The 72,089-nt window shown below is 42.9% G+C and overlaps 1 protein-coding gene across 1 annotated transcript; it reads left to right on the top strand.

Annotated features, from left to right (window-relative positions):
• Positions 1-8,072: 8,072 nt before the first annotated feature.
• On the top strand, positions 8,073-30,447 carry gata5 (GATA binding protein 5). The gene is made up of 7 exons (XM_086005626.1): positions 8,073-8,317; positions 9,201-9,929; positions 14,697-14,863; positions 16,712-16,837; positions 26,219-26,306; positions 28,114-28,238; positions 28,595-30,447. The coding sequence occupies exons 2-7, from the start codon at positions 9,401-9,403 to the stop codon at positions 28,757-28,759; spliced, it is 1,200 nt and encodes a 399-aa protein (XP_085861752.1). The 5' UTR covers positions 8,073-8,317; positions 9,201-9,400; the 3' UTR covers positions 28,760-30,447.
• Positions 30,448-72,089: the final 41,642 nt, after the last annotated feature.

The raw sequence follows: 72,089 nt of genomic DNA on the forward strand, positions 1-72,089 counted from the left end.
ATCTGTGATTCACATCATTGGGGATGCCTTGTAGGAAGAGGCCAACCACACCAATGATTACCTTGGCATGTCCAGAGCAGAATTAGTCATCATGGCCAGATCTTCAACTACTGACACTTCATTACCACCGCCATCATGGCATTTTATTTACTGCAACATCAGAGCAGAGACAACCACACTGGAGGAAGTAGTTAGGGAGCCAGAAGTTGTTCACTGAATGGAGCAATGAGAATGAAGACCTGGAAGTGGAAGAAAGGAAGAGTGTCATTTCTCCATGGAAGGTTGAGAGACAACCTCCCTTCATGAGCAGCCTGGGGATCCAAATCTCAAATGTTCAGTTTTCAAAAGAGCTACAATTAGGGAGCATCAACCACATGTGGAGGCTGCAGAGATGGGTTCTACACATATGGTTGAAAGGCGGACAAATGGGAGGAGTTCACTACCCGCATCAGCAATACATTGCAGGAAATTTCTCATGACCTGCAGAACAACCTGGAGAGAGTGATGGTCAAAGAGATTTCTCGAGCAACAAGGCATCAGGAGGAGGTAGTAAAGACATTGGTGGTTTCTGGAGTGGTAACTTCCATTGCTTCCATAGATGCTTTGTGGGTCAGCCTGATCGCCACATTTACACGGGGCTTCCAAAACCTGAGTGAGGCAATTCTATCTGTAATGACACCTGCCAATAGCATACCTGAGCCTTTGTCCAGCATCAGTGAGCTGTAAGGATTGGTTGTAGATGTTGTTGTCTCTCCAGATAGTGGCATTGAGCCTGCTTCTTTCTACAACAGCAGCAACTTGCATTTATATAGGCTATAAAAAAAGGCCTCGAAGACTCCAAGGGAACCAGCCCAGCCAGCTGCCACTCAAATCTCATCTCACTCAGGGAGCACCTTGTAAATCTAGTGGACTAGGAGCTTAACCTAGGAAATTAGATGGCACAAATGGTGGACACGGTGTTAAGGAAAGTAAACATGGCTTGGGCACATTGCATTCTGAGTTCATTTCTGTGTACCATTGCATTGCAATGTTTTGGAGTAGAATGATGCCATGGGTTTCTTTGAACTTCTGTCTTATGAAGGAAACTGACAGAATTCTTTGACAGTAAGGGACATCGTAAAGGGTGTTGGAGGAAAATGGGTTGATGTGAAGTGCTTTTATTTGCTGTGTCAACCTTTATTCATTGAATGTACTGCGCTAGAAGGTATGTCCTTTCTCTGGTTGCTGGCAGTCTTGGTTCACCTTCTCCCCTTCCAGTGCACCCATCTCATGCTGTGGGGATGATGGAAGTGCTCACCCTTCTATCTACATCATCATCTTCTTCTGCTTCTGGATGCAGCACACCTTTCTTCATTGTGATATTATGTGGAATGCAGCAAGCCGTAATGATTCTGGATCACTGGTTGGGCTTTATTGCATAGCTTCACCAGATTTATCCAAGCACCTAAAATGAGGCTTGAGCTATAGTCTGCTCAATGATATTTCTTATAATTGCATGGCCTTTATTATATCTGTTGTCTCACTCTGTCTGTGGAAGACTTATTGGTAAAATTTGCCCTTATTATGAAGCAACCATCCTCATGCATGGCTCTGAGTCATGATGGCAGACAAGGCAGCTTGTCACATGAAGAATTTGTCATGATAGCTTCCTGCATATTGGGCACTCACGCAGGATAAGGTGATTGACATTGCACACTAGTATCACATTAATAGAATTATATGTTTTTCTGTGCATAAAATTAAGGGGGTTATCAAATGGGGCTTTGAATGTATTCTGTCAATTGCTCCTTGTATCTGTGGAACCCTGCTAGTCTGTAGGACTAGATAGCTCTCTCTGTTTCTCTGGTTCTATTGGAAAGTATATAATTCGTGCAGCCCTCTTGAATAAGCATTAGTGACCATGATAATTGTGTAACATGTTAACTGACTAATGTGACAAAGATCACTAAGATCATTAGATGCTGCCTGGGAGGATCCAGTTGCAAACAAATTAAAGGCAGTGGTGACCTAGACAGGAACAGGAAATGCTGTGGAAAAGTCCTTCAGGTCTTCAGCCAACAGTTGACATATCTCTCCAATAGGATTTGGGGGGAGTACAACTTTCTGAGATACTGACTTTCAGAGCAGTCTAAGTAAAATCCTTTTTGATCTGTAAGCTGTAGTGAGTGTGTATCTGTATGTACCAACAAACATCTTCTGTGATGCCTCACTCTGAGAGTAACCAGTCTGGCCTCTTCCATTTCATCATCCTCCTGCGCTTCATTCCATGTCCCAGTCCAAAGCTGTACTTTTTACAGCACTACTATAAGTAGCAGCAAAGGTCCTGACAGAACCTCCAAAGCACCAAACAGGTCAATATGCTGCTGAGTAATGCCAACCTTCAATATCAGCAAAGAAAATGGCCACGTCCAATGGTATCTGCCTTAGGGATACCTTACTGGTGCTCCTATCACCACTTATATAATGGCAGTAATAGTTTGGGATGGAAGTTGGATAAAATGAGTCAGAGACCCATTTAAATGCAGCAGGATGGACTCCTGACAGTTCTTAAAGAGGACTGGCGATTTTTTTGAGAGGATAATTTGGTGCAATATTGGAGCAGTGTTATTCAGGGAGTGGGCATGAAGCATCACAGCCCTGTTTTACTCCATTTATTGTCACAAATACACCCCAAAATGAGCAATAATCAGAGGAAAATCCAACTACAGTATTAAGTAAGACCCTATACAAGCACCAAAATAGAAAGAGACATCATACAGACACAAATATAGAGAGAAAGACACTAATAAGACACAAACAAAGAGAGATAAACCCTATTCAGACAGCAATATGGAGTGGAAACCCTTATAGAGACTGCTGCAGAAACTTAAGTCGCCGTAAAGACACCAATACAGAGTAAGACCCCATACAGAACCCATTTCAGAGACTGCATACATATACCAATAATGGGTGACCCTATACAGACACCACTATAGAGAAACCCTATCCAGCAATTCAGAGATACCATACGCAGACACCTATCTAAAGAGTGAGTCCTCCATACAGACACCAGTAGAGTAAGACCCCAACAGACACCAATAACGTGAAATAGACTCCATACAGACATCAATAGTGAGATCCCATACATACATACAGATAGTCAGACTGCATGCAGAACTCTGTATAGAGACCCCTGACAGACACCAGTAGCGAGATTGAGCCTACAGGCATCAATACCAAGAGAAAGCCAGTACAGACACCAACAATGGGAGTGAATCCCCATAAAGAAACAAGAATGGGACCCAATACATACTCCAATAGAGAGACACCATATAGACTATACAAAGAATGAGACCACATAAAGACACTGATATAGAGTGACCCCATTCAGAGAACAGAGAGTGAATCTACATACAGATACCCTACATAAATAATGTGAGCACATGAGATACCTATATGTAATGTGCGAGTCCAAGAATGTGACCTCATACAGAAACCAATAGAAAAAGTGGGAGCCCAGATAGAGGGTGAGACATGATGCAAAAGCCTTACAATTGGAGTGAAGGCCATGCACCTGTCAAAAGAGTGTGAGCTTCTATACAGAAGCCTGGACACCCAGAGACCCTTTCTACAGTCTTACCCACTCAGATTGACTCAACATACAAACATCTTATGAGAGCAAGATCTCAAGTAGTAATCTGTGACCTGTTTATATAGAGTGAGAAAGATCTCAAGAAGACCAGTGCAAAAAAAAAGTTTCACTCGTAGAAATTAATATCCTAAACCGAGAACGGCCCTCCGACCGAGATCTCATTCAGAGAGTGAGGGAATTGAATGAGAACTACACCGACAGTGAGTCATCGTAGAGCGGAATACGATCCTGTACACTGTGGGATTAACAATGTAGACATTCTGCTTATTTTAACAGTAAGTTCATGCCAACCTTTTAGTTCAACTACAAATACATAGCTTCAACATTTACTATTAAACTGTAGCCATATGGTTTATATTATTTCCATCGAGTATTTACACTTCCCGTGTTTTGATTCTTGACAGAAACTTTATCTAAAGTCGGTAACTTGCCATATTGACCAGACTCAACACACCAGATCAGTTATTTGTAACCGTTTTGTTAGAATAATAAAGAAACATTAAGTTGGCTTCAATAATAATATACAGAGACATTGTAAAAGTATAACAAATTAAAAATTTTAATATGACATATCACACTATAAAAACGTTTCTTTTCTATTTAAATCATAAACACAATTTCGAATATAACATCTGCCATCGTACAACAAATCAACTGGTATTTATATTTCAAGAACTTTATATATAATAATTAAATATACATACACAATGATATACTACTACTGTTAAAAATCACATCAGTCAGCTCAGCGGCGATAACGGGACTGAACACAATTATATATAATTAAATATAAATGTGGCTTATCACAACTGCTGTTGATCCCGTCAGAATATGCATTAACTTTAGGGAAATGAATATTACATTCTTATGTAAAATGGAGCTGCTAGAAAACAGAGCATTATCCATTCACAATTGAAATTGCCAGTCCTTTGTGTGATTGTTTGAGTCATTGAAGTCAGCAAAATGAGTTGAAACCTGTTATTTCGCAGTTATGATCTAAAATAAGTCCATTTCTAAAGATACACGCAGAATTTTCAACTTATGCAAACTAATGCTTGTAAGATAAATGACATCACATCTTTAAATGTACACCATGTGATCAGTTTATTAAAAGTATAATAGAATTATTCTTGTCTGCAATTACTACCGATCTTACACATGCTTATTTATTCAATTTAGAATGGGGATGTATGTTTTTTTTAACTTTATTTCGGAATCTAGAAAACATTCCTAATATAATTTCCTTGTAGCTTTGTGTACCGTGCTCTTGTGCGCGGGCATTGAAAACACATTCGTTTAACACACACTGTTAAACATAAATGCTGCGTTTTGCTTGTAATAACGAGCAACTCTAAGCACAGCAACATCCTCGCTCTCTCTTTCACACACACACTTACACACACACACACATACTGTTTCTGTCTCCTTTAATTAAGAAGCTATTTACATTATCAGTCGAAGACAAACAGTATAGGCTGACATTTTCTTTTCACTTGATTGCCCCTCCCTGCAAGCCTCCCCCTCACGTCACAAGTCAGCGAGCTCCACAAGGCATTGTTGCCCTGAAACGGAACAGACGCGGCTAATGCAATCATCGACCCGATCTAAATTATATTAAAATAATCCAGTAAAGGGGGATTTTACTGTTTGCTGTTTCGATATAATTGAATTTGCGTCTGCTGTCAGGAGCCAGTTATTATTAACCATGGGACAACAAACACCACAACCAATCGCCATACAATGCGTTCATTTTCTCCTCATCTCTGATAATTATATCTCAACAGTGTTGTGGTGATATCCCAGTCTATTAATCACGATTCCCTCAGCGCATCAGCAGAAATAATTTGTTTCCAGCATTTTAAATGAATCAAATGCTAACGTTGTGACTAGATAAAATGAGATTTCCCCGTTTGTGTGCGGCCATTTCACTTAAAACTGAAGTTATGTAACATTTAACAGATTGTAAAACAAATTAAGATTGGTTACTACGTCATTGCATTTCTGCAACTAACCTGAAATTGGCAAGTCCGGCGATGGGAAGGAGAAATTACAAGATGTGCCCCAAACTTACTGAAGCAAAATCGCGCTGCTGCTATCAGAGTCTGGCCAATAAGACACCTTCTGAGTAAAGTAAAATCACTCCACACGTACGTTTTAAGATAACCTCTTGCACTGACTGAGGTGCATTTATCTACAATGGAAACTTTTTTTTAATGGGGAAAGGCGGAAAATGTAAAGAAAGGTCGATTAGATAGTTCTTGAAATTGCTAGGGGACATTTTATGGGTAGCACTGGGAATAAAAGGACATGGGGCGAAGAATGATTGTGTTGTTTCTGTGCCGATTATAACAGTCTCTGAAATGAGTAATCCTTATTGGGGAGCACTGGGCAGGTCAAGGAATGGCACTTGATCGGTGCATCTCAACGTTTTAAAAAGACGTGTATGAAACATTTTTTAATAACCCAATGGTCCTTTTAGGTCAATGGGATACTGCTTATTAAATCGTTTACAGATTATCCTGCTTATCTGCAATAAGCTATTAATGCCGGAGTGTTCTATCAATTATTACATTACAAAACATACAAGGTACCCGGTACTGAGTTAAATGACTTGGTTCAAGCTATTTCCCGGGTCGGGGATGATGAAGGAAGAAAAACAGCAACAGCTCAGGCTGACCCAAGGGCAGCACAGTTATTTTAAATTTGCTTGAAGTCATGTTCGCTGCTTGAAAATTAGTCTCGGTGAAGAATATCACAAATACATATGTGTTATGAGTAGATATTAAATACATTGATCGCAATCGAATTCCTTACAAAGATTTTGGAAACTGTCAGGTTTGTTAGACAAAATTAGACATTGTACTAAAAATTAAAGGGGGAAATGAGCAATAGCAAACGAAGTCAAAGTAACAGCCTTTACTTTCTGGTCTAAATTTACAATTCATGCGCTATAATTATTCCACAGAGGTGACATAAGTGACAATTCTCCTTTTATTTTGGCAGAATCTAAGGCAATGTTTTCAACCTGTTCTTGCTAGTCTAGAAACACAAGGTCCTAGAGAAACCTGCGCTGATTTTCAAATTGGTAATGTGCTCACTCAGATATTTGTTTTAATCCCGTGGTCAGTGCGGATAAATCATTCCAACACAATCTTGATAACTGCATGAGAAGCAATGATACGCTTCTCTTTTTTTCTAAGGTCAGAAACTTGGAACGCACTATAGGTTCAAGAGATAATTAAACCGATTGGAAACGCTTACTGTAAGAACATAAGAACATATAAATAGGAGCAGGAGTAGGCCATTTGGCCCGTATGTCAATTGTATGGTCCTACATAGCGCCTTTAAAACCAAATACTGAAATATTACAAATGATATATACTATCGGTATGACTTTTGTCATATTTGTTTTAAATATATATAATAAAGTCACATCGGGAGTTGTATGCTGTATGTTTAGATACATACATATATATACACAGCTTTTTTTGAAAATTATGCACGCTATTTTATAATGTACTCTATGCAAAATGAACGAAAACTCTCACTTCGCTAAAGCAGAGCGCTCTAAATAGGCGAACTGACTGAGTTTTTAAACATAAACTCGGTGGACTATTAAATGCGTCCATTCTGTAATTAGCATTTACAGAGAATGCTTGACTAAGTCGCCGTCTCTGCAAGCACACACTTTCTCTGTTTGTTTAATCTAAGATTGAATTAAACGGCCCCAAAATCAAATCTGCAGTTAACTGGGGAGGGGGGGGGGGGGGATTTAAATTTGAGGAGTTTTAAACAAGTCTGTTTATAGTAATTTCAGACACGTGTCAATAGATTGCGGATGGACTGTCCAGTTTGTCATGTTCTGCTAAAAGGACACCCTATACTGAAATGCATTGGAGTGCTTGAGAAAATGCAATAGTGCAGAACCATCCATAAATATAATACCGATCCCTCATAAGCAGACTTTGAAGCTGCAGCTAGCATTTTGATCCACATTTGTTGCTTTTATTAATGTTAAACCTACAGACCTCGTTTCACAATCATTGACCTTGTAAAACTGCCATTGTCCTGATATGTTTTTTTTCCTCCTTTGGACAAACGTTTAAACTGATTTCTACAGGCCGTGTCGTAAGCCTACTGGCAGGGAGCGAGCAGGAGGGATTCTGAAACATCTCGTTTCAGGAACCCATTCTATTTCATTTTAATTTTTACTGTTTATTTTCCATTTTCCACTGCAGAAAGGGTGAGAAAACGCATGGCTAATCGGGGTTACCTGCTTTCACATTGTTAACACTCCTCAAATTGGATTATGAAGGCCGACAAATGGGCTCCCTGTCTCTTTAAGAATACAATGTCCTGCTATGTAAATACTGTGGAGGAGGAGTGGGAGGAGGGCCCGCGTCACGTGGGCTCAGGGCTACAATTAGCTCAGTGAATTGGCAGCGTTAAAGCGGAGAAAAACACAGGCAGCTTTCTGAAACAAGTCACCAATCAAGATAGGAGACAGGTCAGTCCGTATCAGAAACCACCCGGAGCAACAGTTCCTTCACCGAGCACATCGCACTGACAAATTGCAATCTCCTCCGTGCAATCCTTCTGGATACTTGTGTTTTTTTAAAAAAAAGTTATTCCTAAATATTTTATTTTCACCTCTCCTCCCTGCGGCGGATCGCTCCGGATTCGATCGTAAGTAATTTTGCACAAAGTGCTTCTCAGGCCAATGAATCCGTCGGCTGTAGTTCTCCCCCCCCCCCCCCCCCCCCACCCCGGTCCTTATCTGTCAGGTTACCTTATCTCGCAGATAGAAGATACATGTAAAGCCTTAACTAAAACGCTATTATTGGGGCAGCGCAGTTATCGATATTGTTTTGTGATTTGTGTGATCATAGATAATAAAAACTAAATTCCAAGCTAGAAAGTTTTATTGGGCGCCTTCTGTTCAAGACACAGGCGTCTTTGACACGCCTTGGATATATATATTCCTTTAATTTTCCGCCTCACTCACGTACACATTCAGCTGGGAGTGAACTGTACGAGTTAGCCGAGTGAGATTCAGATACTTGGGGTGTCTGTGCGATTTATCCCGAGGAATATTGCAGGCCGGGACATCAACTTACCTGTATCTTGTGTTTTTTTTGGCGGTATAATGAAATTGCAAACTGTATCATGCTGCGTCTGTCTAGAAATTCATTTTAATCAAAACAGGATTGGGAACATTTTCTTCATGCTCGGAATCATTGAACTGTTTTTGATATGGAATCGCCCGGCGAAAACATGTCTGTTTTAGAAAGGTACAATCTGCAACTCCGCACGTCAATTACATGTCCATTTCTCCGCTCGAGTCTTTAAATTGCTGGGGTTTTTTTAAATCAGATTTTATTGCTCCAAATTTAAAATGTTGGAATAAAGTGAAATGGCTGCATAAAAGGCTTTACAGAGTTGAGCGGAAGTTGTCACTTAGACCAGACCAGGTACTTCACTTTTCTGGATTCCATCAAACTGAATGTGAGCATTGCGTCGGAGATTATCTGTTGGATTATGTGTAACTCGAATCTATTATTTGTTTCAGGTGAATTTCTTACTTAAAAAAAGAACGCGGATAGACGTGAATTAAAGGTTATCTTCCCTCGCCCTCGTTGTGATCGAATCGCCTTGTTTATGAAATCAGCAATGAACTGATATCAAACCGAATTTGCGCATATTCCGAACTCAAAAACGTTCTGTGTGCATTTGTTTCTCAACGCATCGGGGCATCACGTCGACTAGAAAATGTACCAAAGTCTAGCACTAGCAGCAAACCATGGACAAGCAAGCTATCCCCACGACGCTTCCGGTAACTTCATGCATTCTTCAACGGGCTCACCTGTGTATGTGCCCACAACTAGGGTCCCCTCCATGCTGCCCAGCATACCGTACCTACAAAACTGTGAATCGGCCCATCAGAGTCATCACCTGAGCAATCACACAGGCTGGCCGCAACCAGGTACCGAAAGCTCCGGATTCAACCCCAGCAGCCCTCACCCTTCAACCACCTTCTCTTATTCTCACAGCCCTCCCATGAGCCACGGTGCTGGGAGGGATGCGGCTTATAGCAACCCTTTAGTCATCAGCGCTAGTGGCAGGGAACAATACGGCAATGCCCTGGTCAGGTCGGTCAATGGATCCTACTCCAGCCCATATCCTACCTATGTCGGCCCAGAGATGACTTCAGGCTGGCCACCTGGACCCTTCGAGAGCAGCATGATTCACAGTCTACAGGCCAGACAAGTCTCCATGTCTGGGAGGAGGTCCAGTCTGGGTAGGTAACTGAAATCTATTTTCAAATGTGCCAAAAAGCAGGGAAACTGCTAAATAATCAATAATGTTGCTTAATACCAATACATAAGTAATTAAAGTATTGAGCGGAAGAGCAACAGGTTACCTTATAAACCATCCCCTCTCCTCCAAGACGATTAACACTTGGGAGTAATATTTATCTGGTTACACCAAAAACGGGGTATTTCCATCTGCCTAAGCCAGGTTAGAACTTGGTTTTGAATCGCTGACAGTCCACGTGTGATCAGAATTAGTGTCTCGGTCGAAGGGTATGATGATTATGACAAATATGGACAGCAGTGGAGGGCTGAGGCAATAAGGATGACCTCGGGGGCAACAGTGTACCTAATGGCTTGAAATTACAGTCAGTATTTGATTTATCATACCCTTGGACTGTCATTTGTTTTAAAAATGGGCCACCTTTTCACCCGTTTTCGGCAGAAATAGCCCGGGTTTTGTGATGACGATGAGCAATAGCTTCCACTCCGTATCATTCATCCGAAACTATTGTCCACTGACATCTGGTAATAGTGAAACTATTTCTAACTTATGGCTTCAGTTCAGATAATCAGTTAAGGATGTCTTTCAAAGAATGTTCCATGTTCTATCCATTTGTCTTATCTAATCTGTTTCGTGCATATAGCTAGCGAAACTTAAGTTAAAAGATTCTCATTGAAATTAACAATGTCGTCACTAAAACCGGTCTATGCCTATATTCATTAGACTCTGTTAAGGGATAGGAAATTTAAAAAAAATCAAGTTTATTATTTATTAATCCTCATTGTATTAATTGGATCATTTCGGTTACTTTTTTTTGCTCAAATATAATTGTACCGTTTTGACAACTCGAATTGCATAGAGGTGTCGCAAGTGTAACCTGTATTCTACAATCGGCCAAACCATGCAAGTTAAGTCACCGCATTAACATTCATGTTATAAGTATGCAAATTACAAATAACTGTGAATCTCTGTCAAGCCTTGAAAGAAAATGTTTATTTTTGACAAAATGGGATTCACCCAACCAGACATTAACTGCAAACCTTTAAATTCTATTGGATGTTAAGGCATTACAGAGAATAATTTCGACCGTCTGTCGCCTCAATGATACTTTCAGTTTCTATATATTTCACTTTGATCTTTCTGCAATGTATGGTTTCTCCCATTCCTTTCCACACCTAATGTATTGGTATATCTGTTTGACTGCACTGTTTCTGCGCGTGGCTTCTGTATATTCCAAGTAAGGGACTAACCTGCCTTTGCTTCTTGCCAGGGGAGAAAGGTGTATGTTTGTGTTTCTAGCATTTGGCCAGTCCCCGGGGAAAATTGAGCTCCAGTTTAACTTTGTAGCAGTTAACTCAACTAAAAGCCCTTTTAGGCCTTTTATGTTTTCTAATTGAGCATTTGTTTAGCGCTTGTAATACATTTCATGGATATGAGGTAATCAAGACATTGCAAGAACAAGTGGGAAAGATCAAATCTACTTTATTCCTAGATTCCGCATTAGCAGCAAATAGAAACGTGCATGTTTCATTTCATGTACCTTTTGACTCAGCTAGATATTCCTATCTGTGCGGCATATTGAACTAAGCCTACAGCATCTGTCTAAAATATAGAGTTAATATTTAGGGATAACATGTTGAAATTATCTTTCTGGAGTTGTGTTTACAACAAGAGGGTTTAAAATTCACTTTTATATACGGTGCATTGAAAGGAATAAAGGTTATAAGTTCGATCTGGAGACGTCCCTGTCATCGGCATATTAAAAATAATAATGCCTCATTTTATTCGGCGTTTTGCAATCCAGTTCGGAGCCTAAAGGGAGTTCTGAAGCAATAAAAATACCAAGGACAGTCAATTTGATTGGCTGGTATCATGCCTGTTTTACTCAAGTGTCTTTATCTCAACAGATATTCAGTCTAGAAAATGTAAGGCTGTAATTCATGTCATTGTCTGATAGCATTGAACAATGGCGATTCGCTGGATCTGGACTCCTGGGTCAGTTTCTAACACTAAACAGTTTTGAGGATGTTTAAAGTAACATTCGCAATTTATGGTTTGTAAGCCTATTAAGCACTTTACTGGATCACATTAGCTCAGTGCAGACTCTTTAAAAAGTCTAGAAGTGCTCTGGCCCCATCTCCAAAACAATCTACAAATACAGCCCCTTATTTACCACAGATGAAGAGAGAGACAGTGAAACTTGATCAACCATTCCAAGTATCAAACACACTTCATTACCTGCTAATACTGAACGTCAACTTTAAAGCGTCATAGATCAGAATTAATGGAAGGGTTTGCACAGAGATTTTTTTTATTTTAACAGCCCATGGAAAAAAATGCACCAAAGATATACACACAATTAATATCTTTAAGTTATTCGATATTCAATTAATTAAATGATAAATGGGCACTGTGATAAGATTTCTCTATCAGGAGTTTTATATTAAGTGCAGTGGCTCAGATCTTATCCTTCAGACAGAGAGACAACGTTCACAGTCTCGATTTTTTTGTTCTAAATTTATTAATATGAATATTGCGTTCTACTGATTCAGAACATAGATTTACATTTCTAAATATATTTTCACATTCTTTTCGGTCTGCCCGCAGACTTTTAAAGATTCCCCTCCTAGCAATGTCCTGACTCCCAACACACACCCAAAGCTATTATTTTAAATACAAATTGGGTTCTCAACACTTGCCGCCAGCACCAATCTTATCAAGATTTTAAATTTGCTGCCCGCGGGAAAATGTTTTTCAATTGTCGAAAACATAAATATGCTGATATCATTTGGATCAGAGGACTTTGTATAACTCATAGTAAAACCATAGTAAGCAGTCAATTTCCCGTGAAATTCCTCTGGTAATCAATTTGATGCAAACTTTGCTTTCTGTAGAAGCAGCACTTAATCGGGAGTATAGGAGAATGGGAGATCAATTATTGAATCTGCTCCGTTTGAATAGATCCATAAACCGTTTTCTCTCTCTTTAAAAAAAAATTGCACAGCAACCGAGTGGGGGAAAGTATAAAAAGTTTTCTTTCTCTCTCCTTTATTATATATTTTTTATATATATATATAAGGGGTCTTGTTTACTGCACGTTTTGACATCGGCGGGAATAAATCCAGAATGTTGACCTGTTTTCCGTCTAAAGGCTGTCATTTGTCACCGAGTGCAATAGGTGTGATTGATAAATCGAGCAGTGGATCACAGAGCGTTCTGTAACACAAATGAGCATTCCATCAGTCTTGTGAGCCAGTCTCCCTGCCGCCACCAGTCAACATCCAAAAACACTTTGATGAAAAACGGGAAAGTTTGGCAAGGCATTATGATTTCTATCACCAACCCTCTTCCAAAAAAAAGCCTACAGTATAATCGTTTTTTCCTCTCCTTAGAAATTATTTGTGCCTTCTATTAAACCCTATTTTACAGTGTCTATGTAACAACGACCTCCCATAACATTTGGATGCCATTTTTTTTTATCACAAGAAAATTTATCGTTTCCAGAATTGTTCCCTGCCACCAAAGTAACCACTAACTTGGATTGTCAGACATGTTTCAACCACACAACATACACATATATTTACAGTGTTAACATCAGATGTCTATCTTGGTCACAGTGTTGCATAGTTTCTCAATTTAAAAAAAAAAGTTTTCAAGGACGTTTCACCGTTTATTTGGAAAACATGCTGAAACGTATATTTCAGAGATGATTATCGTTATTACTGCTCATTGGAAGGGAAAGTCCAGACTGTTGTCTGAGATTCTGTGTGCCAAACCTTCGTCTTATTTCACAGGCAGGCAGTAAAAGCAAAGACTTATTCCTTCTCCTGCCATGTTCAGATCTCCTGTTTCCTCGTTTTATTCTAGAAACTTGTAATGTGCATCCTCTTACACAAACAAGCTTGTTCGTCTGTACAATGCCTGGAAAATAGCGCGATAGAGGCACACGGGTACTCGAATTCGCTTTAGAATTAATAGGCTTGAATGGTAAAATTTGCCAATGGCCACTCTCTACCCCCGCCTTTCCCCACACTCCCTGATACAACAGCGAATCCCCCTTATTGAGTCTTTATCGATTGAAATGTTGAACGAGTTGGAAAAAAACCCTATCTCGAATGCAACGGATAGCTCATTGAGTATAACAAAATATTTTATTTTTAATCTCATTTTTTTCAAATGACAGAAGGCAACTTTGGTGAAGGAATAAATGTAAAGATGTCCCGCGGGTAAATAAATATTAAAAATGTTCACCAGAAATCATGGTGTAATCCGGGATAAGTATGTCAGGAATTTGCAGCGTTTGTTCTGACTGGTGCACAGAATGGATATGAAACGCGAGAGAGAATCGTCTTTAATAGTATTTTTTTAGTGGGGTTAGAAATGAAACATCTCGACGCCTTTGCGAGTGGAACCGATGACGTGTAGCTGTTGGTAGAACATCCAATAATAACCCAAGAATCGAAGTTAGGGTTCACATCTAAATGAAACAATTTTCCTTTTAATAATAGAGAATTGTGCTCAGTTTAAACTAATATGTTTCTCAACCATGAAGTGAACGTAAGATAACATACTCCAGGACCGAGCAGGGCAATAAATAATATAATTTATTAGACGTGGAGCCATTTTTATTTTATTTCTTTAGAACACTTATTTAACAGGATGCATTTTTCTGACAGTCACAACTCTCTTGTATTATGCAAACCAGATGTCACTGATGTCTTCCTTTCCCCCCCTTTTTAAAAAAAAATAGAAATGTTGGAAGATTTCCCCGAGGGCCGCGAGTGTGTGAATTGTGGATCTATGTCTACTCCGCTCTGGAGACGGGATGGGACGGGCCATTATCTCTGCAACGCCTGCGGGTTGTATCACAAGATGAACGGGATGAACCGACCGCTCATTAAACCACAAAGGAGATTGGTAAGCAGCCTGGTGGATCCGGGCTCATCAAGAAATGTTCTGGCAGTGCCGAACCTCTCCCAAGCGCCACCCCTTTATCTCTCAAAAAACCCACTGTTTTTGTGAAGTTGAAGACCAGGCGCCCCCTTTCCACGCCGCCTCTTCTTCTCCACCCATATAAGGCCAAACTCCAGCAAAAATAAAAGCGCTTTGTTCCCGTTTGAATTTCCGTGATTATTTCAACGGATCATCTTTCTGTTTTAAAAAAAAAGTGTGACTTCGCCCCTCCTTTTTACTGCAGTAATTTATTTACTGGTGGTCTGGATTGTAAATCAGAATAGAGATCAGAGCTTCATTGATTTTGGATGTGGAATCTGACAAGAAATTGACAACTGATGGTTGGGGTGGGGGTACTGACTAAACCTTCCATATTGTAACCAAATGCAGCACAGCTTTATCTATTTCTCTTCTAGATTAAATGCAATTTACGTTGCACACTCCAATGCTTCAAAAATGTATTTAACTTTCTGTCCTTAATCACCATTCGGCGTAGAATGGTCTGCAAAACACACTCATAATTTTTATGTCTTAAATAACACTACATCACAATGTTGGGGGTCAACAACTTCCTTGACAAGGTCAGAGTTGTGAAGAGGCGCCCTTCAGAGGCCCATTCCCCATTCTGAATAAACTACTTAGGCCTTGACGATATAAATTATTTTAGCCTTGTGCCTTTCAATAAGCAAGAGGGGAACCTTGATCCTTTATCTCAGTGCGAAAACAACACGCACACTTGTGACTGGGCTCATTTCTTTGGCAAAACCTATTTTAGCCGGCGTTGTATATTCTAATAGTTGATACCATGCAAGTTCAAATTTAGCACTTCTACAAACTGGCCGGTTCCTTTCTCGAAATTGAACATACGGCAATGACACAATGAGAGAAATAAAGAGCGAGTGAAACACTTTAATACATTATAATAAAATCATTAGATATGTATGTATCCGTGTATAGATATATAGTTATATATACAGTAACACTAAATGCTATTGACAGCCGGGGAGGAATCATGAATATGAAATGTTAAATTGCAGCCATAAAAAAGCATGTTGCCACTTGTTAAACATAGAAGCTAGGAGCAGGAGTAGGCCATTCAGCCCCTCGAGCCTGCTCCGCCATTTAATGAGATCATGGCTGATCATCAAAATTCAGTACCCTGTCCCTGCTTTCTCCCCATATCCCTTGATCCCTTTAGCCTTAAGAAATATATCTAACTCCTTCTTGAATATATTTAATGAATTGGCCTCAACTGCCTTCTGTGGTAGAGAATTCCACAGGTTCACCACTCTCTGGGTGAAGAAATTCCTCCTCATCTCAGTCCTAAATGGCTTACCCCTTATCCTTAGACTGTGACCCCTGGTTCTGGACTCCCCGACCATCGGGAACATCCTTCCTGCATCTAGTCTGTCTAGTCCTGTTAGAATTTTATAAGTCTCAAAGAGATCCCCTCTCATTCTTCTAAACTCTAGCGAATATAAGCCTAATCGACCCAATCTCTCTTCATATGTCATTCCTGCCATCCCAGTTATCAGTCTGGTGAATCTTCGCTGCACTCCCTCCATGGCAAGAACATCCTTCCTCAGTTAAGGCGACCAAAACTGCACACAATACTCAAGGTGTGGTCTCACCAAGGCCCTGTACAACTGCAGCAAGACATCCTTGCTCCTGTACTCGAATCCTCTCGCTATGAAGGAGGTTGCAGCGGTGCTATACTGTTAAGAAATATAATAACTGCATAGCTCATCATAATAAATATAGCTGATTTTTTGTAACTTTATTGATGGTTTCTTCAAATATCTTGTTTTACAGTCATCATCCAGACGCGCTGGTTTGTGCTGCACTAACTGCCACACTTCGACTACAACCCTCTGGAGAAGGAATGCTGAAGGAGAGCCAGTGTGCAATGCTTGTGGACTCTACATGAAACTTCATGGGGTAATGCATCTTTATTTTTTTGTAATTGTATTCATTACTTAATAGACCCGATGAGACAACATGCTGTGAACTGATTAAAGGCAAAAATATAAACATTACACCAGTGTTAGTATCACTTCTATATCACCACCAGTCTTAAAAGTTCTTTAATGCACTATTATTTTAAATAGGAGAAACTAAAACTTGTTAAATAGAAACTGTAATGTCCAGCAAACCATTCTCTCTTCTCCACTCAATCACAAGTGAGAGAAAAATCAGAGTCCATGTTTTTCGGACTACTTCCAATTACAAATCATAGGCTGGCCGCACCCTGTGCTGCTTTTATTCCAGTGTTGAAGTGATCCCTCAGAACAGTAGTTAATAGGTAAATGATATTAGATAAAACTCAAGTGAATCCCAGACTCCACACCTGCCTCTGAGTTCATTATTTCATTTGGTTATGTGGCTATTTAATAAATGAACTTTGTTCTGTAGCTTTCGGTGAGGTCACCCAGCTTTCAGTCACTAAGTTATCTGGAAGTTGTTCATCAGTAGTCATAAGCAAAGTTGTCGACATTGGGGAAATGATAGGAATGACGTTTACAATCAACAAGTGTAAACCAGTTTGCAAACAAATTTCAATACGTGGAGTTATGTTAACCTCTGGGGTGACGTACTTAAAAATTGGTCATATTTCCAAAAGAGTGATTGTTAATTCTACTTGGCAGGTTCTCATAAATTCAGTTTGGATTAACTTTTTTTAAAATAAATTTAGATTTAAATCACAGCAAAGATTTGAACTATAAATTTCAGGAAGGCATTATGCCCTGTCCCACATTACAGACTGATTCATACGGTATGTGTCCATGACATAGCTGCAAAAGTATTAGGCTGGGTTGATGTGTGGCTGAAAGGCAGACAGCAAAAATGGTAGTTCATGGGAGATGTCAGAATGGAAACTAGTTGCCATGAAGTCCCACAGGGGTCAGTGTTGTTTATAATTTTCATAAATTAAATAGAATTACAATAAGTGACTTAGAAGACAGAATATTGTCTTAAATTTGTGGATGACACCAAACTGAATGGAATGACTCGTGAAGCTAATCAATGTGTGATAATCCAAAGGGATCTAGATCCATAAGCAGAGAGGTGGTAGATGGAGTTCAACATGTATAAGTGGGAAGTCATGAGATTAGGTGAAAGAAACAAGAATATGGATTACGTAATAACTCTTCTTAAAGTAACCAAGGGGGCTAGGTTATTAAAACGTTGGTTCAGTGTTTAAAGGTGGTGAAGAAAACAAATAAAATATATAGCTAGAGGTGTGACTTACAAGCAAAAAGAAGTGATATTGAAGTTGTCATAGCTGACCTTGGTGAGGCCACATCTGAAGTACTGTGTTGAATTTTGATCTCCATATTAAAAGAAAAAGGGAGACTTATTGGAAAGAGTTCAGAGGAAGGTTACAAGGTTGATTCCTGAACTCCGAGGCTGAGTTGTGAGGAAAGTTTTGTCTACTGAGATTCTTTACTTTCTGGACAGGAGAATGATGCGAGGAGACTTGATTGAGGGCTTTCAGGTTTAGATCGAGGGAAGTTCTTCTGTCAAGTGCAGGGTTTAAGGATTATGGGGCACAGTTTTAAGGGGGGCAAAAATAGGAAATTTAGGCAGCCTTTTTTGTGAGAGGGTGTTTGAAAAGATCATCAGTGGCAGCAGTGGAACAAAAATCCATGGCAGATTATAAAACCGGATTAAATGAATTGTTATTAGGAAAGGGGGAAGAAAGCCTTAGGTAAGGAAACTGATTGAAGATGTGGAAGGAAGACTAATGATCTCCTCCACCCAAAAGAATGCTATGTTACTACAGACAGTGCAGAGGCACCAACACTGATGGTAGATCAAAGGAGAACTCTTACCTCTTGTAGTTTTGGCATATACTACACAACTTGACATTGGTATCAGGCTGGTAGAAACAGCCTGATGTGAATCTCCTGATATTTTCCAGTAAGCTGAAAAATGCAGTGAAAGTGTCAGGAAGATAACTTAATACCTATCAATGCTTCAACAGAAGTAGAAAAAGAAAGAACAAAATTGCATTAATATAGCACCTTATCATGCCCTCATGATGCATCACATCACTTCACAAGTAAGTAATGACTTTTGAAGTCTAGTTACTACTGGTAAGTAGTTAAACACAGTAGACAATTGGTGCACAGCATGGTTCCACAAAAAGCAAAGGGAATACATTTCTCGTTTTGGTGCTGAAGGGGTGAAGGTTAGCCAGGACATCAGGAGAACTCTCGGCTCTTCTACAAAATGTGCCATGGGATCTTTTATTGCCGCTGGAACAGGTAGACACAGCCTTGGCTTAATATTTATCTATAAGACAGCACCGCTGACAATGCAGTTTCAAAGTGATGTGCTCATGTCTTGGAGTAGAGCTTGAACCCATAACCTCCTCACATCTTGGAGTAGGGATTGAACTGTTAACCTCCTCATGTCTTGAAGTAGGGCTCTAACCCATAACTTCCTCACACCTTGGAGTAGGGCTCGAACCCATAACTTCCTCACACCTTGGAGTAGGGCTCGAACCCCATAACCTCCTCACGCCTTGGAGTAGGGCTCAAACCCATAACCTCCTCACACCTTGGAGTAGGGCTTGAACCCATAACCTCCTCACACCTTGGAGTAGGGCTTGAACCCATAACCTCCTCACACCTTGGAGTAGGGCTCGAACCCATAACCTCCTCACACCTTGGAGTAGGGCTCGAACCCATAACCTCCTCACACCTTGGAGTAGGGCTCAAACCCATAACCTCCTCACACCTTGGAGTAGAGCTTGAACCCATAACCTCCTCACACCTTGGAGTAGGGATTGAACCCATAACCTCCTCACACCTTGGAGTAGGGCTTGAACCCATAACCTCCTCACACCTTGGAGTAGGGCTTGAACCCATAACCTCCTCACACCTTGGAGTAGGGCTTGAACCCTTAACCTCCTCACACCTTGGAGTAGGGCTTGAACCCATAACCTCCTCACACCTTGGAGTAGGGCTTGAACCCATAACCCCCTCACACATTGGAGTAGGGCTCGAACCCATAACCTCCTCACACCTTGGAGTAGGGCTCGAACCCATAACCTCCTCACACCTTGGAGTAGGGCTTGAACCCATAACCTCCTCACACCTTGGAGTAGGGCTTGAACCTATAACCTCCTCACACCTTGGAGTAGGGCTTGAACCCTTAACCTCCTCACACCTTGGAGTAGGGCTCGAACCCACAACCTCCTCAAACCTTGGAGTAGGGCTCGAACCGATAACCTCCTCACACCTTGGAGTAGGGCTCGAACCCATAATCTCCTCACACCTTGGAGTAGGGCTCGAACCCATAACCTCCTCACACCTTGGAGTAGGGCTCGAACCCATAACCTCCTCACACCTTGGAGTAGGGCTTGAACCCATAACCTCCTCACACCTTGGAATAGGGCTTGAACCCATAACCTCCTCACACCTTGGAGTAGGGCTTGAACCGATAAGCTCCTCACACCTTGGAGTAGGGCTTGAACCCATAACCTCCTCACATCTTGGAGTAGGGCTTGAACCCATAACCTCCTCACGCCTTGGAGTAGGGCTTGAACCCATAACCTCCTCACACCTTGGAGTAGAGCTTGAACCCATAACCTCCTCACACCTTGGAGTAGGGCTTGAACCCACAACCTCCTCACACCTTGGAGTAGGGCTCGAACTGTTAACCTCCTCACACCTTGGAGTAGAGCTTGAACCCATAACCTCCTCACACCTTGGAGTAGGGCTCAAACCCATAACCTCCTCACACCTTGGAGTAGGGCTTGAACCCATAACCTCCTCACACCTTGGAGTAGGGCTTGAACTGTTAACCTCCTCACACCTTGGAGTAGGGCTCAAACCCATAACCTCCTCACACCTTGGAGTACGGCTTGGACCCTTAACCTCCTCACACCTTGGAGTAGGGCTCGAACCCATAACCTCCTCACACCTTGGAGTAGGGCTCAAACCCATAACCTCCTCACACCTTGGAGTAGGGCTTGAACTGTTAACCTCCTCACACCTTGGAGTAGGGCTTGAACCCATAACCTCCTCACACCTTGGAGTAGGGCTTGAACCCATAACCTCCTCACACCTTGGAGTAAGGCTTGAACTGTTAACCTCCTCACACCTTGGAGTAGGGCTCAAACCCATAACCTCCTCACACCTTGGAGTAGGGCTCGAACCCATAACCTCCTCACACCTTGGAGTAGGGCTTCAACTCATAACCTCCTCACACCTTGGAGTAGGGCTCGAACCCTTAATCTCCTCACACCTTGGAGTAGGGCTTGAACCCTTAACCTCCTCACACCTTTGAGTAGGACTTGAACCCATAACCTTCTCACACCTTGGAGTAGGGCTTGAACCCATAACCTCCTCACACCTTCGAGTAGGGCTTGAACCCATAACCTCCTCACACCTTGGAGTAGGGATCGAACCCATAACCTCCACACACGTTGGAGTAGGGCTCAAACCCATAACCTCCTCACACCTTGGAGTGGGGCTTGAACCCTTAGCCTCCTCACACCTTGGAGTAGGGCTTGAACCCATAACCTCCTCACATCTTGGAGTAGGGCTTGAACCCATAACCTCCTCACACCTTGGAGTAGGGCTTGAACCCATAACCTCCTCACACCTTGGAGTAGGGCTTGAACCCATAACCTCCTCACACCTTGGAGTAGGGCTCAAACCCATAAACTCCTCACACCTTGGAGTAGGGCTTGAACCCATAACCTCCTCACACCTTCGAGTAGGGCTTGAACCCATAACCTCCTCACACCTTGGAGTAGGGCTTGAACCCATAAGCTCCTCACACCTTGGAGTAGGGCTTGAACCCATAACCTCCTCACATCTTGGAGTAGGGCTTGAACCCATAACCTCCTCACACCTTGGAGTAGGGCTTGAACCCATAACCTCCTCACACCTTGGAGTAGGGCTTGAACCCATAACCTCCTCACATCTTGGAGTAGGGCTTGAACCCATAACCTCCTCACACCTTGGAGTAGGGCTTGAACCCATAACCTCCTCACACCTTGGAGTAGGGCTTGAACCCATAACCTCCTCACACCTTGGAGTAGGGCTTGAACCCATAACCTCCTCACACCTTGGAGTAGGGCTTGAACCCATAACCTTCTCACACCTTGGAGTAGGGCTTGAACCCATAACCTCCTCACACCTTGGAGTAGGGCTCGAACCCATAACCTCCTCACACGTTGGAGTAGGGCTCAAACCCATAACCTCCTCACACCTTGGAGTAGGGCTTGAACCCATAACCTCCTCACACCTTGAAGTAGGGCTTGAACTGTTAACCTCCTCACACCTTGGAGTAGGGCTCAAACCCATAGCCTCCTCACACCTTGGAGTAGGGCTCAAACCCATAACCTCCTCACACCTTGGAGTAGGGCTTGAACCCATAACCTCCTCACACCTTGGAGTACGGCTTGAACCCTTAACCTCCTCACACCTTGGAGTAGGGCTCGAACCCATAACCTCCTCACACCTTGGAGTAGGGCTCGAACCCATAACCTCCTCACACCTTGGAGTAGGGCTTGAACTGTTAACCTCCTCACACCTTGGAGTAGGGCTCGAACCCATAACCTCCTCACACCTTGGAGTAGGGCTCAAACCCATAACCTCCTCGCACCTTGGAGTAGGGCTTGAACTGTTAACCTCCTCACACCTTGGAGTAGGGCTCAAACCCATAACCTCCTCACACCTTGGAGTAGGGCTTGAACCCATAACCTCCTCACACCTTGGAGTAGGGCTTGAACCCATAACCTCCTCACACCTTCGAGTCGGGCTTGAACCCATAACCTCCTCACACCTTGGAGTAGGGATCGAACCCATAACCTCCTCACACCTTGGAGTAGGGCTTGAACTGTTAACCTCCTCACACCTTGGAGTAGGGCTTGAACCCATAACCTCCTCACACCTTGGAGTAGGGCTTGAACCCATAACCTCCTCACACCTTGGAGTAAGGCTTGAACTGTTAACCTCCTCACACCTTGGAGTAGAGCTCAAACCCATAACCTCCTCACACCTTGGAGTAGGGCTCGAACCCATAACCTCCTCACACCTTGGAGTAGGGCTTCAACTCATAACCTCCTCACACCTTGGAGTAGGGCTCGAACCCTTAACCTCCTCACACCTTGGAGTAGGGCTTGAACCCTTAACCTCCTCACACCTTTGAGTAGGACTTGAACCCATAACCTTCTCACACCTTGGAGTAGGGCTTGAACCCATAACCTCCTCACACCTTCGAGTAGGGCTTGAACCCATAACCTCCTCACACCTTGGAGTAGGGATCGAACCCATAACCTCCACACACGTTGGAGTAGGGCTCAAACCCATAACCTCCTCACACCTTGGAGTGGGGCTTGAACCCTTAGCCTCCTCACACCTTGGAGTAGGGCTTGAACCCATAACCTCCTCACATCTTGGAGTAGGGCTTGAACCCATAACCTCCTCACACCTTGGAGTAGGGCTTGAACCCATAACCTCCTCACACCTTGGAGTAGGGCTTGAACCCATAACCTCCTCACACCTTGGAGTAGGGCTCAAACCCATAACCTCCTCACACCTTGGAGTAGGGCTTGAACCCATAACCTCCTCACACCTTCGAGTAGGGCTTGAACCCATAACCTCCTCACACCTTGGAGTAGGGCTTGAACCCATAAGCTCCTCACACCTTGGAGTAGGGCTTGAACCCATAACCTCCTCACATCTTGGAGTAGGGCTTGAACCCATAACCTCCTCACACCTTGGAGTAGGGCTTGAACCCATAACCTCCTCACACCTTGGAGTAGGGCTTGAACCCATAACCTCCTCACACCTTGGAGTAGGGCTTGAACCCATAACCTCCTCACACCTTGGAGTAGGGCTTGAACCCATAACCTCCTCACACCTTGGAGTAGGGCTTGAACCCATAACCTCCTCACACCTTGGAGTAGGACTCGAACCCATAACCTCCTCACACGTTGGAGTAGGGCTCAAACCCATAACCTCCTCACACCTTGGAGTAGGGCTTGAACCCATAACCTCCTCACACCTTGAAGTAGGGCTTGAACTGTTAACCTCCTCACACCTTGGAGTAGGGCTCAAACCCATAGCCTCCTCACACCTTGGAGTAGGGCTCAAACCCATAACCTCCTCACAGCTTGGAGTAGGGCTTGAACCCATAACCTCCTCACACCTTGGAGTACGGCTTGAACCCTTAACCTCCTCACACCTTGGAGTAGGGCTCGAACCCATAACCTCCTCACACCTTGGAGTAGGGCTCGAACCCATAACCTCCTCACACCTTGGAGTAGGGCTTGAACTGTTAACCTCCTCACACCTTGGAGTAGGGCTTGAACCCATAACCTCCTCACACCTTGGAGTAGGGCTTGAACCCATAACCTCCTCACACCTTGGAGTAGGGCTCAAACCCATAACCTCCTCACACCTTGGAGTAGGGCTCGAACCCATAACCTCCTCACACCTTGGAGTAGGGCTTGAACCCATAACCTCCTCACACCTTGGAGTAGGGCTCGAACCCTTAACCTCCTCACACCTTGGAGTAGGGCTTGAACCTTTAACTTCCTCACACCTTTGAGTAGGACTTGAACCCATAACCTCCTCACACCTTGGAGTAGGGCTTGAACCCATAACCTCCTCACACCTTCGAGTCGGGCTTGAACCCATAACCTCCTCACACCTTGGAGTAGGGATCGAACCCATAACCTCCTCACACGTTGGAGTAGGGCTCAAACCCATAACCTCCTCACACCTTGAAGTGGGGCTTGAACCCTTAGCCTCCTCACACCTTGGAGTAGGGTTTGAACCCATAACCTCCTCACATCTTGGAGTAGGGCTTGAACCCATAACCTCCTCACACCTTGGAGTCGGGCTTGAACCCATAACCTCCTCACACCTTGGAGTAGGGCTGGAACCCATAACCTCCTCACACCTTGGAGTAGGGCTCGAACCCATAACCTCCTCACACCTTGGAGTGGGGCTTGAACCCATAACCTCCTCACACCTTCGAGTAGGGCTTGAACCCATAACCTCCTCACACCTTGGAGTAGGGCTCGAACCCTTAACCTCCTCACACCTTGGAGTAGGGCTTGAACCCATAACCTCCTCACACCTTGGAGTAGGGCTATGAACCCATAACCTCCTGACTCAGAGATGAGAATGCTACCACCGAGCCAAACTGACTGAAGTCTGTAACTCAGTTCCCTAAGAGATCACATTCACTTCAGATTATCCAGAGCACGTCTTTGCGATTGAAAGTTTAAATGGGCTTTAATGTAGATTTAAAGCATGTGTTTTTTTTTGGAGGTGCCAAGTTCTTCTATGTGTGTCAGAGGATATACGGTATTATGTAATCTCACCTTAGTTTATTTTGATTTTTAATATGCATCCTTATTATGAAAACAGAATACAGAAAATATATCCTCCATTCTCTGAGTCTGATCTTGAAAACAGAACACTTCAATATATAATTCTTAAAGTAGATTAATATTAAGTATTAAGAAATGTTACATTCAAAGTAAAATCACTGAACACTAACAGTAGAAAATAGAAAATCAGCCATTAATTCCAACAAATTGTCCAAACATTGACCCATCTCATACATACATGTTCCTGTTTGCAAACCTTGCTCAAGTTGTATTGAAAATGAATGTATATTGGTTAGATCTGCCAATATTATTTATGTATAATTGTGTAATTGTTCCACAAAAAATGATACAAAATTGTAATGAACAGAACCTCAAAACTTTGTTACATCAATACACCAGTAACCATAGAAGTAGCTTCCTGTAAATATCAGAAGGGTTATCACAGATTGACATGGTGCAAGGAGCGCTATGACAGTTACTGAACCCTGATACATTTGAAAGGGTATTGGGAACAGGTATAGCTGAAAGAAATGAGCCCCAACTGTACCCACTGTTAACCATAGATGTTCATAATCAGTATCTAGATAACATTTCCAGCACTCTTAATATATTAATATGCCTCAGAATGTGAGTAACATATATTGAAAATTTAATCTTTTTTTAAATTGTAAAGACAGTTTACATCTACCAGTTCCATAGGGAGATTTTTGTTGCTCATCTGTGTTGATCTGAACCTTAATAGGTGTGAAAATCCAAGCATCTCCAGGGCACAAAACAGAACAATCAACGAGTGACCATTTGGAGCGGGTTCCACTGAACCTAAAACAAAACCACAACATATTTGGTTTTAATCTTGATTCAATGTCGTACTTGGTGCAGCATGCAAAGTAATATCCAATAATTTGTTTTATATATAGGATTGGAGTCACAGTTTGTATTGTGTTTTTATCTGGCAGGTACCACGCCCACTGGCCATGAAGAAAGAAAGTATCCAGACAAGAAAAAGGAAACCTAAGAATGTTAACAAATCCAAAGGTTCCTCAGGTTCGTGGATTACTCGTGCTCTTATTTTTATTAATCCAGTTATTTGCATCCACTCTTTTTTAGGTTTCCCTGTGCTATCCATCCAGTCTATTACCAAGAAGAAGGTCAGATGGCCAATACCAAGCCAATGGTGCTGGCCAGTAGGAGCAGTGTACTGGGGAAGTGTCTTGCTTTCTCTAGACATGTAAGAGGTTATAGGCACAAAAACTGTGTCTTCTCACTGTCTGGTACCGTGTGTTGGTGCAGAACGCACTGTACCACCACACTGCGGCATGGTTCTCTCCCGGTAGAATAACATTGTGCCACAACATTTTCTCAGAATGATGCCTCTGTCCAAGTGTTCTGCCATATTTACCCCTCTCCAAAAGTAATTGTTCTTAATGGTCTTGAATTCCCCATTCCTCTTGCGTTACCAGTCTGCTTTCTATTTGATTAAATATGTAATAATACATATGTACTAAAGGAATCTCATGCTTCCACATTAATGCTGCCTCTGACCTCAAATGTGTGCAAAGCAGCCAGCAGCATACTTCCCCCTAAGCCTCCCATCATTTGCCTGGATCACTCAAAAGAGTCTGAGATACAGTGGAAATAATGTGTAGCCAGTCAGACATTTGTTAATGTTGAAAAGAGTGAAGAATGGGAACTTATGGTGACCGAAGAAAGAAAGAACATTTAAGCATTTAAGAAGGTGTTGGAGTGCATAGTATCTTTTTAAGGTGAAGAATGAAATAAAACATGCAGAAAGGGGTTGGGTTCAAACATACCTCAAGAAAATCCAATCTTATAACTTATCAAACCAAGGATGGATATTTTCATATCTTTTTTAATATAAGAAGGATACTCCCAAACAACTTAGAGAAAGCAGATCTTTTCTAAAACCCACTAGCAATTGATTTTTTTTGATAGGCCCTATGATCTAAACACTATTGCTACCATGCCTCCAGCTATAATTAATATTGCTGCAACTTCGCTGGGGTAAATTTTGAGAGCTTGGATTTGATAACGGGTGAATACCTAATCCGTGTACATGGAAACATGTAAAAAGTTTTTTTCTTGCTTGAGATGACGGGATTGTTTAATACTATAGTAGCCCGTCACTATATGCAATCAGTTTAGAAATCTCACTAACGATAGTGCCAAGATTGTCTTGTGACTGCTTCAGGGAACATTTTACTGTTGTGTATTTCAGTCGGGTACAAAACAATATTCGTCCCTGCTCCTAATTAATTGTTATGTTGCCAGATTGATTTAGTTGCTAGCACTTGTGCCTTCTTGAATCAGAACGTTGTGGATTTAAGCCCCAGTTGAGCGCATAATCTATGCTGAGAAATCCGTGCAATATCGAAGGGAGTGCTGAATTGTTGGCGTTACTCTCTTCCATGGTACTATTTGAATAAGAACAGGGTTTTTTTTTTGCTGATGTCCTGCCCAAGATTCCTGCTTCAACCAACGCCACCAAAACAACTAGTTAATCATTCATCTCATTTGCTGTTTGTCAGGTCTTGCTATATGCAAAATTGGCTGCCAATGTGCACTTCAGAAATAATTCATTGGATGGGAAGAGCTTTTCCACAATGGATAAGAAAATTCGACGCAGTGTAAAATGGACCGCCGATTCGCTAACAGCCCATTTTGCGCGACAGGCTTTGACCAATTTGATCCCCCGATAATTTGCTGCAGAAATGCCAGTTCTTTCTACATTAATTGAAATAAGATTTCAAGAATCAACTGAGGCTTAATTATCTTTGTTATAGTTCATACTGCTAATAAGCTGAATTAATTACCAAATTCTGTTTTCTTTAAGGCACAACTTCGGGAACCAACTCCCCATCTTCTATATCGAACTCTGAAAATGCATCAACTATTAAAACTGAATCTGATCTGGCCTCCTCTCCATATGCAGGTCAAACAGTAGTGTCCGTTTCTCAGGTAAAGTAACGAGGAATTGTAACGTCCTTTTGTATTTAATCTAATCAAACATAACCTGAGAATTGATTATTTAGAAGTTGGAGTAAAATAAGCAATTAACTGATTCTTTATACATGATAATTGAACAATTCTTAAAGTAATTATTGAATTTAGTTTCATTTATGGATTTAATACATATAAAAAAACAAAATATGAAAACATGATTGCAGAACAGCAATTTTACAGTTATATAATAAACAACATATTTATTTAAAAATGCAACAAACACACTTTAGTTGGAAAGGGATAAGTGTAAATATTGTACATAATTTCTTGCGTTACTATTGGAATAAGTTTAGTGATTCTTATTTCTGTAGGCTCCACCCACAGCAATGATAAGCCGAGAAGACTTGAACCCTGGTCCTTCACAGTTGAAATACGTAACTGAAGATTATTCTTATACCTCAGCCAGTGTGATCCCACAGACTGGAGTTAATGTTCCACTCAGACAAGACTCTTGGTGTGCCTTGGCACTGGCATAAAGTATGGTCTTTCTTGCAGCTAATGGTCCAACTTTTCTACTTTATCATTGAGTGGACAACCCAGATACCCTAAGGAGTTGAAAGAAATAACTTGAACCCACATATTTGTATTGCGTATTCCTAATTGGTGAAATGCCGCAAAAAAACTCACATATCTGATCGTCCCAGCATTTTCTGCAAACACTCTTGATTCCGGATCTGGGTACAAGCTTTATTTGTGAATCAGTAAATTTCAACATCCCTGGCAACAAGCGATCAAGTGAAACGTATGCTGTTCATCTCAAAAGTATGAATGAAATCAAAACCATTCTTTCAAAGTGACTTCTTGTAAACGATTTGTGAGTGCAATTAATTTCATTAGATCAGTAATAACGACTGATCCTGTTAGGCTGAATAACTTAATAATTTAAAGGGAAAGTGTGAACAGAAATTATTGTATGTTATGTTGAAATATTGGACTTTCGATGGACCGATATTTCACTTCTGCTTTGAATATTTTAATGTTATACTAAGAATGCAGTCAGTTCCTTTTTTGTTATAGAACTTTTAAAATATTTTGCCTTTTTAAAAACAGATGAATCAATTCATCTATAATCTATAAATATATATTAAAAAAAATCAAGGCTTCCAATCTGTACACAGGAATATACATAGATTGTTAAAGGGAAAAAAAGGATTGAGCAGCATTTGTCATGTATTACATTGTAGAAAGGTTATTTTAATAATGCTAATGTTTTGCATATCCAAAAGAATACAGATGAGCTGTATTTACCTTTGAGACACTATTTTAAAATGTGTTATGAATAAAAGTATAACTATGACACAGTTTTCAGCAATTATTATGTAAGAGATAAACTATGAAACAAACTAGATCACCGGGTGTTTACTATGGATTTATGAACCTGCAAGTTGAGCTTTCTTGAGGTGCAATGGAGAAATCATTCTGTAAACCATAGACAATATCTCTTAAGTACACAAGATACCTCAAAAGAAATTAAGATAGTTATTCTCCATTATTGATCATTTGTATAAAAATCGCTTAATTATGTGATTCATGCCTAATGGTTTATTCTGAATATTTATTAGCCAAATGAAAATTGTACAAACCAAAGTTGCCATTAAATCAATGGCAAATATTACATAATCAGCTTGTGTAACTGGTGCTAATAAAAGAAAATGCTGTAGAAATCAGAGGAATTGTTGTCCCAGCAGTTTGGTAGAAATATTGAACTGTGGAAAGAACTCTGTATCAACCTAAAATTACATGATGGCAAAGCAATTGAGTTTAAATATGTGTTCTCTTGGGTTACAGATGATGAATGATATGGCAAATGTATTTTTTAATTATGCAAAATATGGTGCCTAATTGCGATATACCATAACGAATTTCAACCATATGATAAACTGTAACTGCAAAGAACTAAAAAGAGATGATTAGTTTTAGAAAATACATTAGCTGATGAAGTGATTCGAACGTCACAATATGACTCCTGTTATTGATCTTCAATTTACTGACTGTATCACACATTTTTATACATTTTATCTAAGTAGAGTATTGTGCACATTTCAAAAGTCTAATTAGTTTATGATTGATATGGACAAGGAAATGATTACTTTCAGTACTTTTGCTGTCAAATGTTTCATCCTTATAAGGTTGACAATAAATACAGATAATTTACTGAACTCCATTGGGTGTTATATATTGAACATTATTTTTACGTTTGCATACTTTTTCCATAGTACCGGACATAAATACTTCTTAAAATTAAAGGTCAACTCATTTTCTTCATTACCAAATATCTCTGCAACAGTACTTACAAGACATAAATGAATTTTTAAACAATTGTTTAAATTCAGGACTTTTACTCAGAATCTCCTTCAAACGTGGATACTGGTACAGTTTTCCCACAACCTACTGTTGTTCATATGAACAATGGTTTTTAAGTTCAGAATATAAATATCAATGAAAGAAACGCAGTACAAAATAAAAAGACCTGAGTCATTCCCACCCAAGTCCTCGTGGGTCTGCTCCTGGGCCGGACCAAGGTGGCCATTGTAGGTCCGGGTTGGATGAGGCCCTCGGGGGTAATCGCTCTGGCTGCCTGCCTCTCTTCTGTGGTCTTGTCCGCGCCCAGGTGTCCCTGGAGAAGGAGTACGCGGTGTCCGCCAGTACGCTTGATGCCTTCCGCGACCGGTCGGCACCGTAGGGGCTGAGTGCATGAGTTGACACTGGAAATAATATTATGATTTCATTTATTAAGTTTTTTGTATGATTTGGGTTTTATTAATTGTGCCCCTCTAAAAAGGGGGCACTTTTGTTAGATTTTTGGGGGTTGATGACATTGTGGCAACCCAGTGACTCCTTACAGGTAGATTAAAAGAAGCATTCCTACCTGAGTCCTTCCTCGCTTGCTGGTGTTCTCTTTAGCTGCCTCTGTGTTCAGTTCCTGCCAATTACTATTGTGGGAGATCAGCTAGTATATAACGTACATTTGTTTGCTTTCAAAGTTAACTCAGAAAAAGTTTGAAGAGTTTATGCTTTACATTGTTCGAATGTTTTAAACTGACACCTACCCACTACTCCATCTGCTAGATCTGCCACAGATCCAAGAAAGCCAATCATGAAAGGAATAAACTCCAAAGGCAATTTGAATAAACTTCTAGCAAGTTTCATTATATGTCAAATAATATATATGGCTTGCCTTACACTGAAACTGGATTTGTAAAGTTTAAACTTTCAAAATAGATGCAAGTTATAACACTCAATCTTATACAGTATCATCAACAAATTCTCACATTACCAGAATGGTTAGTTCCACACATCCCATCTGAGTAGCATATAATATTATGCAAATTGTACCACTCCTCTATAATAGATCATTATTAATTAGCGTGAGCAACTATGATGAAGAGAATTAAAGGAATTTACAATTAAGAGGTCATTAAGCCCATTTATGATCCAGACCATTAGATCCCCTGATACACCCCATTTTCTCATTTTCATTCCAATTTCTACCAACTAAATTATAATTCTCTGTTTTATATTTTGCTGATCACCTTCTTAGATTCCAAACGGAGGGGCCAATGCATGTAGAATAGATAAATTCACTGTCCGGCTGGACAGATCCCAAGGTACGCTATTAGTAATTCCCAACTCAACAATTTCTTACTCATGACAGCAGTTTTCACTTTTTCAATCATGTTTTATCCAGCATTTTGGCAAACCTCCAGAGAGGAACCTCATCTAACATTTTAGAAATATAAATATCTGCTATTCACCAAATCTGCCCTTTACTCACATTTGATAAGACATAAAAAAAAATGACTAACCTTCCTTGAATTAATTTTGCCTCTTATTTATCAAAGTCTATTTCGACAAGTAGCCTGCGTCTCTTGTTATGGTCTCCTAGCTCCCCTATAGCTAAAGCTAAGCTGGCCTGTGGTTCCCTGCATTGGGTTTCTACCTCTTCTGCAAATAGTGATAACACATTAGGGTCATCAAACCATTGGAATCCTCCTGGTGTTAAAAAGATTTCTGCCAACACTTCCCTATTTTCATCTATGTTTCCTTTAGCAGTCTTAGATTAGGATGAGACGCTTTCTCTTACTCAGTAATGCCAGTTTTACTTGTCACTTCAGCTTCTGTTATTGATCTCAACTTAACCCTTTGCTGAAGGACTTGAAATACTCCTTTTGTTCTCCCTAGAAAAAACTGTAAAACACACCTTAGAATCTCTGTACTTCTTAGCCCTCTCACATTCTAGACAGATATTTTCATTTTTAAATAGTTTTTAAATTGCATTTTCAATAAGTCCCATTTACATAAAAATATTTTACCAGCAAATATGATGATTAAAGGATTTAATAGGGTAGATAGAGAGAAACTATTTCCTCTGGTGGGGGGAGTCCATAATATGGGGGCATAACCTTAAAATGAGAGCTAGGCCGTTCAGGGGTGATGTCAGGAAGCACTTCTTCACACAAAGGGTAGTGGAAATCTGGAACTCTCTCCCCCAAAACACTGTTGAGGCTAGGTCAATTGAAAATGTTAAAACTGAGATTGATGAGATGTACTCAAGAGTAAGGTCCCGAATGTCCCTGGTCCTGGGGTGCACTTTCATGTAAATCAGATGGAAGCGCAGTGAAGGAGTCTGGAAATGTCAGGTCTCCACTCGGAAGAGCATCGGAGGCCAGTGCCAGAATTCCCACAGCTTCCACCATCTTTCTTTCTGGAAATCTGGATGCAGAGAAGAAATTGACAACCAGGCTACAGCAGGGATGGAAATGGGGCTGACTGGAGTCCAGGAACATAGGCTACAAGAGTCTGGAATTGCCTGTTGCAAATTTTTCATTGCCCCTTTTACAAGAGGGCAGAGGCAAATCACACACAAAGATGCGCATTTGGCAGAGCCCCCACCTCTCAACGAGACCCCCATCCAACCATCCGGCATCTTTTAAAAAATATTGTTTCACACCTGTAACAAACTGTGGCACTTTGAAGTGTGACATTTGGACTGTGACACCTGAAGGATATGCATAAGATGCAAGACTAGAAAATATCCCATGGTGCTGCTTTTGGTAAATCATAGGATGCATTATTTTATAAGGATAGGAAAATTCTATTATATAAAATAGAATGTAGGTGCCTGTCCCTTTAAGACTAGAAGAGGTAATTGCTTGGTATTCTTGAAATTAATGGTAGGTTCACTTAGAGTTCAGGTTGCAGATGAGAACCCTCACTTTGTTTGAATGACAGGTCAGTTAAGAATTTATAGATATATAATGGAACTGGTATGTTGTTGGAGAATGAAGCAAAACATTTTGAGATTGATTTGCATCTGTAAATAAGAGAGCTGAGTGCAGGAGATAGAAAGAATAAGGATACATTTACACTGCTCCTACAGCATGTAAGTATATAGCTGCAACTTGACACCAGAACAGAGCAAAGTGAGATTCCCTGAAGGATGGATTCTCACTCTAGTTTGTAGTTAATTCAGGCCTAATCACCAAATTTACACTTCAAGTTACCAACACTAAACTCATGAACTGTGAATGCATAATAAATCATCCCAATTGTAAGAAAGAATGCTTTAAAAAATAGCTTTCCAACATTCCTACTGAGTTTGGAGATGTTTCATTGATTTCTGTTGGTTTTAACTTCTTTGTGGCCTGCTGTGGCTCTTGGGAAAGTGGGAGCTGGGGAACCAATACTAGGAGTCAATCGTGTGGGAGGAATGAACCAAACATATGGCCCATTTTCAGACGCGTAACTGGTGTCACACCTCCAGCGCACGTCTGAACCAGGAGGCCCGAGGCTGGTCAGGAATTGGACCTCAGGCCTCATTGTAGCAATAGGGGTGAGTTTGCTGGTGCCTGTCCTGCCTCCAGAGGCAGTTCACCCATGTACTTGGCTCAAATTTGAGCTGCATGTCTTACCGGCAGGGGGCAGGGGACAATGGAGAATGTGAGGGGAGCAATTGCAGGTCCACAGCGACCTCAAGGGTGCCGCTTCCTCTAGCTACACAGGGAGGTTTAAAAAGAACCAAGTTCACCTTTGGGTGGCAGCCGCTGCTTAGGCCGGGGAAAGCTGCGTGCCAGGGGGCCAAGCGCCTGCTCCGCGTACTGCTGCCCAAATACCCTGCAGGGGCCTACAATAGGCATTAGATCCCTCATTGACATATGCAAGGGGTCTAATGCCAGTTTCGGGTGGGCACCATAGGTGCCTGGGCAATGTTTATGCCAATAGGGCGGCGCTTGTACCCCTGCCGCAGATCGGGCAGGGGACATTGCCCCCTGAAATTGGTCCTGTTTGCGCCTGTTTTATGACCATAAAATGGGTGCCGCAAGGTTCAATTTCTACCCCAAAGAGTGCAAACAATGTATTGGGGTTCTTCAACTCTCAAATCAAAAAAAACTTCAGTCTTCCAAGTAGCACGCACTACTTCTGCTCGGTATCCCAGATCTAAGGGCTCATGGCGTCTTCCCTGTCCTCCGAGCAAAAGTGCATGCATGGAAATGGAGACTGAGATCTCCCTACGAATCCGTTACACAGTGTAATCATTCTCACCTTTTAATGACCTGACCAATTCTTTAAACGTTTGCTTCCACCAAATATGCCAAATACTAACCTCATCATCCTTATATCTTTTTTCTGATTTCTTCTTATTTATTATTTCTTTGTCTCTTTGATTGTCTCCTATACACATTCCATGGTTCTTTCTCCATAATTGCTTAAAATCTTTGAGGAAAGGTCCCAGAAATGCCACGTGAACATAATCCCAGCAAGTAAGCTGGATTTGCACCTGCTGCGGAACTCCAGCATTGTCCCAGCCAGAGTGTACAGGTCGGGGGAGGGGCCATCGTCCCGGAACAAGCCATTGGCAATTTGGGAGTGCATCTGCTGTGCCCCACTGCCAAACAACCCAAAAATGACAGCAGAAAGTGACTGTCGGTGGGGGGGGGGCGGTGGGGGGGTTTGCAGACTGGGCAAAGGCCATCCCACTGCTAAACTGGTGTGGTTTGCATCCCTTTTACACCCGGAAAACAGGCTCAACGCATATCAAATTCTACCCCACTGCCTGTTTCCACGGCTCCCGTACAAAAGGGCCACTTTAAAAAGCGAAACAAAAAAAATTCCAGTTCTTTGCACCCTCGGTGGTACAGGCTTTCATCCCACTCTAGGCCCTAGGCGGGCTCCACTTCCACGGGGGTGTCTGGTGACACAAGGCATACCTATGCCATCGCTATGCTGGAGTCTGCCAGAATGGCTGAGCAATTTTGGATCAAGATTTTTTGGTGATTTTGCAATCAATCATCTTATCAAATCACATCAATCTAATGCTGTTTTCTTAACTCCAAAGGAGATGCATTTCGTGAAGAGCGTTTCATACTTTTAAATTTAAAAATGCATTTTCCATCCACAGACCTCTCCAATTTAAACTTCCAACTGGATCATTTAATGATAATTTGCACAGATATGTTCTCCAACCTCCATTTCTCTCATCATTTCTCCATTTCATTGCTAGTTGCTTTGGTTACCCACTTAATACATTTGTGCTAAGAACCTGTTATGTTGCATATCATTCTGTTTCTTCAGTGAATTGCACCTGTGAATTTTATTAACTAAAGCTTAAATCACAGCCATTCACTAATGGTGGTATAAAATTTGAACCTGGTTAAAATCAAATAGAGATTCATTTTTTTTACAGTAAACAGCACACATTGATGGTATTTTTGTCTGTCATTACATATTTTAGTTTAAATTTATGAGGATCCTGTTAAGACAAGCTGTATTTCATTCTGCTTTCCTCTAAAATGTTCCCTGTGGAATGGTTATTTACAACCGCCAGGAAGTTGTCCAATAATAGTGTCTCAGTACAAAAGGGCATTGGCACAAGATTTCCTTGAATGGCTCTTCCTGTTGTCCATGAGTGTTACAAAACCAATAAAGACCAAGATGCCTTTTGTTACTGAATAGTGCACGCTATCAATATATTCTTTTAGGTTCTCAGGAGCCAAGGTTCTAGATTTTTAGTGGAAAAGTAGACATAAGTAAAAAGTGTTGGAATGGAGCACCAGTAATAAGAACTATTTATTTTTTTGATTAGAGCCGGTCATCTAGTCCTATCCCTCCAAAAATTGATAAACCTTAGCAAAGTGTGTGGGGAGGGGGGAACAATTTAAGATCATTACTGAGGAAGCCGTGCACCATTTGACAGTGGCACTCACACTTGAGAAGTGCTGCACTGTCGGAGGTGCCGTCTTTCAGACAAGATATTAAACCGAGGCCACGCCTGCCCTCTCAGGTGGGTGTAAAAGATCCCATGGCACTATTTCAAAGAAGAGCTCTCCTTGACATCCTGGCTAATATTTATCCCTCAACAAATGCCTAAAAAAAACCATTATCACATTGCTGTTCGTGGGATCTTGCTGCGTGTAAATTGGCTGCCGTGTTTCCTACATTATAACAGTGACTACACTTCATAAAAGTACTTCATTGGATGTAAAGTGCTTCAGGACATCCTGAGGTCGGGAAAGTTGCTATATAAATGCAGGTTTTTCTTTTTATTGGACATATTTTACAATCACCAAATTGCAATTTGATTTATCTATTTCTGCAGAAAAATGCATGCACTCTGTTCTGTTTACTTTTGGACAACTGACACTTTCCTTAACGCACATGAAAAGAAAGGCAGAATGTAAGATATAGTGAAAGTACCTGAATTTTATTAAATTATGGAGTGATGCAGCTGAATGTGTCTTGTTTGTTTTGCTTTCTCTAAGCTTTTCATACATGTCCCATAATACTATGAGCTCCCTCAATTTACAAAGTAGCACCTAGGTGGCTGCACAAATCTGTGCTTATATCTGTTGTTAACCCTCATGTACCTGTCAGAGCCAGGTGTTTAGTGCTGGAGTTGGTGTGGACACCTTGCCTTCCACAGCGGCACCTACTGTCACTTCTGTAGGGTTATATGATGGCTCAGAACTGCTATTTATGTGACTGCCAACTGGCAGCTTTTGTGCTAGTCCCCAAATGCTACCGTTGAAGGACATTGCTCATCATGATGAGAATTCTGCATAACCAGAGCATATATCACAAGCATAAGACTTAAGAAATAGAAGCAGGAGTAGGCCATATGGCCCCTCGAGCCTGCTTTGCCATTGAATAAGATCATGGCTGATCTTCTACATCAACTCCACTTTACCGCCCTACCCCCATATCCCTTGATTCCCTTAGTGCCGAAAAATCTATCGATCTCAGCCTTGAATATACTCATTGACTGAGCATCCACAGCCCTCTGGGGTAGAAAATTCCAAAGATTCACTATCCTCTGAGTGAAGAAATTTTTCTCAGATCTGTCCTAAATTACTGACCCCTTAGCCTGAGACTATGCCCCCAGTTTAGGCTCTCCAACCAAGGGAAACAGACTCTCAGCATCTACCCTGCCAAGCCCTCTAAAAATGTTATACATTTCAATATGATCACCTCTCATTCTTCTAAATTCCTGAGAGTCTAGGCCCATTCTACTCAATCTCTCCTCATAGGACAACCCTCTCATCCCAGGAATCAATCTAGTGAACCATCGTTGCACCCACTCTAAGGCAAGTATATCCTTCCTTAGGTAAGGAGACCAAAACGGTACACAGTACTCCAGGTGTGGTCTCACCAAAGCCCAGTACAATTGCAGCAAGAGTTCCTTACTCTTATACTCCAACCCTAACATACCATTTGCCTTCCTAATTGCTTGCTGTACCTGCATGTTAACTTTCTGTGTTTCATGTACTAGGACACCCAAATCCCTCTGAATGCCAACATTTACTAAGCTCTCACCTTTTAAAAAATAATCTGCTTTTCCATTCTTCTGACCAAAATGGGTCATTTCACACTTTCCCACCTTATACTCCATCTGCCACCTTATTGCCCAATCACTTAACCCGTCTATATCCTTTTGCAGCCTCTTTGCGCCCTCCTCACAGCTTACTTTCCCACCTAGCTTTGTACCATCAGCAAATTTGGATATATTACAATCGGTCTCCTCATCTAAGTCATTGATGTAGATTGCAGATAGCTGAGGCTCAAGCACTGATCCTTGCAGCACTCCACTAGTTGCACCCTGTCATCCTGAAAATTACCCCTTTATTCCTGCTCTCTGGTTTTCTGTCTGTTAACCAATCCGCAATCCATGCTAATATATTACCCCCAATCCCATGAGCCCTAATCTTGTGTAACAACCTCTTGTGTGGCACCTTATCGAATGCCTTCTGAAAATCCAAATGTACTACATCCACTGGTTCCCCCTTATCTACCCTGCTAGTTATACCCTCAAAAATCTCTAATAGATTTGTCAAACACGATTTCCCTTTCATAAAACCATGTTGACTCTGCTGAATCATATTATGTTTTTCCAAGTGCCTTGTTACCATGGGCTAGATTTTCAGTTGCTTGCGCCAGCAGTTAGCGCCTTAAGAGAAGTGATTTTCGGGCGCTATGCGTGTAGCGCCCGGGCGCAGCGCAGTTTGCGCCCCGCCCCAAATTAAGTTGCCCGTTAGCGCCGGCGCAAAGTTTAGCGGCCGCCCGGATGCGCGCGCAGAAAATGACGTCACATCCTCGTGCAACGCCCTTTGGCCGCCCCGAATCCAAACTTCAGTCGGACCGCCCGATTGTGCGGCTGGCGTCCAGAGCGTTTGTAAAATGGAACGCAACACACCCTGGGGAGCGCAAATTAAAGGGCACTCCTCCTGCACTATAAAAGGCAGTCTGCATGTGTTGTGTGGAAGGATCCAGTGTGTTGTTGTGAACGGTTTATTTATGTTTCCGGCCACCACCACCACCACCTCCTCCTCCTCCTCCTCCTCCTCCTCCTCCTCCTTCCAGACTCTGCCTTTGAAAAAAACACATGCACCCTTCCCCTTTAAGAGCTCACTGGCACCAGAGTGTCTGCCGTGCGCTGCGCCCAAGCGCGGGTGTTACGCTCTGCACCGCCGGCTTAGCGCCTAAAGATAGTAGTGGAACGCCTCTTTTAGCGCTCCACCAACCTCTTAGGGCGAAGCCACTGAATTTCCGGCAACGGGGCGCTTCTTTGGGGCGGGCGCTAACTTCGGGCGGGCGCTAAGGTTAGCGCCCCAAAACTGTCTATACTGAAAATCTAGCCCCATGTCTTTAATAATAAATTCTAGAATTTTCCCTACTACTGATGTCAGGTTAACTGGCCTACAGTTCCCTGTTTTCTCTTTCCCTCCTTTCTTGAACAGTGGGGTTACATTGTGGACTGTTCCAGAATTTAGGGAATTCTGGAAGATCAAAACCAATGCAGCCACCTCTTTTGAAGCCCTATAATATAGGCCATCAGGTCCAGGGGATTTGTCAGTTTTTAGTCCCATTAATTTCTCCAGTACTTTTTCTTTACTAATATTAATTACTTTAAGTTCCTCACTCTCATCAGTCCCTTGGTTCCCCACAATTTCTGGTATGTTCTTTGTGTCTTCTATTGTGAAGACAGGGACAAAATATTTGGTTAACATCTCTGCCATTTTCTTATTCCTCATTATAATTTCTCCTGTCTGTGCCTTTAAGGGACCTAGGTTTACTTTTGCTAATCTCTTCCTTTTTACATATTTGTAAAAGCTCTTACAATCTGTTTTTATATTTCTTGCTAGTTTACTCTCATATTCTATTTTTCCCTCTTTATCAGTTCCTTGGTCATCCTTAGTTGATTTTTAAAACACTCCCAATCCTCAAGCATACTACTCTCTTTGGCAACATTGCAAACTTCTTTGAATCTAATACTATTCTTAACTTCTCTAGTCAGCCATGGTTGTACCACTTTTCCAGTGGAGTTTTTATTCCTCCAGGGAATGTATATTCAATGAGAATTATGAATTAACATTTTCATTCATATTAAGGAGCCAATATTAAATAGCTCAAAACATTAACAAAGAAAGGCTGCTCTTTCCGAGAGATGGAACAATGGCCATCTATAAGGTCTTTAGAATCTCTCCTTTATAGTTGCTTATAACGGTTCTCCAAGAAAGTTGAAGGTGACCATGACAAAGCTTTTATATCAACCGTGGGAGCATTCTACTATCCCTATGACCTGTGTAACTCAGGTTGCCATTGCAGATGCTATTAATATTGCCATGGTTCTCAAAGACAGCCTTTGCTCTATGACACCACTCACCTGGGAGATCCAAGTGTTGACCTCCTACACACTACCTAGTTCATCCTCCCCTGTTGTGTTCAAGGAGTCAAGTGATTACTTAATACATTCCTGTTGCTGTACGAGCCGAATCTTGTGTGCGTTCCCAGGATTTTATTAGCGGTTCATTAGTTTTGACCAAATGCAGATGTTTATCCCATTTTTCAGAAAAATAGGAATTTCTTTATTCTAATTTTCTCTTTGATTACTCTATCTTCTGCTATCAGATATTGTGCTTTAATCTATACCAAAATCCTTTCATGTGATAGTGTCTCTGGTTATCCAGAATTCTCATCAAGGAATGTTTTAGGACAAAGCCTACATGCCCATTCCAAGGCAATTTAGAGATCACAATGATCTCTCTCAATAAAGTCACCGACATTTTACGAGTAACTGTCTGGGCCAGTTGTACTTGTACTTACTCCTTATAACATTAAAAAATTATTGTTCACAGAAACCTGTTTATATTTAAATAACTAATATAATAATGCTGACTCTATAAAGATCAATCTTATTTTTTACTGTACCTAGTAAAAATATTGGAAACATTTGGATTTCAATAGCCAGGACACTACTTCCAGTGTGTGCAAAAAAAAATGAAAAGATCAAAGAAGTTACTTCAAAGGGCATGCTCTTAAAGGGGAAAGTCACATCCAAATGGTTGTTAAGAGTTTTGTCAACCACAAAGAACACACTTTTATCATTTTTAGGTACTGAGAGATTGAATGGTTGCAATACGGTACTGCAATCATTCTAAACTGGCACTTTCCTTATGTTTAACCCCATCATTCCTCTATGCCCCTAAAATTTCTGAAGAAATATTATAGCAATAATTGATAAATGAATTAATAACTAGACATTGTGCATCAAATCAGTCTGCCCCACTGCAAGTGCAGAAAGTTTTATTCTTTTGCCTTTCCATTATATGATACAGTCAAAAAATAACTGTCATCATATACAGGGAACTTTCGATTTACCGGCACCTAAATAACCGGAAATCTCGGTTAACCGGCAAAATTCAGGAGTAGGTTCAGGAAGTTGTACTTCATATTACGTGCCTTCCTCGATCTGTTGCTGTGCAATTGGGTGTGGCTGCAGCTGGTGCTAAGCTACAGAGACGCTTGGAACTTGTGGCCATTGTTCTGCACCTGTTGCTAAGCAACAGGGTTTGTTGTTTTATACGGAGTTCTCAGCTCTCCATGGCCTAGAAATTCAGTGGTGTTAGCACCCACTTAGCGCCTAAAGAGGTATTTTGCGCCGGCTGTTGGTAGCCTGGAATTCAGTGTAGCGCAAATGGTGGCGTTAGCCGATAGCGCTGCGCCGGCACCGATGACGTCATCGGTGTGCGCAGCGCCCCGGTTCCAACGCGATGCCGGCCCGACGCCCAAATTCAGTTGCGGCCGCCTCTCCCGTAGCGGGCGCAAAGAGCGTTTGTAAAACGGGGCCTTGCAGCTCCGAGAGGCCGGGGCGTAAAGGTGGAGGTGCAGCCGGCCGCTTTCCCGGCGGCCGCTTGGCCGCACCGTCCTCCCCGGACTCCCACACCACCCCCCCCGCGGCATTGGCCTCTGACCCCCGCGAGCCCGGCACTTCTCCGTGGTGCCGGGCTCATTTGCCGGGGGAATCCAGCGGCGATCTCACGGCTGCAGGCAGCTCCTCCTTAAGAGAAGGAGGAGGCCTGCAGTACCCCAGCCTGCCGCACCGCATCGGGTGGCGCTGCGGCAGCTGGACGCCTGAAATTGACTTTCAGCGCCCCAAGCGGAGGCGGCCAAACCCTGCAATAGCGCCCGCCTCCGTCTTGGGGCGCTGCAACTGAATTTCAGGCGGGCGCTACGGGAATCCGGGCGTGCGCTAACTTTCGGGCGCTAAAGACCTGGCGCGGCGATAGCGAATTTCTAGGCCCATATCTTTTACGCTCTCGGTTATCCGGATTTTTTGATGAACCAGCACCACATCGGTCCCGTTGGAGCCGGATAAAAAAAAGTTTCCTGTATAATGGCCTTGTGTACTCAGCGAACTAAACGTTCATATTTATTATCATTCGTTACTTGTTGAATGCTCAAATGGTTTGCATATTACTGCTTCCTTAGGGCAGTACTTATAATTCATCACAAATATTTCATTGTTAAGAAGAAACAGAATATAGATCCTCAGCAATAGCATTATAATGCAACAGCTGTTCCAAAAGCCAGCAGCGTTCTTTTTATTTCAGATTTTCTCCCCTCTCCCTCCTCACTCTCCTTCTGGCATGGACTCTAAGATTGACTTCGCTTACAAGTATTTGTTATTAGTTAGGCATATATAACATAATGAATTGTTATAAAATGCGCTGCATTGTTCAGCCCCTGAGTTATGATGGGGCTGAAATTCCAATGGGCCTGCTCCGCTGGTGCACGTGCAGCAGAGTGAGGCTCAGGTCTGCTGACTCCCAGAGAGACTGACTCCATCCTAAATTGCGAGGACAGGGTCATTAGCATGATCCAGTGGGCACATCGGTGGCACCCACCCCGATGGAGGCCACAGTGTCGGAGTGGCACCATGCCACTCCGACACTGCAGAAGATGGCCACAAAGGCCTGATGGAAACAGTGCTGCAGGACTCTTCAGCTTCCAAAGGAGCTATGGGACCATCCTCTTATGTGTTTTGCTTTCCTTAAGCTGGCAAACATAGCAACTTTTTTGATGGTCACTCACCCTAACTGGCATGTCCTCCCCATCTAAACTGTGCTTCTTTGACCAATGCCTCTATGCTTGTTGACTCCGCACTGTTAAAGGTTTCAGTGACTTGCCAAATAATCCACATAACGTTGAACATGCTCAACAGGTGAAATTTCTTTAGCACTTTAAAATACCTTATGTAGTTCACCAAGTTTCATTGCTGCAAAGGAGGAACGCTATCACAATATTATGTAATTTAATTTCATGCCTTACAAGTGGCCAAGCACTCAACTTGCTTTCTAGATGTATTTCAAGATTTCTTGGGATGACGTGTTTCCTAGCTAAGTGAACTGTTGAACAGCACTTAATTGTCTGGCGTCAGCAATGATAACTGACGGTGAATGCTGTTTATGTAACGCGGACTGATACAGTTCAATTTTCTTTAGGCAGGAACCAACATTTGACAGAGTCTGGCGAGCATCTACGCTGTTGTCAGAGGGGTTGTGGTGCAACTAATGGGGAGTTGTGCATCTCGTCATGCTGCTCAAGAGGAGTTCCTGGTATTACTGTCCACCTAGAGTGGGCTTAAAGCCATGCTTTTAAGTTGTCTAATAACCAGCCAGCTAGTATCTTCCTTTTCAGAGGAGGAGTTGGTTTGGCTCATGGATGACATGCCTGGGAGATGGGAACTGATTTGATCCTCTGTGACATACATGGTGACCAATGCTTATACCTAAAAAGGTCCATAGAATCCAAATCCCTATTGACTATTGAGCAGCCACACTTGCTCTTTGATGGGATCTGGAGGAGTGGACATGTTATTTGGGTTGAGGTTCATCTAAATAACTCTGTAGGCCAATGCTCTAATGGGCAAGCAGTGGGAAGCTTATCAGTGCTCTGCACTGGAAACCTGTGTGGTTTTAGCTGCTAAATTCTATCTATGTTTGGGTATCCCTAAACCTCTGCCTGCATGCTTCAGCCCTGTCTTTTGCACTCATGTGCTGGGCTTTGCCATCATTGAGGATGGGGATGTTCATAGAGTCTCCTGTTAGTTGTTTAATGGTCTACCACCATTCACAAGTGCTTCTTCCAAGTGGTGTTCAACATGGAGGAGTACTGATTCATCAGCTGGGGGAGGGTGGTAGTTGGTAATCAGCAGCAGGTTTCCTTGCCAAGTTTGACCTGATGCTATGAGACTTCATGGGGTCAGGAGTCAATGTTGAGGACTCCCAGGGCCACTCCCTCCCGACTGTGTACCACACTGCAGCCACCTCTGGTGGGTCTGTCCTGCTGGTGGGGCAGGACATACCCAGGGATAGGGATGCAGGAGTCTGGGACGTTGAGAGTGTGAGCCATTACTCCGCTGAACAGAATCTGAGCTCATCAACCCATTAGTTGCTGTGGGACAGCTCTCCCAACTTTGGCGCAAGACCCCAGATGTTAGTGAAGAAGACTTTGCAGGATCGACTGGGCTAAGTCAAAGCCAAGTGGTCCATTTAATTCTTATTATACTTCTTTGCAGTGGGTTGATACAACTGAGTGGCTTGTTAGGCTATTTCAGAGGACAGTTAAGAGTCAATCACATTGCTGTGGGTCTAGAGTCACACATAGGCCAGACTGGGTAAGGATGACAGGTTTCCTTCCCGAAAGGATATTAGTGAACCAATTAGGTTTTAATGACAATCCGATAGCTTCATACTCATCATTACTGATGCTAGCTTTTTATTACAGTTTTATTTAATGTTTTTAAAACTATTTCAACGCACTCCTGGCTGGCCTCCCACATTCTACCTTGAGGTCATCCAAATCTCGACTGCCCGTGTCCTAACTCGCACCAAGCCCTGTTCACCCATCACCCCTGTGCATGCTGACCTCCATTGGCTCCCAGTTAAGTAACGCCTCAATTTCAAAATTCCCATCCCTCCATGGCCTCACCCCTCCCTATCTCTGTAATCTCCTTCAGCCCCACAACCTCCTGAGATATCTGCGCTCCTCAAATTCCTCCCTCTTGAGCATCCCTGATTATAATCATTGAACCATTGGTGGCCATGCCTTCAGCTGCCAAGGCCCTAAGCACTGGAACAGGAAGATGGTCAATCATCACAGCCCCAGGACATCGCTGCAGGAGTTCCTCAGGGCAGTGTCCTAGGCCCAACCATCTTCAGCTGCTTCATCAACGACCTTCCCTCCAACATAAGGTCAGAAATGGGGATGTTCGCTGATGACTGCACAGTGTTCAGTGCCATTCACAACTCAGATAATGAAGCAGTCCATGCCTGCATGCAACAAGGCCTGGATGATGTTCAGGCTTGGGCTGATAAGTGGCAGGTAACATTCGCGCCACAGAAGTTCCAGGCAATAAGTATCTCCAACAAGCGAGAGTCTAATCACCTCCCCCTTGACATTCAATGGCATTACCATCACCGAATCCCCCACTATCAACATCCTGAGGGTCACCATTGACCAGAAACTTAATTGGACCAGCCACATAAATATGGTGGCAACAAGAGCAGGTCAGAGACTAGGTATTCTGCGGTGAGTGTCTCACCTCCTGACTCCCCAAAGCCTTTCTACCATCTACAAGGCACAAGTAAGGAGTGTGTTGGAATATTCTCCACTTGCCTGGATGAGTGCAGCTCCAACAACACTCAAGAAACTCGACACTATCCAGGACAAAGCACTCCACTTAATTGGCACACCATCTACCACCTTAAACATTCACTCCCTCCACCACCGGCGTACCGTGGCTGCAGTGTGTACCATCTACAAGATGCACTGCAATAACTCTCCAAGGCTTCTTCGGCAGCATCTCCCAAACCCGCGACCTCTTCCACCTAGAAGGACAAGGGCAGCAGGCACATGGGAACACCACCGCCTGCAAGTTTTTCTCCAAGTCACACACCATCCTGACTTGGAAATATATTGTCGTTCCTTCATCGTCGCTGGGTCAAAATTCTGGAACTCCCTCCCTCACAGCACTGTGGGAGTACCTTCACCACACGGACTGCAGCAGTACAAGAAAGCGGCTCACCACCACCTTCTCAAGGGCAATTAGGGATGGGCAATAAATGCTTGCCTTGACAACGATGCCCACATCCCCATAAATGAATTTAAAAAAACTCCCTCCCTAAACCTCTCCGCCTCTCTACCTCTCTTTCCTCCTTTAAGACACTCCCTAAAACCTACCTCTTTGACCACGCTTTTGGTCATCTGCCCTAATTTCTTCTTATGTAGCTCGGTGTAAAATTTTTGTCTTATAATACTCCTGTGATGTGCTTTGGGGTGTTTTACTACATTAAAGGCGCTATATAAATACAAGTTGTTGTTGAATTCAAATTTACAAATAACCATGGTGGGATTTGAACTCGCAGATTACATATTATTAGTCCAGGTCTCTGGATTAACCAGTACCATTAATATAGCCACTACACTACCGTACCAGTATAGGGATAGTACAGGCAATGGATTTGACACGTATATCATCCATTTCTTTTCTTATTGGTTTCTCATTGTTTGGATGTGGTCCAGCAGTCCATTTGATGTGGAAGTTTGCTAATACTGTTTGAAGATGAAAGTAAGTAATACTGCATAACATAGGTGTGCTAGTGACACGGGATTTGAAAGTATATTAGATCAGATGGCATGAGCCACGCTATTTGTAGATTGCTTTTTAATTGTAAATTATAGGATGGTTAACTAACATGCATATGCAATATATAGAAATATTTCACTCATCAAATTTGCATTGACTGGAAGTAGCACCTATATATATACTAATATAAAGGAGTAGAAACCGTGATGATAGAAAATGCTGAGTTTTGTAAACTCCAGATAAATGTAAGCCAGATAAAAACTCAGCTTCAAAGGTTCATAAATGCCTATTCTGACATATTTGCTGAAGTAATGTGACCTAAGGCATACCTCCCAAGTGAGCCATTAGATTGCTATGGAACCCATTCCCATTGTTCGACAGGCTACACTGTTCCAGTGAGTTAATGGAACATTGTTCATTATAAGTGGCGAAGAAAAAACAAGAAAAAAAAACCAACCATTTGGTTTCTTAAATAATGGCACCAGAAGAGGAGTCAATGTGCCCGATGCCTTTTGAATTGCTGAAAATTCCTTGACTATGAGAACAGGAGAAAAAAAAATGAGATTATTCAGCGGCCTACTTAGATTAACAGAAGACCAGACTCCCCCAAGGTAAAATCTATTATTTAGTATGGAGGTCAAACAATACCTTGGAACCGATGATTTACTTTTAATCCATTTCCTATGACATGATGGCTAACATCTTGCTGACAAAGGCAGCACATGTAAGTGAATTGTATGGGCTGCTAAATTTAAAACTACTTACCAAACACAAAAAAAATTCAAGTATTGAAGTATCTAGATTGAAAAAAGCTTTTTGCACTTTAGATAAATGTAAGTGATAACAGCAAAAGGATTGTTCTTGACCAACCTACTGAGGAAGGAGCAAAAGGCATGCTTTATTCAAGTCTCCAACTGAAAAAATAGTGAACAGAAGAATGTTATAAAGTAGAAAGAAACACCGTAGATGGTACAAAGATCTTAATTTGTTGTCTGCATGGAAGATGTTTACAATTATCACTACTTCTTTTACATTACAAGTGAGCACCAAAACTACTGCTGGTTACTGTCTTGTGTTCTGGATGACGTAACAACAGGCCAAAGCCAGAGATACAATTTAACTGTAACTGATGTTTCACAAAGTTGACCTTATTGCTGCTGTGATCCCAGAAAGATAAGGAGAAAATTGTACTTAGATGCCAATGGGCACGTCAGAGATTTTGAATGGTTTAATGATTGTTCCAATCGCCCTGGTTCTGCAAATGCATTTGAACTTCTGTATACAATGGGCACAGTTCTAAACATTGATATTATCTGACAGAAAGATTGTGCATTAAACTTTTGCTACTAGTATTTCATGCAGATTCTTTAGATTAAAATGACGTTGAGCTGGAGGCACAATAGCTCTTGTATTCCTTGGCATAAATATGAAGCTTTCATGGTATAAATCCAGTCATGATCTGGAGGGGGGCTTGAAAACCTTTTACATCACTTCAGTGTTGGGAAATCGGGTCTTCAGCATGGACTAGGCCATTCTTTTCAAATCCATTGATCAGCATAGCTTTAGACTCCACTAATCCCTGACCAGCAGGACTATAATAACACATTACTAGGTGGCTATTTGTAGAACAGTGAAGATAGTGATAATGATTAAAAAATCTAAGCCGTCTTGAGGATTTCCACCCATCTCTCCCAGGAGCTTTGCTGTTTTTTTGCCTGAAATTAAGTTATCAAGCCATGGAGTGGAATTTTTGTAACTGAAGAGAGTTTGCAATTTTTAGAAACTATTGGACAATATCATAATTCACCTTCTCAACAGAGTTATTGATTTGGTCTTCTCAAACTACCACACTGGTTACAATTACCTGAAGAATATGGCTCAACATTGGCCTACATATAATCAGTGGTGATACTATGATACCAAATGATGTCATACATATTTTATTTGTGAAAACATCAACTGATCAAGTTAGCTCACCATCAAAGGAGAATCCATACTCAAACCATTGAAAGTCCAAATGATAAAAGTTTGAGAATGAGTGCATTACAGCTTAAAAAAATGCTACAAGTTTACTCCTTGGTGACTACCTACTGGTTATCTGCTAAAATGGTGTGTAACACAGGTGAAAACGCCAATCTTCAGCATCCTGGAAGCACCAGCAACATTGTATGGAGAGAAGAGCTGTCATCGTGGTCAGCTCAACCAATCGGAAGAACCGCTCCAAGCCAGCAGAAGGAAGCCAGTCTAACCAATAACGTACAGCTCCAACAGGGCACATCGTGACACCTCATTGTGCGAGTCACCATTCTCAGCAATTGCTCTGTGGAAGTCAAAAGTGCTGCTCGCAACGGCTGGACAAAAACCTAGAAGCTGCACGAAGATATGTTGCGGCTGATAAATTCATGCGAGAATTCCAAACTTTGGTGAAAGGGGAAGATGGCGAATCTTTGCACTGAATGTTGGTAGATGTTTGTTAAGTAAATATACACGTGAAGTACATTTACCTGTATTGTGTGTAAATCGCTTTCTACTAAAATTAGTGCAGGTGGCACTGAAACAGTGTTGCTGTAGCCATGCCTTTGGCTAGTCAGCGATTTCTATTGGACAACACAGGCGTGGAGCAATTTTGCCCCCAGAGAATGGTAATGCAGATGGGTTATCACAATAAGAATGACTGGCAAGGTTGGTTCACGTGGGTGTCATGTGCTGGCAACTGTGAGCAATCTCATCCAGAAGGAGAATGATGTCATAAATGTTGAATTTTCATGATCCCTGCTACAATTAATTAAAGAGAAAATAGAACTTGTTGATTCCAAAAATTCAAATGAAACTATTGACTTGATGCAGTTCATCACAACATTCTTTGATGTGAAAGGACTTATTCTATATGTGAAATAATCCTATGAAATCTTTCCGTCTATCTCATTGTCAAGTCAAATGTTCATCCACTGCCAATTGTTATAATGAAATGCGCTGTCATTAAATATCATCTGTGAGATCATGAAACCACCATCTAAATACCTCTTCTATGAGGAATCTCTTACACCTGTTTCATCTGAACCTACTTCAAAGGAAATAATAGGTGTCAAACTGGAAGGTTTTTCTGTTTAGGAATTCAATCTGCGTTCTGGGACAGAGGGCCTTGGAGCATGAGGCTTACATTATGTATATTAAGTTTCAATTTAAATCGAAACATTGATAGTGAGTGTGGTACAAGCAGATGAAATCTACTGAATTCATCTTGTCAGTAACCAGGACATTGTTTCATAAGTCAGCTGTTAAGTGAGTGGGCATAATTTGGCAGACGCAGTATAATGTGGGAAAATGTGAGGTTATCCACTTTGGAAGGAAGAATGAAAAAGCAAATTATTATTTAAATGGAGCGAGACTACAAAATGCTGCGGTACAAAGGGATCTGGGGGTCCGAGTACAGGAAACACAAAAAGCTAGCATGCAGGTACAGCAAGTAATTAGGAAGGCTAATGGAATGTTGGTCTTTATTGCAACGGGTATAGAGTATAAAAGTAGGGAAGTTTTGATGCAACTTTACAGGGCGCTGGTGAGACCGCACCTGGAGTGCTGCGTACCGTTTTGGTCTCCATATTTAAGAAAGGATATACAGTACTTGCATTGGAGGCAGTACAGAGAAGGTTCACTAGGTTGATTCTTGGGATGAAGGGGTTGACGTATGATGAAAGGTTGAGCAGGTTGGGCCTATACCCATTGAAGGTTAGAAGAATGAGAGGTGATCTTATTGAAACATATAAGATTCTGAGGGGGATTGACAGGGTGGATGCTGTGAGGATGTTTCCCCTAGTGGGGGTATCTAGAACTAGGGGGCATAGTTTCAGAATAAGGGGTCACCCATTTAAGATAGAGATGAGGAGGAATTTAATCTCTCAGAAGGTTGTGAATCTTTGGAATTCTCTATCCCAGAGAGCTGTGGAGGCGGAGTCAGTGAATATATTCAAGGCGGAGATTAACAGACATTTGAACTACAAGGGAGTCGAGGGGTATGGGGAGAGAGCGGGAAAGTGGAGTTGAGGCCAAGATTGGATCAGCCATGATCTTATTCAATGGTGGAGTAGGCTCAAGGGGCCGATTGGCCTACTCCTGCTTCTTATCTTCTTATGTTGTTATGTTCTTAAAAGGCAACTTATCCAATATAGCTGTTAATTTATTGATGTCTGATCCTGTAATGAATAATAGTCATTAAATTCCTTTGATGTTTCATTTTGTAAATAAATGTTTTGGATGTTTTAGCTTGAAAAAGTTCCAGGCCATGAGTAATATCCGTTTGTTTGAAGCAAGTGCACAAATGACATTGTCATGTTAATCCAGTAAACACATCACTGCAAGAAGGGTAATTGTTAATCTTTGGGGGTCATGTAGCAGATTGTCAAAAGAGGTACAGCTTCTGGATCGTAAGGGACAAAGTCCAACTGTGGGAACTGCTGAAAGAGAAAACAGGCCAATAAAAATATCATAGCAATCATTTTATATTACTGAGCTCCAAGATTTATTGGTCATAATGTATGATTTTCTGAGTACTTTATATTGTGCTATAGTTTGTCACAATGATGTGGGAATCAAAGGGACTTATTAGGAGCAGAACACTTCTTTTGGAGTAGAATGCTAGTTGTTAGTAATTTTGTGCAACTCTTAGAAAAAGCTTACAACAACAACAACTTGCATTTATATAATGCCTTTAACATAGTAAAATGTCCCAAGGTGCTTTGCAGGAGTGTTATCAAACAAAATTTGATAAGGAGATATTAGGACAGGTGATCAAAAGCTTGGTCAAAGAGGTAGGTTTTAAGGAGCCTCTTAAAGGAAGAGAGAGAGGCAGAGAGATTTAGGGAGAGTATTCCTGAGGGTCGGGCCTACCCAGTTGAAGACACAGCCACCAATGGTGAAGCGATAAATATCGGGGATGTGCAAGAGGCCAGAATTAGAGGAGCGCAGAGATCTTGGAGGGTTGTAGGGCTGGAGGAGGTTACAGAGATAGGGAGGGGCGAGGCTATGGAGGGATTTGAAAACAATGATGAGAATTTTAAAATCAAGACATTGCTGGACCAGGAGCCAGTGTAGATCAGCGAGCACAGGGGTGATGGGTGAACAGGACAAAAATTTTGGGTGAGCTAAAGTTTGTGATGGGTGGAAGGTGGGAGGCTGGCCTGTAGAGCACTGGAATAGTCAAGTCTGGAGGTAACAAAAGCATACAAATCCACCATAATCAGCACAAAGCACTAATCCAATCCACGGTTTTATATTGTTGTAGATATACTTAAGCATTCCCTTTCACCAACCAAGATAATTGGTATATTCTCATATTTAGTGATTATCATATCATTGACCAGAAATTGCTATTGTTAAGATTAGTGATGCTATTAAGGATCTTTGATAAGGAAATGGTAAGTCACTGTAAATTATGTCCTAGTCCTCCCTATCAGATCAAGAGCGTATATAACTTTAATTTAGATCAAACATCCTCAACGTAATTGAATGGGAAAACAATTCAACTACATACAGTAATATGATTTTATCAATATGTGGCAATGAATGTATTTATTCCACTTACTGTGTATATGTTTAATATTCTATACTAGAATATAGGAGCCAACATCAGAGTTACCTTAATACCAATGCAGTGGGTGAGATCACAGTTTTCAAAATGAGTCTAACTCAACCTTCTGATGACTTTTGAGTAGACGTTGTAAGCTCCAACAGCCATATGATTACTCCAGATAATATACTGAAAGTGTAGCAAAGATTCTATATTGATAAATGAACTTACACTTTTATGCAACAAATTGCATTGTGATCTGTCAGAATGTCAATGACAATGCACATACACAGCTTTGGCAAGACCAAAATCTCCACTCCTTACACATTAAATTGAAGATTAGTGAGTTAAAGTAACTATTGGAGTAGTGACTATCTGAAATCCGCTGGGCTCCGAATGAAGAGATCTGTATGACTGATCGGTGAGAAGAGCTCTGCATTTTCTGTTTTTATTTTTGAAAACATTTCCCCAAGAATATTCTGAGGTTTATTTTGGACCTTTCAAAAATACAACCAAGAGTCAGAAAAAAAACAAAAGTCAAAATTTTTGGTGGAAATCAGAGAAAGAAAGTTGTGTTCGCATCAACAATATTAATTTTCAGTGGTATTAGCTGTATTTCTGTATATATAAGAGTATTACACTAGGACTCCTTAACAATCAGGGTGAAGTGCTGGAAGAGAAGTGGGAAGCCAGGAGCAGCATTTGTAATTCAAATCCTGGTAAACTAAATTGAAAAATAGGAATGATTGGAATTAAACTGCCCTTCTGATCATAGTTATTAAACAGTCACCTGACTTACACAGTCAGTTTTTCTCAGAATCTACAGGTTGGTGATTAAATAAAAACTCCCTTAATAAAGGGTTGGTTGTAATTACTCTTAAAAATGATCACTGCACTTGGGTTTGAGTTACATGTATAAAGTGCCATACATAAAATGTTCATCATGCCCACAATAGCATAAAGAATATGCTTTTGCTTATCCCGCTGGCCTCATAAATCATGCTCAAGAAATTATTTTTCTCAGTACATTGCATTCCAATCCTTCTCATGCAAGGCTGTTTGATGGCTGGTGAAATGGAATTGGTGCAGGATGAGATGGTACTGAACGGCAGGCCCTGGATTCCACTCCAGGGCATCCTCCCAATAATATAGTTTCCCAGCATATCTGGAAGGAGGGGGAAGATGAGGACTATGTTAACAATAGCCTAGTTAACAGCAATCAACATGGATTCAGAAGGGTCAGATCCTACCTGACTGACCTCTTCAACTTCTTTGAGGACATGGCAACCCAGGGGGTCTGTGGTAAGCCCTATGACGCGATGCGCCTTGACTTCCAAAAGACTTCTGGTGAAGTCCCACACTAAAGGTTAGTAATTAAACTCAAAGCTGTGGGAGAATTCATTGGTAAATCCTGGGAATAGATAAGAAACTGGATGAAGGGTAAGAAACATTGAATACTCATTAGAGAGGGCTATGTCAGAGTGGGGGAGGGGGAACGTACTGAGTGGTGTGCCTCAAGGCTCGCTGTTGGGACCATTACTATTTCTAATTTACATAAATGCCCTGGATTCAGAAATTCAATGCAAAGTGGTCAGATTTGCAGATCATGCCAAACTAGATGGGGCAGTTGAATTGGAAGAGCTGGCTCAGACATTACAGAATAAGTTGGACGAGATATGTAAGAGATATGCATGCAAATAAGTGGCCTTTATTTTATATATACACAATTACCTGGATTTGCCTGTTTAGGCCATTTCCCCACAGGGAGTGGTTGAGCAATGACCTTAAAGGGAAAGGTCTAGTTATCAGTTAAATAGCAATTCTACAGGAGACCAGCTAGTAACAGACGACTGGAGTTTTTTTGACATTACCTTATTTGATTCCAATAAATTCTTGTCTCAAGAATTAAACAATTTCAGAAAAAAATTGGGACTAGTTTCTGAATTCAGGAATTTCATGCTGACCTAATCAGAGAACAGTATACTTTTTATTGCCAATTTTCTTCTCCTGCAAGAATTGGGGTAGATATGTAGATAGGTGCGATAGTGTAGAACAGGTGATAATGAGTCGGCAGCCTGTCTTACATCTCCCTCGATATTTATTTCCTTTGAGCTCAACGGAAATAAAAGCGGGAGAGATGTAAACCTCTAAAGATGGGATACCAGCCCAAGAGTGCTGATTTCCCTCCTGTACATTTGTCCAAGTGGTCATTCTTCATGTGTGAGTCTTAGATATTGAATACTGACGGGCCACTTGACTGTGGAGGGTATCAAGGCTGAGCCTGATGCTGTCCTCACCTGGCACCAATACACCTGTAAGGCTCACTGGATTGTGATCAGGATCAGGGAACCTGGCTGATTTCCTTCTCCCTAGATACAGGTCATTGAATCCAATGATAGTACCCTGGTGTTGTTCTGGCTGACACAAACTAAGTAAGCACAAAATGGGAATTGCGCATGGACCTTTCTGGATTGTGCAACTACCTTTATCATCAGAGAAGCCAGAAAACGGTGGATTTGCCATTAACAATGATTAGGTAGTATTAATATAACTAACATTACCAAAACCGATTATCTGGCCATTTGTCTCATCACTGTTTGCGAAACCTTGCTCTGCAGAGATTCTCTGCTGCTTTACCCCATATAGCAATAGTGATTGCACTTACAACGTATTTCATTGGCTGTGAAGCATCTTGGGATGTCCTGAGGTTGTGAAAGGTGCTATATAAATGCAAGTTCTTTCTTTCTTTCTTTCTTTCTTTCTTTCTTTCTTTCTTTCTTTCTTTCTTTTCTCTCTTCCTTTCTTTCTTTCTCTCTTTCTTTCTTTTCTTTCTTTCAAATCAAATTTTGCATTGTGGGTTTAACTCAGCAGGAAACTCTATTGCCATCAGTATTCCTCTCAGCCTCATCTTTGGAAACAGTCGTGGCCTCCTGCGTTGACTCAATGTTGCATGTGGTGGACTCATCTGTGAAGACATAACAGACAGTTTACATTATTAGATTTTCAACTGTGCCCGGCACTGTAATATATTGACAAACTGTTTCAGACAACAGAGAGGTAAGTTAATTTCTATATTTGCAGCTCAAAAGCGACGAATGAAATGGGATATCAGTGGAGGGTTTGCAAGTTTTCACGACATATTCTTGATATGTCTGTTACAGAAGGCTTCATAAAGTATTGCTAAGATATTATTTATATAGAAAGGACAGCAAATATTGTTATTTTATTCCAGATTACACAGCAGACTCTGATTAGGAGCTGGTTTCATCCTTGCCCTTAAATTGAATCATTGTGCAAGAATTTTCTTAGGTCATGTGAACTAGGCTTTCTTGTTCAGCAGTTATTTTTGTTCCAGTTATTTTGAAGTTTGAATTAGGGACCCTCTTCAGATTGTTTATTCTTTTGCAACAGTCCTCTAGAGTTACTCCATTTCTGAATAACAATTGACTTTTTTCACAATGCTTTGCTGATGACCTACTGTCATTAATGAAAGCTACAATAAAAAAATATCTGATGGCCTATGGATAGTGTCAATGCCTAGAATAGAACTAAGCCACATACACCAAAAAGTTCCAGGTCCGATTCTCTGTCTGTGTTGAATTAGGTGTCCTCAACTAGGGCAGCAGTTGGGCGGCTACTGTTGGTCTCGATGTTCCTAGCACTCTTTATCACTTCTAAGTGACTCCTGTTGGAAATATTGACATTGGGTTAGGGCAGAATTAGGCTTGGGGACTTGGCTGTGATGGCCTCCACAATCAAATACCCTGTTGACATTCACCATCTAGATTTGCATGGGATAAATGACCAGGTGGCACCGATGGAATTGGCACCTTCTGAATAGAGGAGAAAATTGGCCAAAAGCATTTGACCTCCAACAGCTTTTCTGTCTGCAACCTTCCCACAGCACGCAGCATGGTGGAGACACGAGAAAACCATGGCCGCTTTTCATTACAACAAAGAAGGTTGACGGGATATCTGATAGAAGTGTTCAGAATGATGAGGGTTTTGGCAAGGTAAATAAGGAAATTTGGCTTGGTCCTGCCGATGGCTTTATTAGGCATGTGCAACCGCCCCGATTCGAGCACAATGAGGCCTATGAGTTCATCGCTCTTGTGTGTCAGCTGTGGCTCAGTTGGTAGCACCCTCTCCTCTGAAGGTTATGGGTTCAAGTTCCACTCCAGAGACTTGAGCACAAAAAACTAGGCCGAAACTCCAGTGCAGTGCTGAGGGAGTGCTGCACTGTCGGAGGTGCTGTCTTTCGGATGGGACGTTAAACCCAGGCCCTGTCTACTCTCTCAGGTGGACGTAAAAGATCCCACGGCATTTTTCAAAGAAGAGCAGGGGAGTTATCCCCGGTGCCCTGGCCAATATCTATCCCTCAATCAACATCACTAAAACAGATTATCAGGTCATTATCACATTGCTGTTTGTGGGAGTTTGCTGTGTGCAAATTGGCTACTGCATCTCCTACATTACAACAGTGACTACACTTCAAAAAGTATTACATTGGCTGTAAAGTGCTTTGGAATGTTCAGTGGTTGTAAAAGGTGCTATATAAATGCAAGTCTTTTTCTATTTTTAGAGGTGAGGATGGAGGGGGCAGGAGCAAGGAATAAGGCAGGACTTGGTGCTGCGAAAAGAAGTCGAGGGTATATTTGTTCTCTTGGATTATTCTAAAGTAGTACAGTAAGTGGTTTGGGAGAGGAGAGCAATGTAGTGTATGTAACTGTTCTACCTTTAAGAGAACTATTGTATGTAACCGTCCCCCTTTAAGAGAACTATTTTAGGTGTGGCACTATTTGATCTTGGCTGTTGTATACTGTAATACCGACGGTGACCACACCGGTATATAAGTGCTGTGTCAGGATTTATTGGGCAGATTCGCCCTGACCTTCGAATAGTAAAGTCCTGTTAAAGTTACTCTTGTAGTCTGTGTATTAATTCGTCATAATACCCACAGACTTTACAGTGGCGACGAGTTCGATCTTACCCTGCGGCAACAATACTTCCGAAGCAGTTAACGAGCGTCAAGAAGAGGCACCCGCCCTCGTCGTTCTGCTGAGAGAAAACTCGAGTCTGCAGAGCAAGGAAGAAGGAAGAATTCAGACACGAAGCCTTCCATCAGCAACAGGCACTGATTGTCCCTTCTGCCATGGTGGTGAGTGAGCCGATCAGCACGAGAAGCAAGTCGGCCACGGTGACTGTGAGTAAAGGGCAAATAAAAAATAAACGGAGGATAAGGGCGGTGAACTCGACCACGGTCGGGGGAAAGGAGCCGGACAGAAGTCGGGCCCAGAGGCGCTGAGACTGGGGCAGCGTGGAGCACGGAAGCCGCGGTACAAGCGGGCTGGGAGACGCAACGGCGTCGTGAGACAGCTAGACCGCGACCGGCGAAAAAGGCCGGGCAGCTACCGAGGCCACGAAGCGCTGCGACCGGGATCGTAAGGCGCGGGAAGATATAAAAATAAATAAATCGCGGGGAACTCAGCCGCAGCCGGGGAGGAAAGCACCGGACTGCGACAGGGCTGGGAGGTGCGATTGGAAGCCGCTGAGGGAGAGACAGAGCCCGAGCGAGCGGGAGGGACAGAGCCCGAGCGAGGGAGACTGAGCGAGATCCAGCCTGCGGCTGGAACTGTTCGCCGTCAACGGGTTGTCCCCAGCGCCAGTTGCCCTGCCAAGAAAAGGGAACAAAGAATGCACTGAAGCCGACGCGCAGGCTGCGAACCCCAAAAGCCAGCGGTCGTCGCCCGAGGGAAAAAGCTTACCCTCCCGCCAGGAGAAGACAAGCGCGGGAAACCGCCATTTTGCCAGTAGGCGGGGAAGAAGACAAGCGCGGGAAACCGCCATTTTGCCAGTAGGCGGGGAAGAAGACAAGCGCGGGAAACCGCCATTTTGCCAGTAGGCGGGGAAGAAGACAAGCGCGGGAAACCGCCATTTTGGAAAAAAAAAGTTAACGAACAAATTCGTTGTTGTTTCGCAGAAAGATAGTGAGAGATAGTGAAGATGCCTAAGCATGGTAACATCAACAACTTCGATTCCGAGGTGGAAGATTGGGCCACGTACGTAGAACGTATTGAGATATATTGTGAGGCCAATAAAATAGCAGATGATGATAAAGCTCTCACCTTATTAAACGCAATGGGGGCCAAGACATACGGGCTATTGAAGCATCTTCTATCACCAGCTAAACCGGCGGATCAGACTTTCGCTAATATTGTTACTGCCCTGAAGGATCATTTGAACCCCACACCACTGATGTTGGCGGAACGATTCAAATTCTATGCGAGAACACAACGGAAAGAGGAAAGCAACGCGGAATACTTGGTCGAACTGCGTAGACTAGCGAAATACTGCCAGTTTGGGGAAAATCTGACAGAGGCATTGAGAGACAAGTTCGTGTGTGGGTTGTCGAAGGAAGGAACACAAAAGCGTCTGCTCGAAGAAAACGATCTTACACTTGATAGGGCTGTCCTTATTGCAGCATCGCATGAAGCCGCAGCGAGAGGCACAGCGGAAATGCAGCTGAAGGCAGCGGTACTCAGTGTGGATCAAATTACTTCGGGTACATCGAAATGTTATCGTTGTGGGAAGACAACACACGACCAGAACCAATGCTGGTTTAAAAACCAGGAATGTAGAAAATGTGGCAAGCTTGGTCACATAGCTAAGGTATGCCGGTCAGGGAAGAAGACCAACAACAACAAAAAAAAGTCACCGCAGGAAAAGTACAACAAGGTACACAAGGTGGCTGAGAAGAGTTCAGATGAACAGAATTCGGATTCAGACCCAAACGGCCAGGAACTGGGTAGTCTGAGAATTCACAATGTGAGTAAAGAAACTGACCTACAAACTATATGGGTCATGCTAAAAATAGCCGGAGTCCGAGTGAAAATGGAATTGGACACAGGATCAGCCCTATCAGTCATAAATCAAAAGGATTACAACCGGCTATTCTCACATATACCCTTGAGAGATACTAAGTTTGTATTGCAGACATATACGGGGCATAAAGTATACCCCATGGGAAAGATAAGAGTCAAGGTGAGAGACAGGGGCAAAGAACACCCAGGAATGGATTTATATGTACTACCTGAGGGAGGACCACCACTTCTAGGACAGGAGTGGATCAAGAAAATAAACATGGAATGGCACTACCTAAAAGCAATAACGAGTGAGGACTCGGTGCAGCCAATCAGCTCAGACTCTGAAACGGATGACGATAAGACCAGCCCAAGTACGAAAGACAAGTCTAAAATGGACTTGCTGACTAAGGTTGGAAAAACGAAGGCGTGCATAAATGCTTATGCTCCAGAGGAGAACAAAGTTGCAGAAGAGAATTCCACTGAACAACAACAACATAGTTTGACAGCGAATTCTGAGTCTGTCCAGGTTACAGACATGTACATTACTGAGGAACACCGGGCTCGAACTCAACTCCATTGCAAATTACGACAGCAATTAGAACAATTGAGTTGCCGTCTCGAGCAAGAGATGAAAGCAATGCAAAAGTTCTTGGACACCGAATGGGAGAATCTGGAAAGACAACAGAAGCAGCTGAGGGAGAAAAGGGAGCAGGAGCACACAAACCGTCTGCGCGAGGAGGCCAAATGAATCAAAGCTGATTCGGGTTCTGAAGGTGCGTGCTCTAATCTGGTGGAACATGATGTTCAGCAACTGAAGGCGCTTGTTAGCAGGTTGCAAGCAGAAAAGGCTGAGTTGGTTGACATGACTTCCGAGCTCCTACTGAAGTCGGGTGCAGCATCACCGGACGATTCAATTGTGGAAATTCGAATGGTGGAGGCTGCGGATGATGGCGAAGTAGAAACAGCAAAGGAGCCCCAGGGCAAGGTTATAAACAGCCCTGCAGCTAATGGGAAACGGATGATGGCAGAAGAATTAACAGTCAGCCAACTCCTTCATATGCTGAGGGACAAGACTCTAAAATGGAAAAAACTGGAACACGAGCCTGAATCTTCAAAGAAAAGGGGTTCGGAGCTCTCAAAAGTTATTGAAATAGCTGAGGTGGCAACACAGACTGAGAAGACTGCAGCAGAGCAGCCCTTGGATGCCAAAAGTACGCTGACTCGCGTCAATGTAGAACAACGGAATGCTGAAACAGCTACTTCAGTCGAGGGATTGAATAGTCCGATCAATCAATCTCTGAATGAAGTTGAAGTATTGAAATCACAAATGAGGTCATTAGTAAAAGACTTGCAGGAAGCCCAGGAAAAGCGGGATGAAGCTGAACGCATGAAGAAGTCTCTTCAGGAAAGATGTCTGGATTTGGAACAAAAGTTGGCTAACGTCCAGCTGGATAAGGAGGAAATAGAAGACCCTCTCGCTGGTCTAGCTCAGGACGACACCGAATATTACCATGACCTGTTGAGCGACACTGAATATTACGATGACCTGGTCTGCCCAGCTTGTGCTGAAAACTCCCAAAGTGCCGAAACCATGATGAATCACCTAAAGTCTAAGGAACATCGGGAGATGGTGGCGCTACTACGGGAAAAGGAGGATGAGAGGGAGGAACTGTGCATGCAGCTGGCAGCTGACAGTGGAGCCCAGAGAGTCTCCAGGAAGCAGAAAAGGAAAAGGCGAAGCAGAAGACGATGACCATCTGAACCATTATCACCTCTACCAGATCACGCACGTGGTCCCTCCGAACGGAGCCAAATCAGTTGGGAAGTAGAGAAACTTCCCAAGGCAATCTAGCTGTTTGTAAAAGTCAGCAATGCTGGTTCAGAAGTGACGGAAGTTCAAGCTGTTAAGTTAGGGAAGGACTATTGGATGAGTCACTCCAGCAACGTGAACCGACTACACCACAAGGAACTGCTACACCACGGAGGCATTGTCCGGACCGAGTCAAGAAGCACAGGAGACGCCTCCACAGAGACTGAATCTGTGAGCTGTTTCCCGCAGAGACTGAATCTGTGAACTGTTTTCCGCAGAGACTATATCTGTGAACTGTTTTTACATGAAGTGAATATATGTTATGTTTAATGGGGAATAAGTATGTTGTAAGCTAAAAAGGGAGGATTGTAGTGTATGTAACTGTTCTACCTTTAAGAGAACTATTGTATGTAACCGTCCCCCTTTAAGAGAACTATTTTAGGTGTGGCACTATTTGATCTTGGCTGCTGTATACTGTAATACCGACGGTGACCACACCGGTATATAAGTGCTGTGTCAGGATTTATTGGGCAGATTCGCCCTGACCTTCGAATAGTAAAGTCCTGTTAAAGTTACTCTTGTAGTCTGTGTATTAATTCGTCATAATACCCACAGACTTTACAAGCAACACCCAGTAGAGCTTGGTGTGGTCCAGCCAGATCAGCTGATAGATAGTTAGCCAGTTGTGCACCAGATACACTAAAGCTCTTCAAAATGCAGTTGTTAATAGGTTGGGTGAGTTCAATTATGAGAGAAATTAGCTTTCATGGGCCAAATCACCTTTCTTCATCCTTGACCATCTTATATTCTTATAAAAAACATAAAACCGTTTTGAAACATGCATAGATCTTGCTGCACCAAGACTATGTGAAGAAAGGAATGGCCAAGTAGACTGGAATTCAAACAGCTTTAATAATTTAGGGACAGGAACGTTTAAGTGTTTCCAAAAAAGGTGGATTGCTGGAATTTTAAGCTTGAAATTCTTTGCTAATTATGGACAGGGTTTGTGGAATTCCATGGGTGTGGAACTTTTGTGTGTTCTTCAAAATTCTGCATATTTATAAATGTTTCCTTATATCCATTGAAATGTACGAATCTTGAGGTTTTAAACCAAAAAAAGCGTCTGCATTTAAATGTGATCTGTTTTTTGATTTACGCCTGATAATCTGCCTGTTGTTACCTAGTTGTGTGAACGTTAAAAGCCCAGCCCATTGCTTATTAGTCAATAACATAATTCCAAGTTACAGTCATTGTGTGGACCTTTGGAGCTATATTCTACATACATTGATGATATAAAGTCTTTCTCAAGTCCAAATACGTGTGTGTGTGTATGTGTGGGGTGGGGTTGGCATAGCTTAAGACATTACTGTTCCACTCTGTATGATTGAATGTTAGCATACAGATGCACCTTCATGGGTGGGGTGGCGTGGACAGTCTTTTAAAAAAATAGATTGATATCAGCATTAAAATGTAATGGACGGAAAATGTATCCAGGAGTCACTTCCATGCCATTAATCCAAGGGTGGCAGAAGCAGAGGCCTGGGAACAGGCTGCTCCCTGGTCAGGGAATAGCCTATGGCACAGAGAGCAATAAAGAAGGGGGGAGGAACGCAATACCTTAATAATGAGGAAGAACTTTGAAAAGAAAACCTAAACGTCAGTTTGTGGAAAAGGTCTAATTAGTTATCAGTTATGCCATGCCAAGCACACAAACCTTTCTTCCTGCAGTGCTATTTTAAGCGTTTCTATTTCAAATTTCTGTGGGAAAATGATACAGCAAGTAGCATGAACGAGCACTTTGTTAATTGTACTTGAACAAAGGTTACGACAGCAAATGATTTTACAACTCGGCACCATGGTACACATGAAATTTGGCCTTTACACCCACGGTAAAATATTTTAATGATGTCAGCAAGTGGACTTAATGACAAAAATAAAGAAGTCCAGGGGTTTGGCACCTCGGCTAGTTTATTAGGATATTAGTGCCGATCACACACACCAGTAAACCATTTACCAGACACAGCAGTTTGTATTTTTAGGAGGTTATTGTTAATCCTTCTTTGTTCAAAATAAAATGCTATTATAAATATCTGGGCACAGTGTAGTTTAAGAATAATACAGAATGTGCGTGCTAGGGCCTTTCCTTTTATGAAATTGTGGCTTTGAGTGCTTAACGCAACAATTTTCAGTCTTAAAATACTTCAGAAGATCCCTCCCTGTTTCAAATCAATACAAATATCTTTTTTTTCTCGCTTTAAACAGCGCATGTAATAATAAGTTTCTACACTGTATTGTGCCATGGGACTGAGTGCAGGCTGTGAGCTTTAGACTGCCGACACTGAGTTCTTTCCATGATTTGCTCAAAGTTCCAAAACTCCCTACAGTGAAGTAATAGTTTTATGGCACTTTACTGTTTGTTCTTCGTTGTTTGCAGTTAACAAAGTGAAGCAGTATTTTATGTTTTAGGTGACTGGCAACACAGGGGGCTCTCACCAGCTCTGCCTTCTCCTCTTAAAAACAATGGTATCTGCACATGAAGCGTATCCTGTATGGTGCAAGATGCACTCTTCCTACCCCTTGATACAACCACACCATCCTCCTCCAATGCCTCCATAAACTTAAGCTCACCCAAAACTCTGCTACCCATATCCTAACTCGCACCAAGTCCCGTTCACCCCTGTGCTTACTCTCCTGCATCGGGCCCCAGACCCCAACATCTCCATTTTAAAATTCTCATCCTCGTGTTCAGAACCCTCCATTGCCTTGCCCCACCCAGTCTGTCACTTTCTCCAGCCCTACAGTCCTCTGAGAACTGTGTTCTTACAACTATGGCCTCTGGTGTATCCACCACTCCCTTCGCCCTACCCTTGGCAGCTATGCATTCAGCCATCTAGACCCTAAGCTTTGGAATTCCCTCCCTAAACTCTGCCTCTCCAACTCGCTCCTCCTTTACGACCCTCCTTAAAACCTACCTCTTTGACTAAGCTTTCAGTCACCCCTCCCAATATCTCCTTCTCTGGCTTGGTGACAGGTTTTGTCTGATTATACTTTTGTGAAGCAGCTTGGGGTATTTTTCTTACGTAAAGATTTTATATAAATGCAAGTTGTTGTTGTCTAATTTTCCTCTATCTTAATATAACTCCCACATTCACAGAATCACAGAAACCCCACAGTGCAGATAGAGGCCATTTCGGCCCATCGAGCCTGCACCGACACATACCCCACCCGATCCCCGTAACCCCTACACCAACACATATCCCACCCTATCCCTGTAACCCCACGTATTTAATCCCCCTAGCACTAAGGGTCAATTTATCATAGCCAATCAACCTAACCCGCACATCTTTGGACTGTGGGAGGAAACCGGAGCACCCGGAGAAAACCCACGCAAACACGGGGAGAATGTGCAAACTCCACACAGACAGTCGCCCGAGGCTGGATTCGAACCCAGGTTTCTGGCGCTGTGAGGCAACAGTGCTAACCACTATGCCACCGTGCTGCTGTGTTTCCCACATTACAACAGTGACTACACTTCAAAAAGTTCATTGACTGTAAAGTGTTTTGAGACTTCCGGTGAAAGGCGCTACATTAGTGGCTGACATACACTCATCAGTCCCAGAACACATGTGTATCAATGTCTTAGATGAGGAATTCCCTCAATTAGGGAATGCAGCATGGCTGTATGAAAGTCAACGAATATTACAGTGTATCTACAGGGTGTGCATTGATGCAATAGATTCATTGCCATCAGACCAAATGAAAAGAAAGAAAAAAAAGTCTTGCATTTATATAGCGCCTTTCACCGGATGTCTCAAAGCACTTTACAGTCAATGAACTTTTTGAAGTGTAGTCACTGTTGTAATGTGGGAAACACAGCAGCCAATTTGCGCACAGCAAGCTCCCACAAACAGCAACATGATAATGACCAGATAATCTGTTTTTGTTATGTTGGTTGAGGGATAAATATTGGCCAGGTCACCGGGGATAACTCCCCCTGCTCTTCTTCAAAATAGTGCCATGGGATTTTTTACGTTCACCTGGGAGAGCAGACGGGGCCTCGGTTTAACATCTCATTCGAAAGCCGGCACCTCTGACAGTGCAGCACTCCCTCAGCACTGCACTGGAGTGTCAGCCTAGCTTTATGTGCCCAAGTCCCTGGAGCGGGACTTTGAAGCCACATCCTTCTGACTCAGAGGCGAGGGTGCTACCCACTGAGCCACAGCTGACACTGATGACAATGTGCTTAAGGACTCGAGCTTTCAGAGACATTTAGTTTAACCATGTTGGCAAATTTAAGCTTTCCTAATTTTTAGTTGACATTTATGACCAGCCCAATCTGCTGAAAAATAAACAACTGGTTTATGAATTATATCTCTGGGGTTTTATGTGAAACGCTTGTCTTTGTATATGTGGGGAATTTGCAAGAGATAATTGGTAATCGATTTTTTCCGAAAGGCTCCTAAGGAAATGCGGCTCCCTTCCTGTCCGGAGCCATTTCTGGGCTCCAATTAACTCATTTGGACTTCTCTTTCTCTCCCCTGTTAAGACTAGAGAGACACCAATGATAAAACTCACATCTCACAGTACTGGCAACACTTGTAATTCTGTCAACAATTTATTGATTTTGCATAATCATTTTAAGGTGTGAAATTCACAGGGGCGCAAGAGAGAAAGAACTAATTTTTCCCTGTCTTCCCTATTACCCCTGTGGATAAAAAAACAGAGCAAAATCAATAACTTGTTCATAAAATTGTGAGCATTGTCAGCGATAATCTCACCTAGCATGAGGAGATCCCCCACCAATTAAACATAACACCACTTCAGTTCCTCTGCTGTGGTTGCTCATATACATTTCAAGGGCCTCACAGCACCAGGGACCCGGGTTCGAATCCAGCCTCGGGCGACTGTCTGTGTGGAGTTTGCACATTCTCCCCGTGTTTGCATGGGTTTCCTCCGGGTGCTCCGGTTTCCTCCCACAGTCCAAAGATGTGCGGGTTAGGTTGATTGGCTATGATAAATTGACCCTTAGTGTTAGGGGGATTAAATACGTGGGGTTACGGGGATAGGGTGGGATATGTGTTGGTGTAGGGGTTACGGGGATCGGGTGGGATATGTGTCGGTGCAGGCTCGATGGGCCGAAATGGCCTCTATCTGCACTGTGGGGTTTCTGTGATTTCTGTGTGACAAGGCTTTTACGAAGATTGGCTCCAGCCTCCTTAACTATGATAGCTCACAGATAGAAAGCAGTGACTCAGCAAGACACAGAATTTCTCTAAGAGCAAAAGCAAGCAATGGGATTAAGGGTGTGAGATCCTGGGTACCTGATTCCCAATCAGGGTCACAGGCAGAGGTCTGTGTAAAACATTGGGGCTCGTTCATATTTAAAGCAACAGTAAGTTGGGCCTATACTCATTGGAGTTTAGAACAATGAGAGGTGATCTTATTGAAACATATAGGCCTAGAAATTCGGTGGGCTGTGCCACCAGTTAGCGCCTAGAGAGGGCACTCAGTGGCTTTAGCGCCACTGGCCACGCCTCCCGCGAAATTTAGCGGGGTGCTAATGGCAGCATTAGCCTGTAGCGCTGCGCCGCCACCGATGACATCATCGGTATGCACAGCGCCCCGCTACTGCCCCGAACGCGATATTGGGTTGCGCCGCCCCCTGTAGCGATGGTCGCAAATCACGACGGGTTCAGGGGGGCCTACCTGTGGCGGTAGTGGCGCAAATTAAGGGGGAGGTGCGGGGCAGCCATTTTTTTCGGTGGCCGCCTGCCAGCACCTCCTCGCGTCGCCCTCCCCGGCCAAGAGCCTGGCACATCTCCTCAGTGCCGGGCTCTTTTGCCGGCACTCGCGATCGGTGATCGTGCTGGTGCAGGCCCCTCCCCCTTAAGAAGGGGGAGGGGCCCCATGTCCCTCTTGGGGCGCTCAAACTGAATATCGGGCTGGCGCTCCCAGCTCCTTCCGGGGCGGGACTTCCAGCACCCAGGCGAGCTTGGCGTCCCAAACGCTGCGCCACCGAATATTTAGCCCATAAGATTTTGAGGGGACTTGATGGGGTGGATGCAGAGAGGATGTTTCCCCTCGTGGGGGAATCCAGAACTAGGGGGCACAGTTTCAGAATAAGGGGTCGCCCATTTACAACGGAGATAAGGAGGAATTTTTTCTCTCAGAGGGTCGTGAATCTTTGGAATTCTCTACCCCAGAGAGCTATGGAGGCGGAGTCATTGAATATATTCAAGGTGGAGATAGACAGATATTTGAACTACAGGGGAGTCAAGGGTTATGGGGAACAGGCAGGAAAGTGAAGTTGAGGCCAAGATCAGATCAGCCGTGATCTTATTGAATGGTGGAGCAGGCTCGAGGGGCCAAATGGCCGACTCCTGCTCCTATTTCTTATGTTCTTATGTAAGTGGTGAAATAGGTCTTTGGTATTATCAAAAAAATGTGATTTTCTTCACTGGTGTATAATATTTATTGTAATAGGATCGTAATAGAATCTCCTCGAGGCAATGAGAGTGAATTAAAGCAAGGTATAGTCATAGCTCTATTTTAAAAAACTGAAATAAAATTTTCATCAGAACCTAACTGGAGTCAATAAGGTTGGTGCAGGTTAAACGCAATCAGCGTTGGGGTGAGTAAAAAGAAAGAGAGACTTGCATTTATATAAGAACTTTTATGACCACCAGACATCCCAAAGCACTTTGCAGCCAATGATGTACTTTTTGAAGTGTAGTCACTGTTGTAATGTAATCAATTTGTGCACAGCAAGTTCCCACAAACAGCAATGCGATAATGAGCAGATAATCTGTTTTTTTGTGAAGTTGATTGAAGGATAAATATTGGCCAGGACACTGAGGAGAACTCCGCTGCTTTTCTATTGAAATAGTGCCATGGGATCTTTTATAACCACTTAAACAGGCAGACAGAACCTTAGTTTAACATCTCATCTGAAAGACAGCATCGCTGACAGTGCAGCACTCCCTTGAGTGTCAACCTAGATTTTTGTGCTCAAGTCTCTAGAGTGGGACTTTGAACCCACAACCTTCTGACTCAGTAGGCAATGGTGCTACCAACTGAGCCACAGCTGACATTGTGGGTTAATTCTATTGTAATAGGACCTCCTTGAGGCAATGAGAGTGAATTAAAGCAAAATATAGGCATCGTTCTATTTTAAAAAACTGAAATAATATTTTCATCAGAACCTAACTGGAGTCAGTAGGTTGGTGCAGGTTAAAAGCAATCAGAGTTGTGGATGAGTAAACTTAAATCAGAAGTTTGCTAGCATTTCCTTATTTTATTAAAACTAGCCTGCTTATTTATCTACTCACTAATTAAAATTAAAATTAAAACCAAATAGTGCAGGAATTATATCCTGTCTTTCAATAAATGTTATGTGTTCCCAGAGATTTGGCCTGTCTCAGGCTTGTCATTCTCACTCATTTGGAACATACCTCATTGACTTTGGTTTAAGAATGCGACTTGTTTCGAAGTAGCTCATTTTTAATAAATATAAGGCACAGCTCCATTGTGCTTGGATGGCATCCCCGTCCTGATAGCAGTGTTAACTACTCTTTCTGTCCGGAAAAGGATCTGTCCAAGATCACCCTAGCCTGCACTATCTCCACTAAGTGCTGGGTAATGTAGATTGCACTCAGCATTTACCAGAATTCATACTCTTCTCTTAGGCAGTCCCTCGGAACCGAGGGTGACTTGCTTCCACACTAAAAATGAGTTCGCAGGTGACTGATGAGTCCAATGCGGGACCTACAGTCTCTGTCACAGGTGGGGCAGACGGTGGTTGAAGGGGCGGGTGGGTGGGGTGCTTGGGTTGACGTTCACTCCTTCCGCTGTTTGCGCTTGGCTTCCGCTTGCTCCCAGCGAAGAGACTCGAGGTGTTCGGCGCCTTCCCGGATGCTTCTCCTCCACTTTGTGCGGTTCTGGGCCAGGGGTTCCCAGGTGTCAGTGGGGATGTTGCTCTTTTTCAAGAAGGCTTTGAGGGTGTCCTTGAAGCGTTTCCTCTGCCCACCTGGGGCTCTCTTGCTGGAAATACTCATTTCATTTGCATCTCATACTGGAAATGAAATGAAGTACAGAGAAAACACACAATGCCAATGTTGTGCTATTGATTCAGTTTGTGGTTTTATTTCTATGTACTGTATGTCATATATCTATATGTCACTGTATTGTATAATGCACGACAACTTTTACTCCCTGTGAGATGCGTCAAGTGGAAGAATCACAGAAGGCCCTTCGTGCCTGTGCCAGCTCTTTGAAAGAGCTCTCCAATTAGTCCCACTCCCCTGCTCTTTCCCCATAAGCTTGCAAATTTCTCCTTTTCAAGTATTTATCCAACCCCCATCCACATCCATGGGGCTGTGGTGGAAAGGGTGGACAGCTTTAAGTTCCTCGGAGTCCACATCACGGAAGACCTCTTCTGGTCCCTCAACACCTCCTCTCTGGTGAAGAAGGCCCAGCAGCGCCTATATTTCCTAAGGAGGCTGAAGGGATGTAACCTGTCACCCCTGATCCTCTCTAACTTTTACCGCTGCACAATAGAGCATCCTGACGAACTGTATCACAGTATGGTATGGCAGCTGTAGCTCCTATGACCGGAAAGCCCTGCAGCGGGTAGTCAAAACTGCCCAACGCATTACCGGCACCCGGCTACCGACCATAGAGAACATATACCAGAAACGCTGTTTACGGAGGTCACGGACCATCATCAAAGACCCTACCCACCCCAGCCACAGTCTGTTCGCCCTCCTGCCATCTGGGAGACGCTACAGATGCATTCGCACCCGAACGACCAGATTTAGGAACAGCTTCTTTCCCAGGGCTGTCATCCTACTGAACTCCACAAATAAACTCTAAAGCCTGCACATCTGCCAATGCACTTTATTATGGTTATGTTTATGTTAATGTATTACAAGCCAAATGTATGTTGAATGTTTAAATGTCTTAATCTAAATGTACACTCTCGGGAGCCGCAAGCCTACATTTCGTTGTACTGCACTTGTGCACTAACAATGACAATAAAGTTGATTATGATTATGATTATGATTATTATTTTGAAAGTTACTATTGAATCTGCTTCCACCACTCTTTCAGGCAGTGCATTCCAGATCGTAACAATTTGCTGAGTAAAATAATTCTCCTCATTTCCTCCCTGGATTTTTTTTTGCCAATGGTCTTAAATCAATGTTCTCTGGTTACTGACCCTCCTATCAGTGGAAACAGTTTCTCCCTATCTACTCTATTACATAGGGAAATAATTTTAAATGGTTGAAACTATCGACTGGCAGTTTGATATTCTACCATGTGATTGTTTTTAGTTTTAACAATTTGAAAGTTCCTCCCTTTTGATTTCTAACATTTTATCTTACCTCCAAACATGGCCTAGAAATTCAGTATAGCCACTTTTGGGGCGGTAAAGTCGGGCGGCCGCTAAAGTTTGCGCCTGGCGCAAATTCGAGGCCACTTCGCCGATATTCATTAGCTTCGCCCTAAGAGTTTGCTCGAGCGCTAAAACTGGCGATGCATGGCTCTCTTTAGGCGCTAAGCCGGCGGTGCTGAGCGACACTGCCGAGGCCGGGCGCAGCGCAGGTGCGGTCATTTCTTGATTGACAGCAGACACCCTGGCGCCGGCCAGCTCTTAAGGGGGAAGGGTCGAGTTGGTCTGCTGCCACGCCCTGGACACTACAGCCCTCCAGCTAGGCCTGAACACTGCTGCTGGACCCAAATAGCGCCTGAAAGGATGGAGAAGGCCTGTGAACGAGCGCAGCGCTTCTCAGAGCATGATCTGAGGGTGCTGATTGGCGCTGTGGAGAAGAGACGCCATATTTTGTTTCCGGACAATGGGAAGAAGCCGGCGGCCCGCGTCTACCGGAAAGCCGGGAGGCATGTCGCCACCAGGGTGACATCCAACAGTGAGGTCCCCAGGAGCTCTGTACAATGCCGCAAAAAGCTAAATGACCTCGCCAGGATTGTCAGGGTGAGTACCCTTTCCAGTGTCCTCCTCATCCTTGCATGTGCACCTCACATTATGGGCAAAGGGACCTGAAAGCCCTAATGGCCAGCCCTCATGCAGCAGCTATGGGACAGTCATGAACATCAATTGCACATTGTGCACTTAACACACTGGCCAGGCTATTCGACCATGGGAGGCAGTGCACACAAGATCAGGGCTACACACTGGCCAGGCTATTCCACCATGGGAGGCAGTGCACACAAGATCAGGGCTACACACTGGCCAGGCTATTCCACCATGGGAGGCAGTGCACACAAGATCAGGGCTACACACTGGCCAGGCTATTCCACCATGGGAGGCAGTGCACACAAGATCAGGGCTACATACTGTACTTAGAGGCCGTCCTTTCTCTTGCAGGCCAAGCTGGCCAATAATAAGAGGAGCCGGACTGAGACCGGGGGAGGCGGACCCCAGATCCAGCAGCTCACCGAGCTGCAACAGCGCATGGAGCGCATCATGGGTGCCCGGGTGATTGGCCCCGTTGCATCTGGAGATGCCGACCCTGTGCTGGGCACCAATGGTAAGGACATCACCTTATGGACCTCTCTCGTCCCACTTGCGCATCAGATCTACATCCTTTGCCACTGTCCGACCAATGCGCTGAATGCCACCACTCATGCATCCCTCGCTGATGCCCTCTCCTCACTCTAAAGCTACTCTTGTGCCTTCCTGCTTTCAGATAGTGAGGAGGAGGTCCCTGAAGTTGCCAGTGACAGCCCCTCAGAAGAGGAGGGGGAGGAGGAGGAAGAGGAAGGCGGCCCATCAGGGGAACCCTCAGCCGTGGCAAGCCATGCCAATGTAGGGGACACGTCTTCCCTGGAGGGGAGCCTGGGGGAAGTGTCGGAGGGGAGTGCAGCTCCTGGGACCAGCGGCCTGCAGAAACGCGGGATGGGGGTGGAAGCTCAGCGGCCTTCTCCCCAGAGGGGGGAAGGGTCGGAGGGGAGTCCAATTGCTGGGCCCAGCGGCGTCCAGCAACGCAGGAAGGGGCGGGCAGCTCGGCGGCCTTCTCCCCAGAGGGAGAGTCCGGCCTCCAGTCCGGAGACAGTCAACGCCGAGGAGCTGCGCCTCCTCGAGGACATGTCCGCGGACTCGGAGCGCCGGCACACGGAGCTCATGGGG

Source organism: Somniosus microcephalus, chromosome 13 (genome assembly GCF_052327205.1).
Source record: "Somniosus microcephalus isolate GS21.2 chromosome 13, FLI_Smic_1.0, whole genome shotgun sequence".
NCBI lineage: Eukaryota > Metazoa > Chordata > Chondrichthyes > Squaliformes > Somniosidae > Somniosus > Somniosus microcephalus.

Coding starts and splice junctions, on each gene's coding strand:
- gata5 (XM_086005626.1), top strand. CDS start 9,401: ATGTACCAAAGTCTAGCACTAGCAGCAAACCATGGACAAGCAAGCTAT. Junction 9,930..14,696: donor TGGGAGGAGGTCCAGTCTGG/GTAGGTAACTGA, acceptor AAAAAAAAATAG/AAATGTTGGAAGATTTCCCC. Junction 16,838..26,218: donor TCTACATGAAACTTCATGGG/GTAATGCATCTT, acceptor TTTATCTGGCAG/GTACCACGCCCACTGGCCAT.